The 72,089-nt window shown below is 43.8% G+C and overlaps 4 protein-coding genes and 1 pseudogene across 4 annotated transcripts in view; 1 reads left to right on the plus strand and 4 right to left on the minus strand.

Annotated features, from left to right (window-relative positions):
* The first annotated feature begins 4,301 nt into the window (after positions 1 to 4,301).
* On the plus strand, positions 4,302 to 5,621 carry LOC124671726 (uncharacterized protein At4g06744-like). Its single transcript, XM_047208065.1, has one exon. The coding sequence runs from the start codon at positions 4,302 to 4,304 to the stop codon at positions 5,619 to 5,621; it is 1,320 nt and encodes a 439-aa protein (XP_047064021.1).
* Positions 5,622 to 6,778: 1,157 nt separating this feature from the next.
* LOC124671727 (protein trichome birefringence-like 10) lies at positions 6,779 to 12,845 on the minus strand. The gene is made up of 5 exons (XM_047208066.1): positions 12,782 to 12,845; positions 12,149 to 12,611; positions 8,134 to 8,535; positions 7,470 to 7,628; positions 6,779 to 7,295 (listed from the first exon to the last, which is right to left on the minus strand). The coding sequence occupies exons 1-5, from the start codon at positions 12,843 to 12,845 to the stop codon at positions 6,941 to 6,943; spliced, it is 1,443 nt and encodes a 480-aa protein (XP_047064022.1). The 3' UTR covers positions 6,779 to 6,940.
* A 1,753-nt stretch (positions 12,846 to 14,598) lies between these two features.
* LOC124671728 (protein trichome birefringence-like 10) lies at positions 14,599 to 41,102 on the minus strand. The gene is made up of 8 exons (XM_047208067.1): positions 41,010 to 41,102; positions 39,507 to 39,895; positions 38,943 to 38,948; positions 16,545 to 16,649; positions 15,603 to 15,998; positions 15,212 to 15,370; positions 14,706 to 15,108; positions 14,599 to 14,604 (listed from the first exon to the last, which is right to left on the minus strand). The coding sequence occupies exons 1-8, from the start codon at positions 41,100 to 41,102 to the stop codon at positions 14,599 to 14,601; spliced, it is 1,557 nt and encodes a 518-aa protein (XP_047064023.1).
* Positions 41,103 to 43,139: 2,037 nt separating this feature from the next.
* Positions 43,140 to 45,544, minus strand: LOC124671729 (annotated as a pseudogene).
* A 21,481-nt stretch (positions 45,545 to 67,025) lies between these two features.
* The window catches only part of LOC124671730 (protein trichome birefringence-like 10), a 7,556-nt gene continuing 2,492 nt past the window's right edge, over positions 67,026 to 72,089 (minus strand). Inside the window, 4 exon segments of the mRNA XM_047208068.1 lie at positions 67,026 to 67,668; positions 67,843 to 68,001; positions 68,503 to 68,711; positions 68,713 to 68,905. Coding sequence (XP_047064024.1) covers positions 67,314 to 67,668; positions 67,843 to 68,001; positions 68,503 to 68,711; positions 68,713 to 68,905 — 916 coding nt within the window. The 3' untranslated portion in view covers positions 67,026 to 67,313.

The raw sequence follows: 72,089 nt of genomic DNA on the forward strand, positions 1-72,089 counted from the left end.
AATACATGATGGCAAAGTTTAGAAAATTGAGCCAATAGCTGGAAAACCAATAGGTGATTATAGTCATATGTTTGATAACTTAAAATATTTATGTTCTTTACTTGAATTGCTTAAAGTGCACTTGTATATTTGCGGCTTGCTTAAAAGGAATCATGACAAAGAAAATATTACTCCGAACTTGCAAAATAATGTTATATCGACCCCTATACTAGGGGTGCAAAGAAAAATATGATTTCTTCAAATATGCTCATAAACTTTGCAAAGAATAATCGCCAGTTTCGAGTCGATCGAGCCTTGCTTTGTCTCCGAAATTGGGTTGTTCTAAGAAGTGTAGTGCCGACAGGAGCAAGAGCAGGTAAGTATTCCACTCACATAAGCACTCGTGTTCCGGGTGTCTTGTAGAAGAAACACACATACATCTCTTTTTACTTGTCACTTTGCCCGTGTGGCATGGTTCAGCTATCCTTGGGTTCGTCAGATCTGATGCTTGATGCTTATTACAGACTGCAACTCTTATGTCTCAATTTGTTTTTATAAATTTGTCCATGAATCACCCTTATGCTACCCTGGAAAACATTCTAACATTTATGTGGTGTATTTGGAAGTCTAGAAATGACAACCTATTTTGCAGAAAACCAGGGGCTCCATACCAGGTGTACCAAGCGGCAAGAACAATTCAACAAAACATGGAGATGCTCGATCCCGGTTGATTCCATTTTGCAGGTTCAAGCCATCATAAGAGAAGACTGTACAAGCAAGCAAGCAACTCATGCAACCAATTATCTACCAGCAATAAGAACAACAATAAGGACAGATCTTGTCATTACAGGGAATTAGATCTTCTCGGACGCCTCGTGGAAAAACATGAAGATACCAGGAAGAGACGACTCCCAAGCAACTGGCATTGGTCTCTTTCTTCGGGTTCAAATTGGTCAACACAAGTGTGACGTCATGATTCAAGCCTTGGAGAGCAAGCGCCAACACCATTTCATGCCGATGCGGCGGCTCTTCTTCTTGCGACAAAGGTGGCGCGGTCGCCTCGGCTACAACAAGTTACTTTTCTGACGGGTAATCTTTCTCTTGCAAGAGCTTCAGCGATAAACTCCATCTCCGCTCAGCAGGTTCCATGGGAACTAAGAGACGTCATGGCCTCCTACCAAATTTAGATCTCGGAGGTATGGGAGCCAAAGACTTACCATAACACTCAAAAGTTGAATGTTACCCGAAAGTGAAGACAACAAAAGCTGGGAGGTTCTTGAGAATCGTCTCGGTAGTACCGGATCGAATGTAGCACTCTCACAATTTAGTTTTGACAAAAGCTGCTAAGTTGCCTCTTGAAGGTGCCAGATGGATTTGTCCTGGAAATACCAGCCGTATATAGGAATATTTCTGGACACATTTTAATGAAGAATCGGAGGTTCCGACTTGACCACACTAGTAGTACCGGCAGAAATAGAGAGTTGACAAAAAAAACGCATGTCTTTGCGAGTCTCAAACTCACATGGTCTGATTAACCGAGATGGAGAAACATGGAGGTACCGAGTAAGTGTTAAAAATGTGACCTTGGAGATTTTTTTAAGTAGATTTTGAACGAAACTCGTAGGTTATGTATATGTGGGATCATTTCTCCTTATGCTTTGTGATGTGCTCTTTTCGTAGTACGCCACACCGATGACTCGGAAATGAAAATTACATTGCATATGGGCTTATACATTATTCTAACTTTTAGTGGTCACCAAGCATGATCCACTTTTGCGATATCCCTGATCAAAGGATGTTAAAAAGAAGAACTGGTCATGGCTTGATGATAGAGACCTAAAATCTGCAAACTTTGCACAAAATTGGTTAGTTCCCTGATTGCCTTGTCATGAATAATCCAAAAGATCTTTGGGATCAAGATACGCTTTCATGGGCTCCTCCCGGATCACCTGCGGCAGCGACACGGGAGAGAAGAAATATTCTGGAGTAAAGATATCTAATCTTACAATTTATCTTCCATTCGATCTATCATTTTGATCAATGTTTACTCTCGCTGATCAATACATATGCATTTTTTTACTGCCTCTCAGGAAGAGGCAAGTGAAGTAACACCAAAATTTTCAAGTGCAGGCTCAAAATGTAAGGATTTTGACGGTGCCCCTGGTCCTTCTGTATTTATTCGTTACTCAAATATTTTGGTGCATTTTGCAGATGGAAATTTTCGCATGCAGCATTTTTTTTTGTCCAACTCATGATGTGTTCCGTTAACTAGCGTGATCTGAAACATTGAATGGTTTCTTAATGGAAACTGCTGGGCGTCCCCCGGGGGATCTGATTTCCCAGCCCCCGGGTCGCCAGCCGTTGGATCGGCAATCTTGGACGGCCAGATCTGCTTTTACTGAATGTAGCAAAAAACACCTCCCGGCAGCAAAAAAATAACCCGCTTTTGCTACATTGTAGCAAAAAACGGTTCAGTCACGAAATCAAATAAAAAAGGCTGAGCTCGCCGGAGACTCGCCGGAGACCTCGCCGGAGAGCTAGTAGCAAACAAATTATGCTATTGTAGCAAAAAAAAAGTGCTAATGTAGCAAAAACTAATATCATCGAAAAAATTGAGGAAGACCTCGCCGGAGACCCTCACCGGAGACCTCGTAGCAAAATTTCTATACTAAAGTAGGAAAACAACAAAACAATTATAGCAAACAAGTTATGCTATTGTAGCAAAACTGATATCATCGAATACATTAATGGAGACCTCGCCGAAGATCTTGTAGCAACAATTTCGTACTAAGGTAGCAAAACAAGCAGAACAATTTTAGCAAAAGATTTGTACAATTGTAGCTCGTCGCTCGACAAAGTTGTAGCAAAAAGCCAAATTCAACGAGACGTCACCGGAGACATCGTAGCAAAGTACTTTTACGATATTATCAAAACCGCATAACAAATGCAGCAAAAAAAATCTACTACTGTACCATCACATTTTTAATGGCTAGGTCCTTGAAGTTGCAGGCTTGGAGCGCTGCAAAAAAGCATCCTCTGCGGCCTTTGTTTCGGACGAAGGCATCACGGTGGTGGAGACCCGAACCCACCAACGGCGGCGCGGAAGCACAGCCTCGAGCTCGTAGCATCGCCAGCTCGCCCTGCCCTCGCCCTGCACCGCTTCCCACTGCATCACCACCATCCGCGCCGGCAGCACCACCAGCACCACCATCTCCGCGTGATGGCGCCGTTCTTAAGTTGTGGGAGACTAGATGATGGGGAGCACCGGAGCAGCGACAGGCCGGACGCCGGAGACCTCCATCAGCAGCGGCCCATGCGGAGAACGGCGTGGATGGCGTGATGGTGGCGGGATGCACGCAGCGAAGAAGTAGGGGATGGCGGTGGAGATGGAGGCCTCGACGGCGCGCCGGCCAGCGGTGCGGAACGCCCGCGCGGAAACGGCCGGTGGCGCGAAAACGGCCGAACAGCGGCGCGCAGAACGCTGGAGGAGGAGCTTGGTGAGATGGGGAATTGGGGCGGCGCGTGAAGAAGAAAGAGATAGGAAGGAGTGGGTCGGTGTGTGGGCCCGTGGTGGCACGTGGCGGGACCTGGAGGCGGAGGTTGCAACGCGCTTCATCCCCCGGGGGGATTCAATCATTTTCCTTTCTTAATTAGTCTGCTCAGATATATCAAGAACTGATTGTTAGAGGAAACCATAAGGAACGGTCTTTATTATGAACTGTGAAGTTGTAGTCATTTGTATAGCTATCAATCAACGTATCTTATCTTTGTTATGTGTATATGTACGGTAAACACTCTCGATCTCGCTCTGTTTTGTAATCACTTCTTTATTTCGTTGAACCGGTGTTTATTTACATCACGATTACACACACACACACAAAAAAAAGACAAGTGTGCATGAAACACACTAGTAGAATTTGCTGCCCTCAGGATGAGAAGATTAGTCCACTCGGTCACGATGTCACGCTCTACATTTATCTGGGGGTTGGCCTTTATTAGGCCACCGCACATGCAAATGAGCTCTGCAATAACTTAGAAACAGGGGAGGAGGATCAGTATAGCGATGGAACTCCTACAGCCATCCAACACACTACAGTAAGCAACAGCCAACGCAGGACGAGTTCCAGCTTCTCTGAACAAACATCAACAACAGTTGGTAGAGTCTGCATGCTTTCTTAACCGTGGTCCGTGGGTGCAAGTGTTTATATACATCCCGCGCCCTTAGAACCAGGCCACTCAGTTTGCGCGAGGGCAACTCCGCGCCAAACTTGCCCGACACACTGTTCTCAATTCTGCAGCCGATACCTCGGGTGATCAGAAAAATGGCAGGTCTGCCAGGCGGCGGCCGCCTCGTTCTCTTCTTCGTCCTGGCCGTATCCTGCATTGCGCTCGCGGCGCGCACCTCCGACGCTACCGGACGGGACGCCGGCGTCGGCACCGACAACCACCCCATCAGGTACGCCGCGCCTCCGCCGCCGCCGATGTCGTCCGAGCCGCGGGCATGCGAGTTCGAGAACTTGCGCCTGTACAGGGCGTACCTCGTGATCAAGAAGTTCAAGAAGACGGTGACCCGCGACCCCAAGGGCGTCACCAGCACCTGGACCGGCACCGACCTCTGCGGCTCCTACAAGGGCTTCTTCTGCGAGCGGCCGCGCAACATCCCTGACAGGACCGTCGCGTCCGTCGACTTTAACGGCTACCAGCTGCATGCCGACTCCCTGCAGGGCTTCGTGGACGGCCTCCCGGACCTGGCGCTGTTCCACGCCAACTCCAACAACTTCGGCGGCGCCCTGCCCAACCTCAAGAAGCTGCAGTACTTCTACGAGCTGGACGTGAGCAACAACAGGCTCGCGCCCGCGTCGTTCCCGACGGACGTGCTGGGCCTCGCCAACGCCACCTTCATCGACATCCGCTTCAATAGCTTCTTCGGCGAGCTGCCGGCGGGGATCTTCTCCTCGTTCCCGGAGGTGCAGGCCATCTTCGTCAACAACAACCAATTCTCCGGCAACCTCCCGGACAACCTCGGCGACTCCCCCGTGAACTACCTCTCCCTCGCCAACAACCAGTTCACCGGGCCGATCCCCGCGTCCATCGCCCACGCCGCCGATACGCTCCTCGAGGTGCTCTTCCTCAACAACATGCTCAGCGGCTGCCTCCCCTACGAGCTCGGCCTGCTCGCCCAGGCCACGGTCATCGACGCCGGCACGAACCGGCTCACGGGCCCCATCCCGTGCTCGTACGCGTGCCTGCGGAACGTGGAGCAGCTCAACCTGGCGGACAACCTCCTCTACGGCGTGGTGCCCGACGCGCTCTGCCGTCTCGCCACCGACGGCCACCTCGCCAACCTCACGCTCTCCGGCAACTACTTCACGTGGCTGGGGGAATCCTGCTGGGACCTGATCAGCGAGGGGAAGCTCAACGTCGACCGCAACTGCATCCCTTATGCGCCCAACCAGCGGTCCTACGAGGAGTGCGCCGAGTTCTTCCACGAGAACTGGACCAAGATGACGACGTGCCCCGTCAACTTCCACGTGCCGTGCGAGGACCACCACAAGGGCGACGGCAGTGTGGACGCCGGCAGGGAGGAGGCGAAGGCGGCGGAGGAGTACCAGTACCGGACCTACTCGGCGCTGAAACCGTAAGAAGGCGGCCCAGACCGGCCGGCGAGGGCACGTACGTACAGGCCGGTGTTTAAAGGAAGAAAGCACTGTCCGGCCGTCTCGTGAACGTGCGTATGCGACACGGCGCAGAGCTAGCTGCTTCGTCGTTGCGACGGCTGGTTTGGTTGATCCATATTGTTGTCGTGTGTACTTTTCTAGTAGTTGTGTTCCGTTCATCATCCACTGTTACGGCCCACTTAATTATAGTTCAGGTGCTTTGCATGGTATCTATCTATACTACCCGGCATGCCTCGGCGTGGTCATAGGTCACAAGTCACAATTCACAAGTGACTGATTTTTATTTAACGAATCATAACGATAACGATAATGCAGATCGATCATTCAAGCTAGCTAGGGACAGCTAGGTGGTTGTGAGTTGTGACCTTGAGAAAGACGTTGTGCTTGTGTAGTAGTTCTTAATTTATGTTTCTTTTCTTTCATTTTTGTCCATAAGTGTAATGAATCTGTGCAGATGTCATCGTGTTGTATTAGGAACCTGATTTTATTCAGCGTGATGCATCTATAGAATACATACACTTAATTGAAAACAAGATAGGAACTTGCCTTTCAGGAAAAGTTTTCGTGAACAATCCGAATGTTGTTTGGTTGACCACACATGCTTAATGGGTAGCACACTAATATTCACCACATATGTTTATGATAGTTTTCTCATGATAAGTGTAGCCTTTTGAAATTAACTTCTCTTAGTATGGCACCGCCAGTTGACAGTGTCTTTCCAAGTCGCTTGATGTCCATGCAAGCCTGCCAAGTCTGCTCAGGCGGGGAGGAGGATGGGTGTCCACGAGAGTCCTTGAGAGTTTCGACCCTCGCAAAAAGGCTTTATATAAAAAGGATAATGACTCTTGAAATTAAGTGAAATAGAATTTTGCATAATTTTAAGTTGCATCTTTTTCTCCAAAATTTCAGTTGATGACTAATTAACTCTGATACCAAGTGCGGCCAAGAGCAACACGATGTTGTTCACCCCGACCCCCCAATTTCACCCTTAATCTGACATTAAAGGGCCCACAGAGGGTGGTATGGGCGGTCTCATGACCACCCATCCAAGTTGAAAAAAATAAGTAATTCTCCCTCTACTCCATATTACTTGTCGATGATGCTATCTTGTTATGCAACTCCACTAAATTCTATTAGTACTCTTAACTACTCCACTGCTGCCATTTCCATCAACAACTAATGTTTGTTAGCATAACCTGATGCATTAAATCCGCTCATCAACAAGAGAACGTCAACTAGATATATATGAACTATACTTTGCGTGGCTATGTTCAATGCTCACTTCACGTTATTTGTGGTTTCATGAAGAGGGCGTATAGAAGTTCATTCCAGGTGTCAGGGACACCCGGCAAGCACCAGTGGCTGCAATCCTCCACTTCGGTTTCTGTCGGTGTTCTGCTGAGCTTTTGACTTGAACCAGAAGGACTGATGAACAATGAGGGGTGACCGTCCCTTCGTTGGGCCGTCATCCTCGTTACATTCAATATTTCTAACCCAGCCAACTTGGTTCTGAAGTTGCTGCCTAGAACATCGTTCACGGGTTTAAGCATGCCAGCCCATTGCTCCAACGATTTAAACGGCGTCATATCCGGAAGGTTATCCAACTGACAAGTCCCTCCGGTACTCCAGTCACCGCCGCTACAGAAAAATACAGGTTGCTCTAGTTAAAGAAACAGTTTAATCAACAATAATTGAAAACACCCGTAAGAATCTAATCATTTGCTATTTCGTCAAACTGCAGTGAACCACTTGTGTTGATGTTTTTTCTGAAAACGGATCCATTTGTGCTGATTATGTCTAGCAGGTACAAACCTGAAGTGCGTGGGAGAATATGTACGGAAAATGGCATGCGTCTTGCTCGTGTTAATTTCTCTGTGAAGCCAGTCGGACAGTGTCTGTATTGACCTTATGTATGCATCACTGACAGTCATGTCCATCTTCACCTCATCCCCTTCTTGAAATAAGTTACCGCTGGTATGGGAAATCAAAGTAAGCCCAGTTTCAATACATCATGGTGCAAATATAATGATCTACATTTATTTACGAAAAAAAAATGGATTGCGAAGAATTAACGATTTATCAATCAGCACCAAAGCACGTCTAAACCAGAATGAGTAAGTGATAAGCTCTCCCTTATCCCAATTGAAAGATGAATTCTTGAACCTGATGATGGATAGTGCAACTAACCAAGACGTTATTATTACTGAAATCTTGAGAACATTCGCAGGGCTTTTAAAATCTACCTGTGAGATGCACAGGGATAGCTATTTCTCTAAGTAATTGCTCGGATATAAACTGAAAACAAACTATAGATGTGGAACTAGCTAGCTGAAGGTGAAGGGTAAAGATCTTGATTAACTTTTGACAAAAAAAAGAAGACTAGTTCTATATGGACATTACCAATGAACATAAGGAAAAAACAAATAAGCCCTACAAATATAACTTAAACATCCAAATATTTTTCTAACTTGCTTACCTTCCGATTGTTTTACCGTACAACCACCAATGCCCCGAGTTGAAGATTAAGAGATCAGCATCACTCCACTTACCCCGGTTATACTCCGACATCCAATCCATGACATCCACCCTGATTGTACTATTAAGAATTATGGGGGTTCCAGCTGGTGCATGACCTTGAGGGACTAGAAAAGGAGATCTGTAATACTCCACGGTGCAATTGTAGTCTGTAAACTTGAATATCAAGAAACCCTTGTGCTTTGTGATGGGATTGCCATTAATCTCGTAGATAGAGCTCTTATTTGAAACGCCAGTAGCGAGCATACAAAGCAGGGATTCCCATTGGTTCCTGCCAATTGAATCACCAGCGAATACCACTCTTTTGTTTCGTAGCCTCTCGAGCATACTTTTAGCATCAAATCTAAGAAGTTGAAGGAAAAATCATGCCAACATCAGAAAAAAAATCCTTCATTTCATAATGGATGTGTGAATATTCAGATGTTCCTAGTTCCAATACCATATTGTTTTTGCAAGAAAAATATAACTATAAACCATTGCATATTACATTAATTCATCTCTAAAGCTAACTTACATTTCAAATCTGGTCCACACTATACTGCGTAACTCATTCTAGATCGTGGTTAATGACCTTATGGTACCAGGGAATGGTGGTGGCTTAGTGAGATGTTGGCACCCTGCATTTTTTAGCTTTTGGTCCTATTAAAATCTTAATTTAATGCGTCAGCTCTGGGATGCGACTTTGTGTTAATGTGGTAGTTTGCATCTTTTCATGTAGAGGCCGAGAGTATTTGTTCCATTTTCTCTGGAAAAACCTAGTAATTCAACTCGGGAATCAATGATCTCTTTCATCCATGGGATTCCAAAACAACTGTAATATATGAAAAATATTGACCTTGAATATCATGTCATGTTGAATATTCCATGCATCTTTGATTTATAGGAATAAATAGGGGAGATATCTTTAGTGTTACATTCGAAGTAGATATTATGAAAAATTTACAATCAACTCAGACCTCTTTATAGAATTGACACCCACGATGAACAATCCCCGAATCTTTAGTTTCAAACATCATAATTGGAATCCTTGCTTGATTTTGATTTACCTATCTTTATTAGTATTCTTGTAATTTTTTCTATTCCCGCCAACCAACACTTATTCCACAAAATTTGTGTGCTTTACAATTATTCATTCCTCACATGCATTCCTTTATTTTTTGCATTATTTCCTAGTCCTTTGATCTCATACTCATGCTCGGACCAAGAGACCCACAAGATTTGAAAGCCGAGAATAGGGTATAGAACATGTTTCATTGCACAAATGAAATTTCTTAAAGGTTTATATGTTTGCACACTCTTCATAGAGACAAGGAGAAAATTTACGAGGTTATACCTAATGAGGATTTTCTTTGGATTTGAATAGAAAAATTTCATATGGTTCACTATCCTACAACAGGAAATATTCCAAGAAATGTATCCTCCAAATGTAAAAAAAAGGTAATTACATCGAATCAAAGAGGACAAAATGATTAATTTAAATTTATAGGATTGCATTCTAAGAAAACTTTACTTTATTTGGAGGTAGTCAGTAGCAAGGACTACAAAAATAAAAAATAAATATGTTTTTTTCATACGCCACAATTCTTATATGATTTTTAGCAATAGATTTATCTCTCATGTAAAAAAATATTTATCTCAGCAGAAAAGTTTTTCTTCCTGTGGACCTTTTCAGTTTTAATACTCCTTAAAAGAACTGATGAATCATCCTAAATGTTTTGTAGTTTTTTTTAAGAAATTTTCCTCTACATCCATGTTTTAGTTGTCTACGACATTTAGCCACTCATGGCATCTTGATTATATTTATTTCATTATATACAAAGATTTTAGAATACTATGTTAGACTCATAATTTGATATCTTTATAGGGGTTTTCTAACAGATGTACTTAATAAAGTATCTTTATTACTCCGATCACTACAATTACATGGCACAACATGCATGAATACAATTGGTGCTAGCCCTATGTAGTAACACCATCAACATATATATAGTTTTGCTACAAGAACAAAGACATTTTGGTTATTTAATTTTCTGGATTTTTTTATTGTACGACATAATGGTCACCTAGAATTAAAATCTAGTGAAACAATCAGCTTCTAAAACGAGTAATGTTAGGTAGAGGTATCACAAGTTTCCTTTGTTGTGGAATACAATGCAAGAATGATGATATTCGACAATGATGTCTTAGAGTGAGACTATTGAGTTGTGATAACAAGATATGAACAATCTTATGAAAACATTATATTATAAAATAATATTTTAATGTGTTGTTGGATCATTATATAGTTAATTACATGAAAATAAAAAACATTCAATACATCAAATAATCCACCAAATAGAGAAGTTCCATAGGAAGACATGCAAGCACTTCCTCACATTTTTGACTTAACACTAAAGTGCAATTGGACAAAAAATGCAAAATTATGCTAACGTAGAAGTGAAATTTCATCAAATAAAAACACAATAATAGAAATTTTAAATATTATTTTTAAGTCTACCGGATCAATAAGTCGCTAAGTATGTACACAAAAATATTTAATACATCAAATGTTAATTATACTAATGGACAATCAACCAAACAGACAAGTTCCATAGCAAGAGGCATGCAAGCACTCTCTCATTTTTAAGGGGTTGATTAGATAGATGTTCACTGCAATTTTCAGCTTTTTGATAAACATCATTTAAATTTTCATCTTAAAAAAACACCACTGCAATTCTATGTACATTTCATAGACGTCATTATACCCACTTATACATACATACCGACTAATAAAAAAACGTTGACCAACTGGGAATGATCACCCTTGGCTATAAGTTGTTAGGTAGGATGAGACTCTCACAACGGATGGACGCTAGGATAATAACCCGGTTTAAAGTTCGCCCCTCCGTGCGAAATTACCGCGAGATGGGGATCCGAACCCGGGTGGACTGGCTGCGCACTCACTTGTCTTGCCACTGAGCTGAAACTCAATTATCATACATACCAACTAATACCCCTTAAAAATGGTGGTGGGTATAATTGTGGGCTACACCGAGATTGGTGGGCTACACGTATCTAATTACTATACAGTATAGTGAACATATCTAATTGGTGGTGTTTTTTTGTAGTGAACATATCTTTTTTTTCGAGAACCCGCAGGAGATCTGCGCGCTATTGTATTAAGCTTGAGAAGACGGACGAAAGAATTTCCCATACAACACGATTACAACTTGGGAGGTGAGTCCTTCCAAGCACCACCACCTGAACCGCCACTTTGGGCGATTAAGAACGGCCTAAGGCCTAGGAGCACTAGTGCACTACTCTCACAAACCCACCTGTACAATCTAACCAAGCCCGCCACTCATCCAATATCAAGCTCAAGGTTGCTCAAGATAGTGAACATATCTAATTGGTGGGTATAATGGTGGGCTACACCTAAGTTGGTGTAGTGAACATATCTCGTAGTGAACATATTTATACGGTATGTACAGTATAAACACATGCATATTTCTATTGTACATCGGTGCGCTACACCTAGATCTAGGTATAGTGAACATTGCATATTTCAGAATTATAAATTGGTCAGATTTTGTCAATATCGTGTAGCTTAGAATACAGAAAAAAATCACATCAAGATTCGCAACCTTGTAAGATACTACATCATCATTGCCTAAATAAATAAATAAACTGAATTTTGAGACTATAAATATAATTTTACAATTAAGCTTGACCTCCATTTTTGCGCACTCATAACATTAACCCTTGTATATTATTATGAAAAAGAAACACGTATAACATCCAGCGTCCGAAGATCTATTGTGAATTTGTGATATTTGCACAAGGATTTAAATCAAGTCCAAATCATCATGAAAATCTACCGAAGGTGTCGGATGTCAATTTTGATGCGGCCTCTAAAGAATGATCCCGCGGAAGAATAAAGGGAAGCAGTAGATGGTAGAAAATGGATTTGAACCAACCTGGGAAGATCGCAGTGCGACGGCTGCCACCGCCATTTAGCGTAGGACGTGTCCTGGCGGCCGTTCTCCGAGCAACGGAACGCCGTGTCCACGAACGGGCAGTCCCTGGACTCGTAGAGCGGGTAGCTGTCGTCCCACACCCACTCTCCGTCGAAGATGTCGCACTCGCCGGAGTCCAACGCCGACGTCTTGGGCTCGACGGAGAAGCCGAAACCCCAGAGCTTCTTAGGCGCGGACAGGGCGGACCCGAAGGCCACCGAGCAGCGGGGCGACGCGGGGCAGGCGAGCAGCAACAGCACGGCGGCGAAGGCGGAGGCCGCCATCACGGTGAGGAGTAGCACCATTCCGGCCTTCTCCAGCCGACCGGTGATCGTCATCGCCAGCCGCGCCACCCGCTTCACAGACAGCCCCAACATATCGCCGCGGGCGGTTCCGGCCCGCCTCCCCGGCCGCGCGGCCGGTGCTTGTTAGTTAGTCGTCGCCGATTGAGCACCACGCTAGCCTAGTTAATGCTAGCTGGAGATGCGTAGTGGTCAGCACTATCAACAGTTCACAATCATACAGCCGGCCAGACTAATTAAAGAGAGAGGGAGATGTGCTAAGGAACATGCTTTCTTTGGAAGGTAATTATACGGGCATCAGAAGAGCAAGAACAATAGTGTAGCCGGTAGCCGGCTACAGCAACTTTCCACATCATCTATAGTCAACTTATAGCTAACATGTACAATAGTAAGCTATAAAAGTGTACTACTTTTACAATACATGGCCCACCTTTTAGTCTCACATATAGCCTAAGAGCACGTGCTAGAGCTGGCTATAAGATAAGAGCCCACTTCTCTTCTCTCTCCTAATCTCTCTCCTCCAACTAAGCAAATTTATAATATTTTATCTCTTATAGCCAGCTGACTGTACACTATTGTACTTGCTCTAACATGTACAGCGAAGCCCGGTCCGTGATCTACTCCTTCATTCCAATATTCAGCGAAGGGTCGCTGCACACACTTGCTTCGGCAAGCGGTTTCCCTGTCGAAGATTATGAACTTTTCTAGAGAGGGTGTGACAAGGTGAACAAATTCACGGCTGACATAGGATACATGGAAGAAGCGCCACGCAGGAGGCAGCTGATCCGTAGAGTGATCGATCGAAACGGGATTAATTACGGGAAGCGAGCGGACGTGTCTGCCACCTAGTAGCTTGAGCTGGAAAACGATGCGTGTACTCTGTAGCATTTCATCTGTATCCGGTGATCGATCATTCGTCGCACTCATCTATCATGCACTCCTCACGCACGGATTCTCTGAATTTGCCTTTCTAACATTTTCCTAACTTTAAGTCACTAAAATGTAGGGGGCACTTGATGCGGAATCCGGCTATCAATGATCCAAAGTCAGGACCGGCAAAATCAGAAAACCCCATTCACATATTTTTTTCCTATTCAGACGTGCTGGCGAGTGATGACTAGTTGAACTCCTAAGGCTTAATCAAATAGCCTTTTGAGATCAAAGTAAACATGGTTACATAATCAAATATGTCATACTTACGCAACTTTCTGATATATTTTTTCTAGGAAGAATTATTTTTGAGCTCAAAATTTTAGTAAATCATGTGCTTGGATCTGGAATGGAGGTCAGATGAGCAAGGCTTCGCTGGTAGCTTAGAGCAGCAAAGTCAATGAATCTGCGTCGATCTGAAAAAGAAAATACTTACTCGGATCTATAATAAGTGTCGAGGCTTTAATTTAATTTACTCTAAATTGAAAGTAAAGCTGTTACTATTTTGGATGGGAGAGAGTACTACTAATTGAAAATTGAAGACCTATTTACCATTAAATTTTCTCATGTAGAGCACTAGAAATTGTCTTTTTTACACAGGTCATAATAATTAAAAAAAAATCCACGAAACTTTGTGTGCGATCATTATATTTCCAGATGTACACCCAATAATTTTTAGACATTTCAAACTAGGTTTTTTTTGCGAAAGATTTCAAACTAGGTTTTTGAAACAGTGGATGCATCTAGACCTATGAGCCAAAATGGATTTCCCAATTTCCCTCGGTTAATATATGTCCCAATATGCAAACAGCAAAATATTGTTTAAAATGTGTGGAGTTCACTTAATTATCATAGCAATTCTGAGTAATGTGTTTTGTTCTCAACATCTCCACGTACACGAGTTGGTGATTAGTAATACTAATACACTCTAATTGGAAGTGGACTATCAGCACGTGCACAGGCAACTAATTCACATGTATGTATGCCTATCTACACGTGCACGCTCTGACCTCGAACCTGGCAAGAATATGTGCGATCTCTCGCTGACTGACTGGTTGTATTCGATGTGGTCGGCTTCATCAGCTTACTAATACTAAGGTTAACTTCCTCCATCCAAAATAAGTGTCTCGGTTTTTTTAGATACAGGTATACGTACAACTAAAATGTGTCTAGATACATTCACACCTAACAAAATTGACACACTTATTTTAGAACTGGGATAGTATAACCTACTGCACTAAATCCCCTCTTCAGCGAGGAGAGCATCGGGTAGATATATCCCCTACACTTTGCCAGTCGGTGTTCGGTTCAGAATCGGTGTCATTTCGGTCCAACCTCATTTGCCTTCTCATGACGAGGGCGTAGAGAAGCTCATTCCAGGTGTCAGGGACACCAGGCAGGCACCAGTGGCTGCAATCCTCCACCTCTTTGACCTCTGATGTTTTGTTCAGAAAGGCTTGCCTTGAACTTGCAGAATTTCTGAAGACCGAGAGGTGGCCGTCTTTTCGTTGGGCCGTCATCCGAGTCACATCCAGTATATCCAACCCAGCCAGCTTGGGCCTGTTGTTGCTCCCTAGAACATCGATGACGGGTTTTAGCATGTCGGCCCATTGCTCCATCGATTTAACCGGTGTCTTATCTGGAAGTGTTTCCAGCTGACAGTCCCCTCCGGTATTCCAGTCACCACCGCTGCAGAAAAAAGAAGACAGTGATCGATTATGGGAAACACACGGTGAGTGACTTTTCAGTTATGGTACACTAGCTAGTAGCTATGCCTTGCTTTGGTACGGACCTGAAGTGACTAGGAGAATAGGTCCGGAAGATGGCCTGGGTTTTGGTCGAGTTAACTTCTCTGTGAAGCCAGTCGAACAGTGTTCGTATTGATCTTCTGTAAGCATCATTGACGCTCATATCCATCTTCACCTCATCTCCTTCTCTGAAGTAGGCACCCCTGGTATACAGTATGCATGTATGAGCCGAGTTCTATAATAGATCATGGTGCCACTATGATGGTAAAGCAATTATACAAACAAGGGAAAAAAGAGTTGAGCCACATCTTTTTTTTAATGACACTTTGAAGTTGAACTAAGCATTTGTCACAAAGTGACAGGTTTAACCAGCCAAAGATAACTCCTTCAGTGTGCAATTTCCTAAAAAATATTAGTATATGAAAACGTGCTTACCATTCGGTTGTTTTGTCCTTGGTCCACCAATGCCCAGAATTGAAGATTAACAGATCAGCGTCTCTCCACTTGCGCCGGCCAGACATCCAATCCATGGAATCCACCCTGATAGTGCTCTTAACAAACTTGGGTGCTCCAGCTGGTCCATGACCTTGAGGGACTAGGAAAGGAGATCTGTAGTACTCCACGGTGCAATTGTAGTCTCTAAACCTGAATATGAAGAAGCCATCGTGCTTGGTGATGGGTCTGCCATTGATCTCATAGATGGCGCTCTTGTCTGAAACGCCGGTAGAGAGCATGCAAAGCAGAGACTCCCACTGGTTCCTTCCGATCGAATCCCCGGCGAATACCACTCTTTTGTTCCGTAGCCTCTCGAGCATACGTTGAGCATCAAATCTGAGGAATCAAAGTAAGGAGTACATGATTAAATTCGAAATTGACATAGGTTATTCCTAGAATATATAGTGTACGGATATTCAGACTGTGCCTAGGCCCAAAACCACAAGAACCAGATAAGACACGATTTGCAGCCTAGCTAGGTAGGTTGCACGCCACAGAATCTTGGAATTGGATATATGTAGTACTGGAATATATTGGCAGTGACGAAAAGTCTCATTACTCAAGTCGATCGAAGATGATTTTCTCAATAAGTAATGATTAGTGCAACAACTGTTTTTTGGGTGGATTTTAGCGTATATCAACATCACCAATTGTATAAGGTTTCAGTTTCATCATCCGGGAAAGCTACACATCATGACAAGATTCCCTTCCGTACTACGAATTCGTGAGATGATCAATTTGAGTTTACTTGGCTCGGTGGGCTAACAATAATTCTGCAGTTGCGAATGACGCAAACGAAGGGGTTCAACCGTTCAGGCCAGACAGACAGAACGCATGGCATGGGGCGAAGTAGCAACGAGTTGGAAGTTTGGAATCAATTACCTGGGGAGATCGCAGCAGGTCGGCTGCCAGCGCCACTTGGTGTAGGACGCGTCCGGGCGGCCGTTCTCGGAGCACCGGAACCCGCCGTCGAGGAAGGGGCAGTCCCTGGAGTCGTAGAGCGGGTAGCTGTCGTCCCAAACCCACTCCCCCTCGAAGATGTCGCACGCCCCGGTGCCCCCGCAGGCCCGGAGCTTCGACGTCCTGGGCGCCGCCAGCAGGGCGGACCACCCGGCGGCCGCCGAGCAGAGGGTCGACGAGGGGCAGACGAGCAGCAGCAGCGCGACGGCGGAGATCGCCATCACGGCGAGGAGCAGCGCCGTGATCGCCAGGCGCGCCAGGCGCTTCATCGACGGCTCCGCCATCGCCACGCGCGGGCACTGCTTAATTCGCCTCCTGGTCGTCGCCGGCCGGCCGGGCACCCGGCGGCTATTGGCTACTGCCTGACATACTAATTGGCATGGAAGGGAAGAGGGAAGCTGCAGGCGGGAGCTTGGTTGTGATCGAGACGGAAAGAAGTGTGGCGCTTCAATTGGAAAAGGATACGTGTGCTCGGAAACCATCTATGGCGCACCCACGCTCGTGGAGCCCACCTGAAAAAAACGTGTCGTGGGTTTCTCTTTCGTATTCCAGACGTGCTGGCTGATGACCGGCCCGTCGGCCCAGGAGGAGCATGCGGAATGCGAGCCCCATCCTCGGCGAGTCGGGCGACCACATCCGTGAGACTACTCCACCGCCCAAGGTGGGTATTTTCTCGCACCAACCAGAATTAATTAACGGAGCGCGAAAAGAGGGATTGGTGTTTGCGTTCGAATTAATTACGCGCTGCGCCAGAGAGAGAAGTGCGGTCGCCGCCGGAAGCCCGGAGCGATGACAAAAGCCCGTAAACTTTTTTTTTCTCACGCGAAGTAATGCCGGTGTTTTTTTTCTTTTCTTTCATTTATCTCCTCGCGCATGCGCATGGTGCTGGAATCGAAGAAGCACACCCGGCAGCCGGCATGAATCGCCTCGTTTCGCTCTCATCCTTCATGCATTCCCTAGGTGGAGTGGGATTATTAATTAATGGAATAATAATCCAGGCTCTAGCTACAACATTTTTTTTCTTGTTGATTACTTCAATCGACTCATTAACGTGCACTTGGCCGTACAAAAAAACACGATGGATCCGACTTGCCGGCCGCAGCTAATCCATCGGGTCTACTAGTACCTTTTATTTCTTGGTACTGCAGCGTAACACACGTACGTGTGTATCGTCCACGTGTGCAAGTTCCGGCCAAATCACACGTACGTGTACGTGTATAGCTGGCCCACAACCTCTACCTAATTAACTCATCCTTCTAAATCACTCTTTGCTGCTTCTAGTCTAGTAGTATTAACTTCAATTTGTACCAACCTCATGTCAAAATATATTACTCAGGCCAAACTTGTTGCACGAACCTCATCATCCTACCCAATTGTGGCAAATAAAAACAAAACTCTGCCGATCGATATAACCTCCCGAGCCATGCATGAAAATACTGTGTCAGTTTCCATCATTATTATAATATATACTCCCCCGAGTTCACTAATATATATACAACAAATTCCTTCCAAACACACAATTAGCTTGCTTCCTCCCCAAACGCATTCCATTTCCACGCCGTTGCTTTTCGATAAATGCAACCCCGAAACTTGTTTCGATCAAATGGATACTCATTTTGTTTCTAGCTAGCTAGCACCATTGTTTGTTTCGTCGATCGGTTGAAGATGAGGGGTGTTTATGAAAGGATGAGATGTCGCCTACATGAGGGTGAATAGGCGTTTTAAAAACTATTACGAATTTAACTTGTACGAATTAATGCGGAATTAGACTAATGTTTATTTTGCAAAGCACAAAACCTAAATATGCTAGGCTCAACTAAGTGCAGCAACAACAACTCAATCTAAGCAAGATAGGCACAAGATATATGTAACAAAATAAAAAACAAGATATAAATACTCCAAGCATGATGGCTATCACAAGGAAAGTAAACTCGGGTATATAGAGATAACCGAGGCACGCAGAGACGAAGATGTATTCTCGTGTTACCCCACACGTCACAGGTACGTCACGTTGGAGAGATGCAGAGATGCGGGCTACCACGAAGGTCTCCCGGATGCCACGAAGGATCACCTTCTTCTCCAAGCCAAAACTACGAAGGACAAAGGCATTTCCCGTATGGCTAGCTTTTCCTCCACTCCGAAGATGGCAAGCTCCACAAACACTTCACAAGCTCCACGAAGGAAAAGCCCGGTTCTCTTCACAATCTTTCACGAAGAGGTCACCGGGCACATTGATGTGCGGTAGACGTCATGTGCACCATGGGATAGGGTCTGACCTAAAAGAGCGTGAGGAAGGATTTTAAACCTCCCCCTCCTCTTTAATGGTGTCGTTATTTGAGCATAGACGGGTGGTTCAAAGAGGAAAATCCTATACACAACTCCGACGTGGCACTTTCTTCAATAATATAAGACTATGGAGTTACAGTGCAAAACTCCACTTTGTGCCCGCCAACATAACTCTTGTAAATGCTTGGCCTCTTTTTTGAGGTTTTTACATTCCTATAAACGACAAAAGTAGAAAAGTCACATGAACCACCATGGGTATGTGAAGGGTGATGTAAAGAGGAAATGCCAATAGATGGAAATTCTGAAGTGGCACTTTGTACACAAAGAGTACCACCCCTATAGTAAAATCTAGACTTATGGTGCAAAACTCCTACTTTAAGGCCACTTAACTAACCTTTGTAAGAACTTGGTCTCTTTTGAGGATGTTCCTATTCCTATTACCTATCGAAATACAAACAAAGATAAAATTCACATGAAATCACCACTTTTTAAGTAAATTTACATGCATGAAATCACCATCAATGTCGAGGAAGGCATCGAGCCATATGCGATGGCATTGGGCAGAAGGCAGTCTTGAGTGAAACTTATTCACCACCGACTTTTTTTTAGTTGATTAGTGCTCTACCTCATAGTACACGTGACCACATGAAGACCTCAGTCCTGAAGAGATAGGGAAACAAGTTTTGTAAGGCTTAAGAACCATGTTTTCTATGGTAGTAAGGCTGATGGATGTTTCTTGTAGATTTTCACTACCTTGGAATCGGGTCCCGGCACATTAATGTGTGGTAGGGTTCAATCGGGATGTACCTAGGTCAGCGTTTCTCTACCCCTAAAGATATGCCCAAGTGGTCAGAGCAGCGGCGCGCATGTAGACAACGTGGCCCGTCTACATTAAGGCTATACTTGGACACGCGTCGAGCCGAGTCGGGCTTCGGATTGGGCCGAAGAAAACCTGAGGCGAAAAACTAGGCACAAGCATGACCTAACCAAAAAGCCCGAAACCAAGTCGGGCCTCTTCCCTTAGTTCATCGTTTCGCACTACCCGGCCCGGCCCGGGAAATTCGGGCCGAGTTGGCCATGGCTAGGTATAACTGAGGCTCATGCGTTAACAATCTCGGTTAGAGGCGACGCACTCCAATGCAACACATCCCCTTGTTCGACGGGATTTTGTGCGCCCATATTGTACTAAAAACTGGCGGTTAAATATAAGCTACCCCTCCATACAGGTTTACTAGGCTATTATGCATTTTGAGATAAAATTTATACTACTACCTCTATCCATTTTTTGATGTCAAAAGTTTGTCTAAATTCAAATGTATCTGGACACACTTTAGTGCGTAGATACATCCGAATTTAGACGAACCGTCGGTAGAACGGAGGGAGTAGTAATTTAGTAAACAAAATATAACCAGCCTTTTGTTAGCTAAATTATACTTTCGGCATAGGAGTATTAGTCTTTACGCATGCAAGTAAAGCAATGTGGGTTAATTGCTCCCATCGATTCGCAACCCACGGTGGATTTAATTAGGCACAGACGCGGAGATGAAATTTTGGACCAAATTGATCCAGAGGATTCCTCACATCTCTCCACGCTCCTTCACTCGCTTCGTCTCTCCTCCCCAGCTCTCGTTCGACCCCCTTTGCGCCGCCACCGTCAGGCCGATTCCGGCCGTCTCCGGCAAGGCCTTGCGCCGCTGACCTCCGTCCGAAAACCAGATCTTCCTCCTCCACTGAACCCACGGCGTGGATCCTTCGATTTGCAGCCCTCCCAACGAACTCTAGGCGAGTACGATTCCGTCTTGCTGGCGCCGCCGAGTGGTTCCTCCAGCTCCGGCCGGTCCTCCTCCTTGTTCCCCATCTCTTGCTAGTCTCCCCCTCCATCCCATCTCCATATTCCATCCAGTCTCCAGGCTCGCCACCCACCGACGGGAGCCAGGTCGCCGGGCGTGGTTGCCGGTGACGGCCTGCGACCGCGCCAGGCGGGAGGAGCTCGCCGTGGTGCAAGGAGTGGACGAAGAGATGGTGGTCGCCAGCCCAGAGCTACTGCTTCCGCTGGCCACCTAGCTCACCGGCGACGTCCTCGAACCCCTGCCGCTGGCCACCTCACCGGAATGCTGCTGCTGGTCACCTCCCCAGCCATCTGCTACCCGGTGAGCTCCATAAACCTTTGCTGTTGCACCTTGTAACATGTTTTGAAGTATGGACTCAAACATGTTGAATGGGAAGAAAACGAGTGTACTATCCATGGACTATGGAGTTGCTAGGGCCTAGGCATACTAAAACGTTGTTTATTTGTGTAATAGGAAATTTTAATTATCTACAAACTCAAGTGCAATGCTTTCACGTTTTTCTACTATGTCTCATGACCTGGTTGAATTTTCGAATAGTTGTTGATGTGGCTAAGTCTTGTTTGTTTTGCAACATTGCTCTTTTTTTCCAGGTGTTACAACTAACTCGAGCCAGTATGAAGAGAGGGGTAGGATTTGCTGAATGAAAGTATGCAGCAAGTCACTTCTGTCTATAATGAGTGGTACTTACCAAGTCATGTATGATAATCTCGGATCATGCTTTAGTGTGTTTTTATTTTAAAAGGCCCCTGCATCTTGTCACTGAGCCCCTCAAGATATGACAGTTGTCCGGTTCAGCATTCATCTGCAGATAGTAATCTGGATTTCTTGGCATTTCAGCTAGTGTTTCACTATTGTACAAGGTGGAGGATAAAGTTAATTGTAATTGGATAATCGATGTTTGTTTAATTGGTTCATAAGATTTTTATGAAAAATTAAAACAATTAGCTTAGAGAACAGCATGTCCGGGGTCCATTGGACACATCTACTAGCACAGTACTTCCTGATAACTGACAGTAATTCCTGGAAACAAAACTGGGAGTTCAATCATCACCATTGGCTTTTTATATTAAATTAAACATTATAATTTTTATAGAGTTTATGGTATGTTCTCTCAGTGATTCTCCTCTACTCTTTAACTAATTAACATTAGTCTTACACATTTGATTGGTTGAAGTTCAATAACTGGGATTCCCAAACTAGGTCCGATGCTTTACTAGAACTAAGCTTAGCATTACATGAAATCCCTCAAATTCTAAAAGGCAAGGATAATGAAAATGTAAAACCAGGTTCTGAAAGGAAATGCGAGTGCCATTATCTTGTAGGATGAACTGTGATTGAGCTTGCACTTTGCCTTAGTTTCTTTGGGATCCGGGTTGTTAAACATATATTTTCTCTACTCGATCTGCACTAAGACTTTTGGGCATTCCATAAGAGGCTGATGCGCTCTCGATTAATAGGCCTTTTGCTCAACTACAGACTGAGCTATTGATGTGGAATGACTTTATTTGTGGTCACTTGTTTGCTGCCATCTGTTGGTCCACTTTGTTATGCACTCAATAAAAAACTTGTTCATCGTGTGCATTGGGGAGTAGATTCCATGAAATAATGTACTCCACTTTTTGACGATTAGCTGCTTGTTATGCGTAGGCTGTAGTGTTGAAACCTATACGTACATTATCCTGTATTTATTTTCCTGCTTATGCATACATAGATTTCTATATAAGCAAACGAATTTGGACGTCATAGTGCTTGCATACTATCTTACATTATTTTTTGGTCATACAATCTACTAGTCATTTATGTTTCAGTTTTCACTAAGGTTTGTTTGCAAATGCACTGCAGCTATTCGTGGTCACGGATTTTGGTGTCTACGCGATGCATACCAGAACCTGGGGTTTGTCGCTCGCTTGAGCTCCGGCTGTCTGGAACGTCCTCCCAAGCCTTGGATGCACCCCCGGAACCGGTGACGGTCTTTTGCACCGAAGGCATGGTCGTAGACTAGTGGTGGTCTCGCTTGCCGGCAACATGGTGCCTTTCCGTCCAACCCGGTGCACCGAGATCGGCTACAATTGTTCTCGGGTTTAACTCTATAGCTCGGTTGGGCTTACTATTTCTGTTATGATCATGTGGCATTTTATAGCTTTTAGATGCATTGAGTTACCGCCTAGTTAGGCACTTGCCACTAGTATGTGTTCATTTGATTTTCCCCTGCATTGCTCTGCTCTACTATAGACTATGAAGTGTAGGAGTAGCCATACTTGTGCTGGTTCAGAATCTGGCTTTTGTATGTGTTGTTAGTCTATCTTATCTTTTAGGAATTGAATGGGTTTTGTTTGGTATATGCTAAGAAATTAAATTACTTTTCATGCATGATCCGGTCTTAGTGTTCTCTTCCTAGTTAGTTGCTAGGGTGTACATATTTAATTCTGCATATTTATGCTCAAAGCATCATCACGGTGATTAATTATTAATTATGACTATGATAGATTATTCATGCGTATGCTTGTGCCTTAATTATTGGTGTCACTGCGGTGATGCACATGGAAATAGATTTATTATATGATGCATGCTCTTTCTTGATTTTCTGGTACTTTTTCTTAAACCCTCTGACTGAATTTTATCTACTATCAAACCTGAGACCTTTGCGAGCATGTTAAGGTGGAGCTGGCGTAGTCGTAAGCGTGGCTGCATGCCATCGGGTGAGTAGTTGGTCGGTTTCGACGCCGACGACTGCCGTAGTCGCCGCTGCGAAGTAGCGCTCGCTTATTCACCGTTCTTACTAGCCTCGCCTACAACCACCCTCTTTGTGTTGTGATGAATGGACTAATAAATGTGCTGATTGATCAATAGCATAGACTCATGTTGTGGATGTATTCTTATTATGTATGATTACTTATAAATGACTAAGTATTGGTGGTTTATTTTAGTATGTCTAGTCATTACAAATACTTTTTGGCGACTTTTTTTTATGTGATTACTAAATATTTGTTTTGATGGTGCATTGGTTTTTTCTGCATAAGCATAAATTTATGGCATGTCCATGTCTCCAAATCTTGTTACCTGCGATTTTTTTTTCCTATGTGGGTGGTTGTTGTTTAAGCATAATCAGGGTATAGTTTCAACTTGTCAATGACTATTCCTTTAATAACATGTTTTGCCATGATATGTTGGTGCTTACTTAAGAAAAAGTGATGAGGAGTTCAGAGTGTTTCTAGTTTACCTCATACCTTCTAATCATATGCTACGGGTGCTAGTGGCGCTTTACTATTTGTACTGCTGCATCATGTGTTGTGGTGCTCTAGCTTCTGATTTGCTGATTTTCTAGGTGTTGATACTACTTGTTGTCACTTTCTTATCTTATTTATTATTTGTTGCTTCTTCTACCGGCCGGGCGCCTCTCTATGCAACCCTATGCAACCCTGGTGCACGGAGATCAACATCGGCTACAATATGTCTCAAGTCTAACTCCCTAGCTCCATCTCTTCATCCCTAGCTTTTAGATGCATTGAGTTACTACCTAGCTGGTCAATGACACTAGTATGCTTCCTTTGATTTCCCTTAATTTTCTCTACTCTGTTGTAGACTACGATATGTAGGAGCAGCCATACTAGTTCTTGTTCAGAATCTGCCTTCTTGATGTGCTAGCAGTCTTACTTGTCTTGCAGGAGTTGAATTGTTATTCTTTGGTAGCTGCTAAGTAAAATTGTATCATCTGCGAGCACGCGCGTCCTGCTCAACGGCGAGCCCGGGCCCCCCATCTGGCACCAGCGTGGATTAAGGCAGGGTGACCCCTTGTCACCCCAGCTCTTCGTCCTCGCTGTTGATGTGCTCGGCAAGCTTTTCAAGCGCGCCGCCCAGCTTGGCATCTTGCAGCGACTACACCCAAGGAAGGACGTCCCTCCTATATCCTTATACGCTGACGACGTCGTTCTCTTCTGCCACCCCACCGCTGGCGACCTTGACGCGGTCAAGGAAATCTTACACCTCTTTGGTCGTGCCTCTGGCCTCAACGTCAACTTCGCCAAGAGCTCCGCAAGCCTCCTTCGCTGCAGCCAGGAGCTGGCCACGCCGCTGCTTGCTCATTTGGGCTGCCCTGTGGTGGATTTTGCCAATCACCTACCTGGGCATCCCCTTGACACTACGAAGGCCCACCACAGCGCAGCTCCAGCCCGTCATCGACAAAATCGCTGGGCGCCTGCCAACCTGGAAGGCAGGGCTCATGAGCAAGCCTGGTCGACTGGCAATGGTGAAATCAGTCCTATGCGCCATCCCCATTCACCAACCGCTTGCATATGCTCCCCCCAAAAAGCCCTTAAGATGGTCGAAAAAATCAAACGCGGATTTCTCCGGGCTGGTCGAGCCGCGGCCAATGGAGGACACCTGTCATGTAAGCCGGAGCCGTGTCTGTCGCCCCATCTCCCTTGGCGGCCTAGGCATCCAGGACATCGAGCGAGCTGGCCTTGCGCTCAGGCTACGGTGGTTATGGCTATCCCGCAGCGACGACAACCGTGCATGGAGTGGCCTCGACTTACAGTTCTCCGCCCACGAGCAGGCGCTCTTCTTTGCCTCGACCACCATGCGTATTGGGAACGGCCAGCGTGCGCTATTCTAGGAGGATAGATGGATACGTGGCAGGGCGATAAAGAAGCTGATGCCACAGCTGTACAACTGCATCCCCAAGAGACGTCGCAAGGCCAGAACGGTTGCAGACGGTATGCTCGACAATGCCTGGGCGAGGGACATCCAAGGGCTGCTTGGAATCCACGAGATTGGTCAGTACTTGTCGCTCTGGCACATGATCCAAGACACTGCGCTTATTGACCAACCAGACCAGCTAATCTGGAAGTGGACGGCCTCCGGAACCTACACGGCCAACTCATGCTACCTAGCCACCTTCCACGGATCGACGCCCTGTTGCTCCTGGAAATTGGTTTGGAAGACGTGGGCGCCACCCAAGGTCAAGTTCTTTCATTGGCTGGCAAACATGGATAGATGCTGGACGGCGGAGCGCCTGGCCCGACATGGCCTTCCCCACCACCAGCGCTGCCTCCTCTGCGACCAAGCGACAGAGTCGATGCACCACCTCATACCGGAGTGCCCCTTCACCCGACAGGTGTGGCACGAGGTCCTAGCCTGGCCGAGGATGACCGCCGGACCACCGGACGGCGAGCCTAGCCTCTTCGACCGGTGGCACCGCGCAAAACAGGACACGCCGGCGCCTCTCCGCAAAGGGCTCGCGTCGCCACCCTCCCGGTCCCATGGATGACATGGAAACACGTAAATTCTTGCGTCTTCGATGGAGCGCAACCATCCATGCACCTCCTGTTGCAAAACATCAAGGATGAGCTTAGGACTTGGGCTAGGGCAGGGGCTCGGGGCTTACGGGTAGTGTTGCCATCCACCTGGGATGTGCACTGATGTCTTTTGTTCTTGTACTCTGCCTCCTAGGAGGATGTAAACAACTATCTATCTCTTCAATGAAATGAAACGCAAAGGTCCTTTGCGTTTTCTCGAAAAAAGTAAAATTGTATTAGTTATCATGCATGATCCGTGTCTCAGCATTTCCCTCCTTGTTAGTTGATGGCATTTCTATGAAGATGAAATAATTCCAACAGTGTGGCGTTAAATTTATAATGTAGTTCTCATTTGGACTTCTGTAGTTAGTGCCATTAGTTAGGAAATCGAATAATTTTTCCTCCGTCATGAAACACCTGTTTCCATTCGTGGCTGGGCCCTGATAAGTGATGATGTAATATATAATGGTATATAATGCGGATGTCCCACCCGAGAAAAAAAAACATCTTGGGTATATTCTTATTCATGCGGAGGGTGGGTCGAAGCAGCAAGTAAAATACCTATATGTATGCACTTTTGTTTCTCGTGGCATTCCACTCTTAATTTTTGTGATTGCTTCATATTTCTTTTGATGGTACAATTATTTTTTTCTGCTTTATCATAGATTTGTGGTAACTCTGTCGGTGTTTCCAAATCTTGTTACATGTGATTATTTTCTTACGGTTGTTGCTTAAGCATAATCAGTGTATACTTTTGATATCTCAATGATAGTTCCTTTGAATAGCATGTTTTTGCCGAGTATATGTTGTTGCTTACTTAAGAAAAGAACATGACACTTAGTTTAGAGTGTTTCTTCTCTACCTCCTACCTTGTGAACCGATGCTACTGGTGCTTTACTTGTACCTTTGTTACATGATGATGTTCTTATTTAGTGGGTGTTGACATTGCTACATGATGGTCTGTCATACTCTCTTTGGCAATTATCAACTTTAGAATGTTTGTTGTATTAAGTCCATGGGAACGTTGCATCATGAGTGTGAAAATAGAGCGGATACGAGATGGAATTGATTGTTGCCACATTTTTTTTTTTCATATTTATGTGCGAAAAAAAATCTGAACATGGAAACGCCAGAAACAAAACGAAAGCAGATATTGTCGGACAAACGAATATGGTGCCAGAAAACGTTGTTCCGTTTCCATTTCTGCCAAAAAGTTACCATTTCCATTTTGTAAAATTCCATCTCCATCTCCGTTTCCATATTTTCATTCCGTTTCTGTTTTTCCGCGAAAAAGTCGGAAACTTTCCGCTGCATTTTCATCCCTAGCGTTGACCACATGTGGCTTTATTTTTTAATGCCAAGTGGGTTTTATCTTGTCTATTCTACCTGCTGAATGTTGGCTTGAATGGTATGTGTGTTTTCAATAAAAATATGTGTATTGCTAGTCCGCTCCTTTGGACCAATTGACTTAATCAATTATCAACCTTGAATAAGTTTATTTTATTTTATGTGGGCTAAACGTGTCCCTTGATTTCTTATTTAATAAGAGTGTTTTTGTTATTTTCTATCTTGTGCTGACTTGGAAATTTCTCCAGGGCCTAGAGCATGTATGTAGACTGAAGGATGCACAAAGATTCAGCAGGGTTGTGCTAGTTGCAGCGACAAGCGTATTGTTTTGCAGGTAGTACTTGATGGCATGACTTAGATTTATTATAAATTGCAGGTTGTGCTAGATTTATTAGAAATTGAGTTAGATTCGGGGTTGTGTATGTATTGGGATGCATCAGCTATATCAACAACTATTTTCATTCTTCGAGCTAGGTCTAGCCAATTTCCCGCATTTGTATCTCCTGCCAGGTGCATCCAAGTATCAAAGTTGCCATTGGACATGAACTCGTACACTAGAGCTTTGAAATCATTGCCTCAATTATCAACTGTTGCGCATGTGGCCAGAACTGGAAGAAGATTCCAGTGCCGAATGTTTCTCAGTGCTTTACATTCTGAGATGGAACTCTAATCCGCACCTTGCATGTCAAGGATAAAAACTTTCACGACCACAATCGTGTGCTCTTGGGCTAGCTTTCCTCTGTACACTATACCGCAGCTTCAGCTCCCAATCAGATTAGTCCCTGCAAAATTCTATGTACCTTGTGGTAGATCCTTATAAGAAACTTTAAATAATTGCTCATTCGAAGAAGGCAATGATAACTGCATCCTTAACATTCTCTTTCTGAAGAAGGTTAAGTGGACCAGTAATATGAGTGGCATGATGCCTAATATGGGGACCAATACTATGACCAAATAGTGTTGCCATCAAGATCTTCTCTGAGAAACTGTGGAGCATGAAGGCATATGTAGGTCCAGTACACCTCCACAAAGCCTCAAATTACTTTTTAATACTCCGTTTATTGGTACTTCTTCTTCAAGATGATTGTCAGACAAATCCAACTGGGTGAGAAGTTGAAGTTTGCTTAGAACAACTGGGCTAGAACTTGGGAGCTAGCTAGAATTATTTTGTATCCTATTGATTTTGTCTTCCCAAATACTCTCTAGGTAGGTAGCTATCTACCTAGATAAGTGTCTGGTACCAAACTTTGGTCCACAATGGTGTTTGTGTCCTCAATCACCAAACTTCTATCATTCTTAATAAGAATAGGTAGCTAATGCCACATACTTGTTATTTTCAGATCGTGTGATTAGTTGGGTGTTGTGCATAGTGACCATGGCGTATTCCATTGATAAAGTGTTTTTTTTTTTTGCATAGTAGCTTAATGATCCTCGTTTCTTTTTCTAATATGCAGCTTGTTTCATTATTGACTGAATATAGTGTGGCACTTGTTATTGCGCTAGACACCGGCATACTTGAATCAGATATTTTAAACAGTCGTGGCCATTTATCTAGTTCATTAGTCTTCTTTTGGTGTTTTGCCCATATCTGTTTATCCATGTACCTGCAAAGTCCCAAGGATTACTAAATTTATTAACCGAGAGTGAATTTTATTCCCAAATTAGTACTATTGTATTAGCATCAAAAAAAATTGTATTCTTGGACCTAAATTTTCAATGTTGTTGTTCTTGTTGCTATGTGTATCATTGTGTGGTTCTGCTATCAACACAAATAACAGAATAATTATACTTACCCTATTTGTTTATGCATCATGCCAGTCCCTTAACTAATCATATTGATCAATCAAGTAGCGCTGGCGGGAGGAGTTCACCGCCGTGCAGGCATGGCGGCAGGATGGCATGGAGGACGAGATCACGGTCGCCTTCCTAGAGCTGCTATTGTTGATGGCTCTCCTCGATTATCTCTCGGAAATGCAGGCTCCAACGACGTCCTTGATGTTCTAGTGCTGGCCAAAATCCTGTTCCTCTGCTCGCCGACGACCTCCCCAGCCCGCAGCTACCTAGTAAGGTCCCTCCTTTCCTCCATGTATTATTGGAAAAAATGTTATCTTCTCTATGGTTGAATTGAACGTGTAGGCGGTAGAGAAATCATTCATGTATGGATGGTAAATGCATTTGTAGACAGTACATCTGTAGAAAATGGTTGTGCTATTTTTTTGATTGGTTGTTGCTTGTTACGCATAGGCAGTGGCGAGACCTGTATATTTTCTGTTTTAAAGCATGTAGGATTTCCTGCTTATGCATAATCTTTCTATACATACGCAAACAATTTGGACGGTGATAGAGAGTGCTTGCAAGCTAGCTTTTATTTTGTTTTGTCATACCACTATATACTAATCATTTATGTTCTAGTTTGCACTCAGGTTTGCTTTCTAACATGTTGCAAATACCCGTGACGACGGCTTCTGATACCTGCGTGCTTCATACTGGAAGCTCGGGGTTCGGGCTCGGCGGCGCTTTCGCTGCCGGGCATGTAAGGAAACTGAGGACTAAGTACTGTATCTGATTTGTCATTACAGAGTAAGGTTCGTGCAATTACCAATTCCCAAGTATATTTATATGCGCAATATAGAGTTAGAACATGATGTATCATCTTATCAATATATGTGCCCCATTTATGAGCTGCTTTTTGGGGCAGATTTCTGTTACTCGCTCCGTCCTACCAAAAGTGTCTCAATTTTGTCAAAATTTGGATGTATCTAGACACTATCTAGTAGGTAGATACATCCAAATTTTGATAAAGTTGAGATACTTTTGATGTGATGGAGGGAGTACTATATATTACCTTGAGGATACTGATAGGAGTAGGTTGTTTGTACGCATTTCATCCCTTTGTCATGTAATGTACCGCTACATTATAACATCACATGGTTGGGTACCGACCAATAATTGTTTTTTTGCAACCCCCATTGGCCCATACAATGGATGGAGCTGTGTTCATGATTTTTCATCTCTCGTAGCATAGGTGTAATACTAATTCAGTGTTTTATTTAACAACCATTGCCCTGTTGATGTTAGCTCTTTCTACTTTTTTCCTTCAAGGATGTGCCTAGTGACGTGTATAACAACTTGGACACGGGTAGTTAAGATGGCAGATGTTGGGACGTAAGCTGCGCATTTTCGCGCCTCTTGTGCATTTGCTAGCTAGTGTACAAGGACATCAAGTTAACAAAGCGTTGCCCGGTTTTTACGGAGTGGATCTTCAGAAGCTCATTGGCTCATAACAACCTCGTCGTTCTCTGGTGATGAACATTAGCCACAACCAGATATCTTTCCTTGCTCGCAGCTTGTGGCGCAGCTTGAGAATTGTTTCTCTTAATGTTGCTTTGCTCTTGGTAGTGGCAGGATAGGATCTCATCGATGCAATATTTGGTTATTGTGTGCTCCAGCCAAGGAGCCGATGACCTAGGACTCGTAGTCCGTTTGAAAAATTATTAACATGATCGCCAAGATGAACTAGAAGTCTATACCGGTAGTTGAAGCACAAAGTTCACGGTTGTTTATGCATAGAAAACATGATATGTTGTTGTACCAACATTGGAAAAGGCAAGTTGTTATTGACATGTGTTTCTTATATATGGTTCAGAATGTATGTTGCACTTGTTTCAGTTTTCTTACCTTTAATTTCTTATATATGGATCAAAACGAGAAACTTTGGGCCAGAGCTGGGGCGCTTGGCCTTCGTGCAATCTTGACTGCAGAATGGGATGTACACTGATCATTTGTAGCGCCGAACTGTAACACACCCTCCTAGGAGAGGTGTGATCCTGTAACAAAATCTTCTTTGTAATGAAATGATCATAACAAGCTATATTTAAAGAGTGTCATGTGATCATTTTAGATAAATATACCTTAGCTTATTTCCTTTATTGCACACTGCTTGTTTCATATGCATACAGATGATTTCATAATGTTCCCATCATTCTTATGCATTTACATGCTTCTTGTTTTGCTTTGGGGAGATAATAACGATGAATGATCTATGTGGTTTAGAAGCACTTGAACATGTGCCATTCCATACTTATTTTTCTTTTATTTTTGATCTAGTTTAATTTAGATGGTCATATTGTTAGCATTTAAGACACATGTGCTGGTCTTGCAATTTATAACCTGATCTTATCATATCATTGATTCTTTTACAGGTCCACCCCTGATGTCGCCAACAAGGGTACGAAGCACTCTATGGGTGCATTAGAGCTTTTGGTATGTGGTGGTAAAGTCTTGTTGGTCGTGTATCTTGATCTTTTCATCAGTTTTGGGACGGTAACAGTAACTAGGTGTTAAAAACACTCATGTCTTGCTTCGTTCTACTCTTTGATAGCTATCTTGTAAGTTTGTTGTGGGTGTCTTTTGGTACGCCTGATGTGGCTTGATGGTTGGATGCAATTGGTTTCATGTTTACCATCTTGGAACAAACATGAGTTTAGCTGGAGCTTGAAGTTGTAGTACGAGCTTGAAGTTGTAGTACGAACACACAGCTCCCATAATTTTTATATGTTTACATATATCCATGATTCTGATATCAGGTGATTGCAGTTGCATGTGGTGACTCCTGCTGGTAATGTATTGGTTGAAGACTTAACGAAACAGGTTCTAATATTTTGATCACTCGTAATCCTCTCCTACCAAATGATCACCACTTAATTGATGCATGCGATGCTTTGCTGTAATACGAACACACAAATGAGGGCAATTTAACTATTTGAGATGATTCAACTACACCGATGATGCACATCTTACACATATCTTGATTCTTGTAACGACAAGTGATAGTAGGCAGTGCTACCTCCTTGCTACCTCCTTGTGTTTTGCATGTTGTTTTGTCTAACTTTCCACGTCCGGTAACTCTGTGTATATGTTTATTTTCATGGTTTACTGACAGGAAGGTGCTATTATGCGAAAAATTGTTGCTAAACTGATATCTAACTTCTTAAGTTTGATCCTCAACATTGTGCTATGTTTCCTGTGCAATTGATTGTATTGGTAATGCCATCTTAATGATGTCTTCTCTGTTAGCCCTTCAAAAAATGTCTTCTCTTTTATCTGCAGGTTTTGCTTGGCCTGGTGCACTCGGAGGGGACATGGCTCGGCTTGAGAAACTGATGAGGCCCGGCCTCAGTTACGACCTCTATGGTGAGATCCCGGTCCACCCATTCAATATCATGCCCCCTTCTTGTGGCTATGTTATGCTTCCGTTCTCAATATCATTTAGAATTATGGCGATGATGGCTATTTGGCTAGCTAGGTTTCTGAATTATGTTGCTAAAAGTATGATATCTTGTATTGGCCATTAGAGGTCTTGGTGCTAGTATTCTTAGGAAGCCAATGGACTTCATGATTTTGTGTTAGTAGCCCCGCATTGTTGTTCTATGGTTCTGAATGTTACCTGGTTAGTACTTGCTATTTGATTTTGTGTTAGCACTCCCACGTTACGTTGAACTGAAATAAATACTTGTAGAGCTAGGGCCGTCGTTGTTGAATTTGATTACTTATACTAAATAAATGTGAATGAACTAAATAATGTGCTTTCTTTATTATGCTCTTCCGATCTTGGCCATACCTTTCTCTTTTGAAAGCTGAAGGACGCTTCCAAACATTGCTTTTACTTCTAGTGCTGTCTCTTTTGTTGAAAAAAGATGAAAGGACGTAGCATCTAGTTATTGCATTGCGAGTGCATGATTTATTCGTATCCCACTCTCTATAGCTGTCGGTGTTCGATACATTGTATCCTAGTGTGTATTTGGTAAATACATTGCATTTTTCTTGTTTGATTTAGAGTTAATCATGGTATGTGAGAGCACATATATTATTTGAGCAGACAAAATAAATGAACATGTGACAACAACTGATAGCTGACATCGACATGGTGTTATTCCCATTCTTCACTATTTATCTTGGGGGTTCACAAAGCTACCAACTAGGTTTAACATTGAATTAGATCTAGTGTGTTGATATCTATGTTTACTGCATGCATGTTTTAGTCACTGTTTACACTCCCCATATATAGCTCATGCAGTACCGTAGGCATATGCATGCACAACATTTTTCTCAAGTACCTGCTGACTTCATCTTGTTTGTCTCACATTTGATATCTCATTTTTTCTAGATAAGCCTATCATACTAATAAACAACACGAGAAGGCGTTAGATGGATATACGTGTGTCTTGCTTGTGAGGATGATGAAGCGGACGGAGAAGAGAGCGTCACTTGCTGCGGCAGTGACTACTTCCGCCTCTTGCTGCCCATCCTGGATGTAGTTCCTTGAGCTGTAATTTTGTTGTTGCTGGAAGAGTAGTTTATCTGTGAATCTTGGTTTTATCCTTGAGTCATGTAACTGTGAAAATACTCAAAATAGTGATGAGATGAGAGCTTCCCCATTGTTAGGAGCCGGGTAATGCTGGTTGCATGCACAAGCTCATTGTATTGTTCCAAGAATCTTGATTTTAGTAAATGCATGAAGTGATGATCACATGACATTCTTTTTGTTTTCGACGATCAACCAAGACCATCAAGATGCACTATTGATTTGTATTTGAACTTGATGTTCGAGATAAAACCAGTATACTCTTGCAGTGTCTAATTGATAAGTTTATTTATCCTTATTTGTAAATCTACCGAAATGAAAATCTAGTCATATTTGTAAAGTGATGCCCCCGCTATATTTGTTATCAAGAAAATTATGTCCTACTGATTACTACTTGCTAGATGACATAAAGAACCAATAGCAGCTGGTTGGGGTGACATCAAGTTAATTTTAATAGGAATGAACACAGGGGCACTAGCATGAACCGAAGAGAGAGCCTCCTCGAATCCACACTATTTTTATTTTCTCCTGAAAATGTTCCTTCTCGATCAATTGGTGGGGGCGACAACTATTTATGATTTGATCAGAAAAGTAAAATAAATATTTGTTTATACCATTAAATTGTCCCTTTTTTCTAAAGGGCACTTGTCCATATCAACCTTTTTTTTTAGATCAACCGGGCCCAATCTCCCAACAAGCAATTAACGGAGGACCTTCCTCTTCTAGCTCTAACTGCAAGTCCCAACAAGCCATGCCAGTTGTACAAGTAAATGCAAATTAAGGTATCATTGATAATCTCGGGGACCTAGTTTCCGAGTTACTCACACAAGCCCTTATCTCGGAGGCATTTCGATCTCATCCCAATGTCTATCGGATGGCTAAGAGAAGATGGATCCGTGTGATTACTATTCCGGCCAATCGGCAGACCTGATCAATAGTGTTGACACGTATTGTATTGATCTCTCTCCTTCCTTGACCCAAGCAGATCCGAAATGCCTCTCACCTCTCTTCCCTCAACTCTTGCTTCTCTATAAGTACAAAGCCATGGTCAGAGGCCGCGTGCGGGGAGCGCGTGTGACTTAGACTTAGACTTAGACTTTTACTTGTCGAGGAGAGGAGGGAAAGCTCCATCATGCACAACTTCTTAATTTGATCTTGATGTCTTGTGTTGTTTCTTGGTGATGCGGCATGGATGGGCGAGCGGGCAGGAAGTGGCGGAGGGTGGGGGATTTGAAGGGACGTTGAAATAATGGCTGACAAGGGATGTTGTCGTCTCGGCCTGGCCAGGTTGAAGAGGAACAACACAAAGAGGTACTCGACCGGATCCACCATCGATCCTTGTCCTCACATTTTTGCATGAACGAACTGCTCTTTGATTATTCCTGGACGCATTGAGCAGTAGCCCAGCGACCCCCAACTCCCTTCCCGCTGGCCCGGCGAGGGCGACGACGCATCTGGCCGCTGATGGCGAGGACCACTTCCGTCTTCGTCGACGGTTAGGGCGTCGCAACCTTCTTCTCCGTCGCCGGTGATGGCACTGCACCCTATAAAATCCGAGGTGCGATTTTTTCCTTCTAGAAATCGAGTTGAAAATGATGGATTTTATATTGGCCGAGAGCTTCTTAAATTCAGGTTGAAAGTTGGGGAATCCTAGCTCCACGCGTGCGCATCGTAGAAGAACTGAGCCCCTGAAGAGGTCAATATTAGGACACGCAAATGTGAAGAAAATCGAAAACAAAGGAAAAATGTAAACTAAACGAAATTTCATTAAGCATATGCCCTATTTTGGGTAAATTTTTACATAAGCCCTATTTTGGGAAAATTGAAACTACCAAGAGAAGCGCTCTATATGGCTTTAAAATTAAAAAAAAATAAAGGACGAGGTGGCTGCCGGTGCGCCGCCTAGTCCGTGTGGGCCTCGTCGTCGGCGGCGTCGACGTCGTCCCCGGGCGGCGAGGCGCTGTTGTGGCTCGACCGCGCCGGGGACTCCAGCCATGGCGACCACAGGGCCTCCTCCCAGGCCGAGTGCGGGTCCGGAGCCGCCCGCTTCTCCGCCGCAGCTTCCCGGAGCTGCGCCTCCTTCCTGAGTAGTTGCTATTCATCAACATAAGGACCTGACAAAACATGATTTCCCGCAAAAACAACCATTATCTTAGTGGTTTCACTTGGGTAACAAAGATTTAATACTTTTCTGGCGAGCACCGAACACAGTCGGAGCTGGGAATTCCTGGACGCATTGAGCAACTGTACTATTCTAGAGATGCTTTCAATCTGTGGAAATCGGCTACAAGGAGTCTTGCCAAATTCTGTAGGCAACCTCTCGTCTAATCTTGACAATCTCGTGTTTGCTAGAAACATGCTATATGGATTAGTTCCATCAAGCATAGGAAACCTCCATAGACTAACTAAACTAGGACTAGAAGAAAACAATTTTACTGGGCTGATTGATGGGTGGATTGGAAATCTTGCTAGTTTACAAGGGTTGTATCTTCAACAGAACAACTTTACAGGGCAAATTCCAAGTTCAATTGGCAATAACTCCCAGTTGTCGGAACTGTTCCTTGCAAATAACCAGTTCCACGGTCCCATACCATCAAGTTTTGAGAACCTTCAGCAACTATCATTATTAGACCTCAGTTATAACAATCTTGATTAACTCTCAAACTGCTCCAGCTTAAGGGTGTTGGACCTCTCAAGGAACTTATTGGTGGGTGAAATCCCTGCAGAAATAGCCCTTCTCTCCAATCTGACACGTTTGTGGCTTCCCTACAATGGTCTTACCGGGGTCATCCCACCAGGCCTTGGTAATATCACTTCTCTAGAACATATTATTCTGATGTATAACCACCTCGAGGGAACCATTCCTGATGAGTTTGGGAAATTATCCAAGATGTCAAACTTACTCCTTGGTGAAAACAAGCTATCGGGTAGAATCCCAGAGGCCGTCTTTAATCTTTCTCTGCTGAGTCAAATAGCCTTGGAGATGAATATGTTAGTTGGCTCTCTACCATCTAACATGGGTGATGCTCTCCCTAACCTTCAACTTCTTTTCTTGGGTGGTAACATGCTGGATGGTCTTATCCCAGACTCATTAGGCAATGCATCTGAGCTACAGCAAATAAACTTGTCATATAATAGTGGGTTTAGAGGACAAATCCCACCTTCTCTTGGTAAACTTCGGAAGCTCAATAGGCTAGGTCTCGATGGAAATAGTCTTGAAGCAAATGACAGTCGGAGCTGGGAATTCCTGGACGCATTGAGCAACTGTACTCTTCTAGAGATGCTTTCAATCTATGGAAATCGGCTACAAGGAGTCTTGCCAAATTCTGTAGGCAACCTCTCGTCTAATCTTGACAATCTCGTGTTTGCTAGAAACATGCTATATGGATTAGTTCCATCAAGCATAGGAAACCTCCATAGACTAACTAAACTAGGACTAGAAGAAAACAATTTTACTGGGCCAATTGATGGGTGGATTGGAAATCTTGCTAGTTTACAAGGGTTGTATCTTCAACAGAACAACTTTACAGGGCAGATTCCAAGTTCAATTGGCAATAACTCCCAGTTGTCGGAACTGTTCCTTGCAAATAACCAGTCCCACGCGCATTCCGAAAGATATAAATAAGTAGAAATATACTAAAATACGGTACTTGAGATGTTCAGAAGTACTGATAGTGGTTTACTATTGCAAAGCTCGTGGTGTTCCAAACAAAGTGTATAAGCGACAAGGGATGGGGATATACCATGCATACATGGCTGAGTTTTCTTAAAACAAATTAGGCTGGCCGGCAGTACCGTAGTAGAATATATTTGTGAAAGGGTCAAAGCTGTCAATGTAAGCATGAAAATTAAACGGTGGATGCTCTGTAACGCCAACTCAGTCTCCGAGCTACTTAATTACTCGCCGAAGTGTGAACGACAACACTCATCTCCACTGAAGTCAATAAGATGTGGCTGGGTGAGGTGCACTCGCTTCTTCTCTTCTTCATGGATACTTTCCTCAACTTTCATTTACCTTACTTCGCTTCTTTCAGATCTTGTTATAAACCCTTATTTTGAACTATACGGCATCACATCATCAAGGTTTACTCGTTGCAAAGCTCGTGGTGTTCCAAACAAAGTGTACAAGCGACAAGGGATGGGGATATACCATGCATACATGCCTGAGTTTGCTTAAAACAAATTAGGCTGGCCGGCAGTACCGTAGTAGAATATATTTGTGAAGGAGTCAAAGCTGTCAATGTAAGCATGAAAATTAAACGGTGGATGCTCTGTAACGCCAACTCAGTCTCCGAGCTACTTAATTACTCGCCGAAGTGTGAACGACAACACTCATCTCCACCGAAGTCAATAAGATGTGGCTGGGTGAGGTGCACTCGCTTCTTCTCTTCTTCATGGATACTTTCCTCAACTTTCATTTACCTTACTTCGCTTCTTTCAGATCTTGTTATAAGCGAATCATGCAGAGTTAAACTCCAATTTTGCCATACAAAGCAGTGAGCCATAAAGATATGCCATGGAACTCTCTGTGCTCATAGTATTGGCGTTGTTGCTATTGTCTTATGGAGCTGGGAGCAGTGTTTGCACTGTCCTCCTTGGGAACGATACGGATATGCTGTCACTCCTTCATTTCAAGCGCGCCATCACCGACGATCCGAAAGGAGCCTTGAGCTCATGGAACACCAGTACCCACTTCTGCAACTGGCAGGGCGTGAAGTGCAGCCTCACACAACCTGATCGCGTTGAGGCGCTGGACCTACCTGAGCAGGGTTTGGTTGGGAAAATCTCTCCTTCCCTTGGAAACATGTCATATCTTGCTTCTCTTAACCTCTCTGGAAGTAAGTTCTCTGGTCAGATACCTCATCTTGGCCGCCTGCAAGAGCTGATGTTTCTTGACCTGAGTTACAACTCACTGCAGGGGAGTATTCCAGTGACACTCACAAACTGCTCCAGCTTAAGGGTGTTGGACCTCTCTAGGAACTTATTGGTGGGTGAAATCCCTGCAGAAATAGCCCTTCTCTCCAATCTGACACGTTTGTGGCTTCCCTACAATGGTCTTACCGGGGACATCCCACCAGGCCTTGGTAATATCACTTCTCTAGAACATATTATTCTGATGTATAACCACCTCGAGGGAACCATTCCTGATGAGTTTGGGAAATTATCCAAGATGTCAAACTTACTCCTTGGTGAAAACAAGCTATCGGGTAGAATCCCAGAGGCATATTTCAGAATTATAAATTGGTCAGATTTTGTCAATATCGTGTAGCTTAGAATACAGAAAAAAAATCACATCAAGATTTGCAAGGTTCTAAGATACTACATCATCATTGCCCAGATCAAAAAAAAAATCTAAATTTAGACTATAAATAAAATTTTACAATTAAGCTTGACCTCCATTTTTGCGCACTCATAACATTAACCCTTGTATATTATTATGAAAAAAAACCATGTATAACATCCAGCGTCCGAAGATCTATTGTGATATTTGCAGAAGGATTTAAATCAAGTCCAAATCATCATGAAAATCCACCGAATGTGTCGGATGTCAATTTTGATGCGGCCTCTAAAGAATGATCCCGCGGAAGAATAAAGGGAAGCAGTAGATGGTAGAAAATGGATTTGAACCAACCTGGGAAGATTGCAGTGCGACGGCTGCCACCGCCATTTAGCGTAGGACGTGTCCTGGCGGCCGTTCTCCGAGCACCGGAACGCCGTGTCCACGAACGGGCAGTCCCTGGACTCGTAGAGCGGGTAGCTGTCGTCCCACACCCACTCTCCGTCGAAGATGTCGCACTCGCCGGAGTCCAACGCCGACGTCTTGGGCGCGACGGAGAAGCCGAAACCCCAGAGCTTCTTAGGCGCGGACAGGGCGGACCCGAAGGCCACCGAGCAGCGGGGCGACGCGGGGCAGGCGAGCAGCAACAGCACGGCGGCGACGGCGGAGGCCGCCATCACGGTGAGGAGTAGCACCATTCCGGCCTTCTCCAGCCGCCCGGTGATCGCCATCGCCAGCCGCGCCAGCCGCTTCACAGCCAGCCCCAACATATCGCCGCGGGCGGTTCCGGCCCGCCTCCCCGGCCGCAGCCGGTGCTTGTTAGTTAGTCGTCGCCGATTGAGCACCACGCTAGCCTAGTTAATGCTAGCTGGAGATGCGTAGTGGTCAGCACTATCAAGAGTTCACAATCATACAGCCGGCCAGACTAATTAATTAAAGAGAGATGTGCTAAGTCAGGGTGGGCATAAAAACCGTCAAACCGAAAACCGAACCGAAGCCGAAATCGAACTAACCTAAATCTCGATTTTTTCCATTAACCGCTATTTTTCGGTTTCCATTTATACTAACCGAATTAAATTTGGTAGAATTCGGTTTTTAGCCCCACCAACCGAACAAGACCGAATGACCGAATTGAGTAACCTACCATCAATTTGTGCATAAACCGATCATTCCATAGAAGCCCAATTGCGTTTGATATTCCAAAAATTGTTCATTCAATGTATGACTTTGGTCTTTGATGTACTAGCTTTTTCTGAATATAGCGTGAAGCCTGCATAATAGAACACGTCACTCGAAGTCTTAGCTACCCCTTTTAATCGCTCACGAGTGATGCACCTGTACCACGAGTGCTGCAGCCTACCAAATAGCATCCCTCCACCTACCAAATAGCATCCCTCCACGATTGGTGCTCATTTGTCGATTTCTTGCGCAGTTGATGCTTTTTGTGTTGATATGTCAATCACTATTTGCTTTCTTCGGTGATGCCTACTATTTGTTCAAGTGAGTAGGTTCATTCGGTTTTAACCGAAAACCGAACCGAATTTGTCGGTTAACCGAATCTTCGGTTTCCTAAATTTTCATGCCAATTTCGGTTACCATTTTTGAAAACCGAATTTGTTCAAAAACCGCAAAAACCGAACCGAAATTTCGGTTAAAACCGAATGCCCACCCTGAGTGCTAAGGAACATGCTTTCTTTGGAAGGTAATTATACGGGCATCAGTAACATGTACAGCGAAGCCCGGTCCGTGATCTACTCCTTCATTCCAATAGTCAGCGAAGGGTCGCTGCACACACTTGCTTCGGCAAGCGGTTTCCCTGTCGAAGATTACGAACTTTTCTAGAGAGGGTGTGACAACGTCAACAATTTCACGGCTGACATAGGATACATGGAAGAAGCGCCACGCAGGAGGCAGCTGATCCGTAGAGTGATCGATCGAAACGGGATTAATTAGGCGAAGCGAGCTGACGTGTCTGCCACCTAGTAGCTTGAGCTGGAAAACGATGCGTGTGCTCTGTAGCATTTCATCTGTATCCGGTGATCGATCATTCGTCTCACGCATCTATCATGCACTCCTCACGCACGGATTCTCTGAATTTGCCTTTCTAAGAGCATGTCTAGCAGGCCCCTTATAACCCGCCCACCCCGTAAAATTCCGGTGGGATATGGGGCAGGCGCGGTTTGGGCCATCTAGCAGGCTCCGTATTCGGGCGGGCCCATTTCGGTGGAATACGGGGCCCAGGAAATCGGCCCCGCTGCCCCCTACTTATATAGGGCGCAGGTGCGCCGCCGCCTCCTCCATCCTGCTCCGGCGAGCAATCCCTCACTACCTAGCTCCACATTTCACCACAGTTTCGGCATGGATGCACGCCGCCGCAGTACCGCCTCGCCGGCGAGCGGATCGAAGCGATCCCGCTCGCCGGACAACATGGAGGACGCGTGGCGTCTCCAATGCAAGAGATCCGCCGCCGGGAGCCGCCGTGCTGCCTGCAGGTACGCCGGCGCCGCGTACGTCCCACCGAAGCTCGTTGAGTTCGCGGCGGACGGGCGCTGGTACCACCAGGATCCGCCGATGAAGCCGATGAGCGGCCCCAAGTTCGAGGAGTGGCGCGCCGAGTGGGAGCGCCAACGCCGGGCGAAGGCGGCTTGGAACGCGAGCATCGGGAGCACCAGCGGCGGAGGAGCTCCGCTCGCCGGCGAGGAGGAGGAGGACGACGACCCCGACTTCTTGAAGGCGATACAAGAGTCCCTCAAGGATGACGCCGAGAGGAAGAGGGCGGAGGAGGAAGAGGAGGCGCAGTTGCGGGAGGCAGCGGCTGAGGCGGACGCGTACATCGTCGACATCTCCGACTAGAAGTCGCGATCCATTTAGGATCGCGCATTTTGTATGTATATACGTTGATCCGTATGTATGATCGACGAACTATGAATATGAACAAGTTTCCCGGGGTTTTAAATTTACGAATTTACGGGGTGAAATACGGGGTCTGCTAGACGGAACGGTGTATCGACGAGCATTTTTTTTTATACGGGGCGAAATAATCACGATATACGGAGCAGAAAAGTAAGGGACTGTTAGACATGCTCTAACTTTTTCCTAACTTTTAAGTCACTGAAATGTAGGGGCCACTTGATGCGGGACCTGGCTACCAATGACCCAAAATCAGGACTGGCAAAATCAGAAAATCCCATTCGCATATCTTTTTCCTATTCGGACGTGCTGGCGAGTGATGACTGGTGTTGAACTCCTAAGACTTAATCAAATAGCCTTTTGAGATCAAAGTAAACATGGTTACATAATCAAATATGTCAGACTTACGCAACTTTCTGATATATTTTTTTCTAGGAAGAATTATTTTTGAACTCAAAATTTGAGTAAATCATGTGCTTGGATCTGGAATGGAGGTCAGATGAGCAAGGCTTCGCTGGTAGCTTAGAGCAGCAAAGTCAATGAATCTGCTTCTATCTGAAAAAGAAAATACTAACTCGGATCTATAATAAGTGTTGAGGCTTTAATTTAATTTACTCTAAATTGAAAGTAAAGCTTCAAAGTTATTTTGGATGGGAGAGAGTACTACTAATTGAAGACCTATTTACCATTAAATTTTCTCATGTAGAGCACTAGAAATTGTCTTTTTTAGACAAGTCATAATAATTAAAAAAATCCACGAAACTTTGTGTGCGATCATTATATTTCCAGATGTACACCCAATAATTTTTAGACATTTCAAACTAGGTTTTTGAAACAGTGGATGCATCTAGACCTATGAGCCAAAATGGATTTCCCAATTTCCCTCGGTTAATATATGTCCCAATATGCAAACAGCAAAATATTGTTTAAAATGTGGAGTTCACTTAATTATCATAGCAATTCTGAGTAATGTGTTTTGTTCTCAACATCTCCACGTACACGAGTTGGTGATTAGTAATACTAATACACTCTAATTGGAAGTGGACTATCAGCATCTCATCACAGGCAACTAATTCACATGTATATATGCCTATCTACACGTGCACGCTCTGACCTCGAACCTGGCAAGAATATGTGCGATCTCTCGCTGACTGACTGGTTGTATTCGATGTGGTCGGCTTCATCAGCTTACTAATACTAAGGTTAACTTCCTCCATCCAAAATAAGTGTCTCGGTTTTTTTAGATACAGGTATACGTACAACTAAAATGTGTCTAGATACATTCACACCTAACAAAATTGACACACTTATTTTAGAACTGGGATAGTATAACCTACTGCACTAAATCCCCTCTTCAGCAGGAGAGCATCAGGTAGATATATCCCCTACACTTTGCCAGTCAGTGTTCAGTTCAGAATCGGTGTCATTTCGGTCCAACCTCATTTGCCTTCTCATGACGAGGGCGTAGAGAAGCTCATTCCAGGTGTCAGGGACACCAGGCAGGCACCAGTGGCTGCAATCCTCCACCTCTTTGACCTCTGATGTTTTGTTCAGAAAGGCTTGCCTTGAACTTGCAGAATTTCTGAAGACCGAGAGGTGGCCGTCTTTTCGTTGGGCCGTCATCCGAGTCACATCCAGTATATCCAACCCAGCCAGCTTGGGCCTCGTTGTTGCTCCCTAGAACATCGATGACGGGTTTTAGCATGTCGGCCCATTGCTCCATCGATTTAACCGGTGTCTTATCCGGAAGTGTTTCCAGTCGACAGTCCCCTCCGGTATTCCAGTCACCACCGCTGCAGAAAAAAGAAGACAGTGATCGATTATGGGAAACACACGGTGAGTGACTTTTCAGTTATGGTACACTAGCTAGTAGCTATGCCTTGCTTTGGTACGGACCTGAAGTGACTAGGAGAATAGGTCCGGAAGATGGCCTGGGTTTTGGTCGAGTTAACTTCTCTCGTGAAGCCAGTCGAACAGCTGTTCGTATTGATCTTCCGTAAGCATCATTGACGCTCATATCCATCTTCACCTCATCTCCTTCTCTGAAGTAGGCACCCCTGGTATACGAGTATGCATGTATGAGCCGAGTTCTATAATAGATCATGGTGCCACTATGATGGTAAAGCAATTATACAAACAAGGGAAAAAAGAGTTGAGCCACATCTTTTTTTTAATGACACTTTGAAGTTGAACTAAGCATTTGTCACAAAGTGACAGGTTTAACCAGCCAAAGATAACTCCTTCAGTGTGCAATTTCCTAAAAAATATTAGTATATGAAAACGTGCTTACCATTCGGTTGTTTTGTCCTTGGTCCACCAATGCCCAGAATTGAAGATTAACAGATCAGCGTCTCTCCACTTGCGCCGGCCAGACATCCAATCCATGGAATCCACCCTGATAGTGCTCTTAACAAACTTGGGTGCTCCAGCTGGTCCATGACCTTGAGGGACTAGGAAAGGAGATCTGTAGTACTCCACGGTGCAATTGTAGTCTCTAAACCTGAATATGAAGAAGCCATCGTGCTTGGTGATGGGTCTGCCATTGATCTCATAGATGGCGCTCTTGTCTGAAACGCCGGTAGAGAGCATGCAAAGCAGAGACTCCCACTGGTTCCTTCCGATCGAATCCCCGGCGAATACCACTCTTTTGTTCCGTAGCCTCTCGAGCATACGTTGAGCATCAAATCTGAGGAATCAAAGTAAGGAGTACATGATTAAATTCGAAATTGACATAGGTTATTCCTAGAATATATAGTGTACGGATATTCAGACTGTGCCTAGGCCCAAAACCACAAGAACCAGATAAGACACGATTTGCAGCCTAGCTAGGTAGGTTGCACGCCACAGAATCTTGGAATTGGATATATGTAGTACTGGAATATATTGGCAGTGACGAAAAGTCTCATTACTCAAGTCGATCGAAGATGATTTTCTCAATAAGTAATGATTAGTGCAACAACTGTTTTTTGGGTGGATTTTAGCGTATATCAACATCACCAATTGTATAAGGTTTCAGTTTCATCATCCGGGAAAGCTACACATCATGACAAGATTCCCTTCCGTACTACGAATTCGTGAGATGATCAATTTGAGTTTACTTGGCTCGGTGGGCTAACAATAATTCTGCAGTTGCGAATGACGCAAACGAAGGGGTTCAACCGTTCAGGCCAGACAGACAGAACGCATGGCATGGGGCGAAGTAGCAACGAGTTGGAAGTTTGGAATCAATTACCTGGGGAGATCGCAGCAGGTCGGCTGCCAGCGCCACTTGGTGTAGGACGCGTCCGGGCGGCCGTTCTCGGAGCACCGGAACCCGCCGTCGAGGAAGGGGCAGTCCCTGGAGTCGTAGAGCGGGTAGCTGTCGTCCCAAACCCACTCCCCTCGAAGATGTCGCACGCCCCGGTGCCCCCGCAGGCCCGGAGCTTCGACGTCCTGGGCGCCGCCAGCAGGGCGGACCACCCGGCGGCCGCCGAGCAGAGGGTCGACGAGGGGCAGACGAGCAGCAGCAGCGCGACGGCGGAGATCGCCATCACGGCGAGGAGCAGCGCCGTGATCGCCAGGCGCGCCAGGCGCTTCATCGACGGCTCCGCCATCGCCACGCGCGGGCACTGCTTAATTCGCCTCCTGGTCGTCGCCGGCCGGCCGGGCACCCGGCGGCTATTGGCTACTGCCTGACATACTAATTGGCATGGAAGGGAAGAGGGAAGCTGCAGGCGGGAGCTTGGTTGTGATCGAGACGGAAAGAAGTGTGGCGCTTCAATTGGAAAAGGATACGTGTGCTCGGAAACCATCTATGGCGCACCCACGCTCGTGGAGCCCACCTGAAAAAACGTGTCGTGGGTTTCTCTTTCGTATTCCAGACGTGCTGGCTGATGACCGGCCCGTCGGCCCAGGAGGAGCATGCGGAATGCGAGCCCCATCCTCGGCGAGTCGGGCGACCACATCCGTGAGACTACTCCACCGCCCAAGGTGGGTATTTTCTCGCACCAACCAGAATTAATTAACGGAGCGCGAAAAGAGGGATTGGTGTTTGCGTTCGAATTAATTACGCGCTGCGCCAGAGAGAGAAGTGCGGTCGCCGCCGGAAGCCCGGAGCGATGACAAAAGCCCGTAAACTTTTTTTTTCTCACGCGAAGTAATGCCGGTGTTTTTTTTCTTTTCTTTCATTTATCTCCTCGCGCATGCGCATGGTGCTGGAATCGAAGAAGCACACCCGGCAGCCGGCATGAATCGCCTCGTTTCGCTCTCATCCTTCATGCATTCCCTAGGTGGAGTGGGATTATTAATTAATGGAATAATAATCCAGGCTCTAGCTACAACATTTTTTTTCTTGTTGATTACTTCAATCGACTCATTAACGTGCACTTGGCCGTACAAAAAAACACGATGGATCCGACTTGCCGGCCGCAGCTAATCCATCGGGTCTACTAGTACCTTTTATTTCTTGGTACTGCAGCGTAACACACGTACGTGTGTATCGTCCACGTGTGCAAGTTCCGGCCAAATCACACGTACGTGTACGTGTATAGCTGGCCCACAACCTCTACCTAATTAACTCATCCTTCTAAATCACTCTTTGCTGCTTCTAGTCTAGTAGTATTAACTTCAATTTGTACCAACCTCATGTCAAAATATATTACTCAGGCCAAACTTGTTGCACGAACCTCATCATCCTACCCAATTGTGGCAAATAAAAACAAAACTCTGCCGATCGATATAACCTCCCGAGCCATGCATGAAAATACTGTGTCAGTTTCCATCATTATTATAATATATACTCCCCCGAGTTCACTAATATATATACAACAAATTCCTTCCAAACACACAATTAGCTTGCTTCCTCCCCAAACGCATTCCATTTCCACGCCGTTGCTTTTCGATAAATGCAACCCCGAAACTTGTTTCGATCAAATGGATACTCATTTTGTTTCTAGCTAGCTAGCACCATTGTTTGTTTCGTCGATCGGTTGAAGATGAGGGGTGTTTATGAAAGGATGAGATGTCGCCTACATGAGGGTGAATAGGCGTTTTAAAAACTATTACGAATTTAACTTGTACGAATTAATGCGGAATTAGACTAATGTTTATTTTGCAAAGCACAAAACCTAAATATGCTAGGCTCAACTAAGTGCAGCAACAACAACTCAATCTAAGCAAGATAGGCACAAGATATATGTAACAAAATAAAAAACAAGATATAAATACTCCAAGCATGATGGCTATCACAAGGAAAGTAAACTCGGGTATATAGAGATAACCGAGGCACGCAGAGACGAAGATGTATTCTCGTGTTACCCCACACGTCACGAGTACGTCACGTTGGAGAGATGCGGAGATGCGGGCTACCACGAAGGTCTCCTGGATGCCACGAAGGATCACCTTCTTCTCCAAGCCAAAACTACGAAGGACAAAGGCATTTCCCGTATGGCTAGCTTTTCCTCCACTCCGAAGATGGCAAGCTCCACAAACACTTCACAAGCTCCACGAAGGAAAAGCCCGGTTCTCTTCACAATCTTTCACGAAGAGGTCACCGGGCACATTGATGTGCGGTAGACGTCATGTGCACCATGGGATAGGGTCTGACCTAAAAGAGCGTGAGGAAGGATTTTAAACCTCCCCCTCCTCTTTAATGGTGTCGTTATTTGAGCATAGACGGGTGGTTCAAAGAGGAAAATCCTATACACAACTCCGACGTGGCACTTTCTTCAATAATATAAGACTATGGAGTTACAGTGCAAAACTCCACTTTGTGCCCGCCAACATAACTCTTGTAAATGCTTGGCCTCTTTTTTGAGGTTTTTACATTCCTATAAACGACAAAAGTAGAAAAGTCACATGAACCACCATGGGTATGTGAAGGGTGATGTAAAGAGGAAATGCCAATAGATGGAAATTCTGAAGTGGCACTTTGTACACAAAGAGTACCACCCCTATAGTAAAATCTAGACTTATGGTGCAAAACTCCTACTTTAAGGCCACTTAACTAACCTTTGTAAGAACTTGGTCTCTTTTGAGGATGTTCCTATTCCTATTACCTATCGAAATACAAACAAAGATAAAATTCACATGAAATCACCACTTTTTAAGTAAATTTACATGCATGAAATCACCATCAATGTCGAGGAAGGCATCGAGCCATATGCGATGGCATTGGGCAGAAGGCAGTCTTGAGTGAAACTTATTCACCACCGACTTTTTTTTAGTTGATTAGTGCTCTACCTCATAGTACACGTGACCACATGAAGACCTCAGTCCTGAAGAGATAGGGAAACAAGTTTTGTAAGGCTTAAGAACCATGTTTTCTATGGTAGTAAGGCTGATGGATGTTTCTTGTAGATTTTCACTACCTTGGAATCGGGTCCCGCACATTAATGTGTGGTAGGGTTCAATCGGGATGTACCTAGGTCGGCGTTTCTCTACCCCTAAAGATATGCCCAAGTGGTCGGAGCAGCGGCGCGCATGTAGACAACGTGGCCCGTCTACATTAAGGCTATACTTGGACACGCGTCGAGCCGAGTCGGGCTTCGGATTGGGCCGAAGAAAACCCGAGGCGAAAAACTAGGCACAAGCATGACCTAACCAAAAAGCCCGAAACCAAGTCGGGCCTCTTCCCTTAGTTCATCGTTTCGCACTACCCGGCCCGGCCCGGGAAATTCGGGCCGAGTTGGCCATGGCTAGGTATAACTGAGGCTCATGCGTTAACAATCTCGGTTAGAGGCGACGCACTCCAATGCAACACATCCCCTTGTTCGACGGGATTTTGTGCGCCCATATTGTACTAAAAACTCGGCGGTTAAATATAAGCTACCCCTCCATACAGGTTTACTAGGCTATTATGCATTTTGAGATAAAATTTATACTACTACCTCTATCCATTTTTTGATGTCAAAAGTTTGTCTAAATTCAAATGTATCTGGACACACTTTAGTGCGTAGATACATCCGAATTTAGACGAACCGTCGGTAGAACGGAGGGAGTAGTAATTTAGTAAACAAAATATAACCAGCCTTTTGTTAGCTAAATTATACTTTCGGCATAGGAGTATTAGTCTTTACGCATGCAAGTAAAGCAATGTGGGTTAATTGCTCCCATCGATTCGCAACCCACGGTGGATTTAATTAGGCACAGACGCGGAGATGAAATTTTGGACCAAATTGATCCAGAGGATTCCTCACATCTCTCCACGCTCCTTCACTCGCTTCGTCTCTCCTCCCCAGCTCTCGTTCGACCCCCTTTGCGCCGCCACCGTCAGGCCGATTCCGGCCGTCTCCGGCAAGGCCTTGCGCCGCTGACCTCCGTCCGAAAACCAGATCTTCCTCCTCCACTGAACCCACGGCGTGGATCCTTCGATTTGCAGCCCTCCCAACGAACTCTAGGCGAGTACGATTCCGTCTTGCTGGCGCCGCCGAGTGGTTCCTCCAGCTCCGGCCGGTCCTCCTCCTTGTTCCCCATCTCTTGCTAGTCTCCCCCTCCATCCCATCTCCATATTCCATCCAGTCTCCAGGCTCGCCACCCACCGACGGGAGCCAGGTCGCCGGGCGTGGTTGCCGGTGACGGCCTGCGACCGCGCCAGGCGGGAGGAGCTCGCCGTGGTGCAAGGAGTGGACGAAGAGATGGTGGTCGCCAGCCCAGAGCTACTGCTTCCGCTGGCCACCTAGCTCACCGGCGACGTCCTCGAACCCCTGCCGCTGGCCACCTCACCGGAATGCTGCTGCTGGTCACCTCCCCAGCCATCTGCTACCCGGTGAGCTCCATAAACCTTTGCTGTTGCACCTTGTAACATGTTTTGAAGTATGGACTCAAACATGTTGAATGGGAAGAAAACGAGTGTACTATCCATGGACTATGGAGTTGCTAGGGCCTAGGCATACTAAAACGTTGTTTATTTGTGTAATAGGAAATTTTAATTATCTACAAACTCAAGTGCAATGCTTTCACGTTTTTCTACTATGTCTCATGACCTGGTTGAATTTTCGAATAGTTGTTGATGTGGCTAAGTCTTGTTTGTTTTGCAACATTGCTCTTTTTTTCCAGGTGTTACAACTAACTCGAGCCAGTATGAAGAGAGGGGTAGGATTTGCTGAATGAAAGTATGCAGCAAGTCACTTCTGTCTATAATGAGTGGTACTTACCAAGTCATGTATGATAATCTCGGATCATGCTTTAGTGTGTTTTTATTTTAAAAGGCCCCTGCATCTTGTCACTGAGCCCCTCAAGATATGACAGTTGTCCGGTTCAGCATTCATCTGCAGATAGTAATCTGGATTTCTTGGCATTTCAGCTAGTGTTTCACTATTGTACAAGGTGGAGGATAAAGTTAATTGTAATTGGATAATCGATGTTTGTTTAATTGGTTCATAAGATTTTTATGAAAAATTAAAACAATTAGCTTAGAGAACAGCATGTCTGGGGTCCATTGGACACATCTACTAGCACAGTACTTCCTGATAACTGACAGTAATTCCTGGAAACAAAACTGGGAGTTCAATCATCACCATTGGCTTTTTATATTAAATTAAACATTATAATTTTTATAGAGTTTATGGTATGTTCTCTCAGTGATTCTCCTCTACTCTTTAACTAATTAACATTAGTCTTACACATTTGATTGGTTGAAGTTCAATAACTGGGATTCCCAAACTAGGTCTGATGCTTTACTAGAACTAAGCTTAGCATTACATGAAATCCCTCAAATTCTAAAAGGCAAGGATAATGAAAATGTAAAACCAGGTTCTGAAAGGAAATGCGAGTGCCATTATCTTGTAGGATGAACTGTGATTGAGCTTGCACTTTGCCTTAGTTTCTTTGGGATCCGGGTTGTTAAACATATATTTTCTCTACTCTGATCTGCACTAAGACTTTTGGGCATTCCATAAGAGGCTGATGCGCTCTCGATTAATAGGCCTTTTGCTCAACTACAGACTGAGCTATTGATGTGGAATGACTTTATTTGTGGTCACTTGTTTGCTGCCATCTGTTGGTCCACTTTGTTATGCACTCAATAAAAAACTTGTTCATCGTGTGCATTGGGGAGTAGATTCCATGAAATAATGTACTCCACTTTTTGACGATTAGCTGCTTGTTATGCGTAGGCTGTAGTGTTGAAACCTATACGTACATTATCCTGTATTTATTTTCCTGCTTATGCATACATAGATTTCTATATAAGCAAACGAATTTGGACGTCATAGTGCTTGCATACTATCTTACATTATTTTTTGGTCATACAATCTACTAGTCATTTATGTTTCAGTTTTCACTAAGGTTTGTTTGCAAATGCACCGCAGCTATTCGTGGTCACGGATTTTGGTGTCTACGCGATGCATACCGAACCCGGGGTTTGTCGCTCGCTTGAGCTCCGGCTGCTCGGAACGTCCTCCCAAGCCTTGGATGCACCCCCGGAACCAGAGTGACGGTCTTTTGCACCGAAGGCATGGTCGTAGACTAGTGGTGGTCTCGCTTGCCGCAACATGGTGCCTTTCCGTCCAACCCCGTGCACCGAGATCGGCTACAATTGTTCTCGTGTTTAACTCTATAGCTCAGCTTGGGCTTACTATTTCTGTTATGATCATGTGGCATTTTATAGCTTTTAGATGCATTGAGTTACCGCCTAGTTAGGCACTCGCCACTAGTATGTGTTCATTTGATTTTCCCCTGCATTGCTCTCGCTTCTACTATAGACTATGAAGTGTAGGAGTAGCCATACTTGTGCTGGTTCAGAATCTGGCTTTTGTATGTGTTGTTAGTCTATCTTATCTTTTAGGAATTGAATGGGTTTTGTTTGGTATATGCTAAGAAATTAAATTACTTTTCATGCATGATCCGGTCTTAGTGTTCTCTTCCTAGTTAGTTGCTAGGGTGTACATATTTAATTCTGCATATTTATGCTCAAAGCATCATCACGGTGATTAATTATTAATTATGACTATGATAGATTATTCATGCGTATGCTTGTGCCTTAATTATTGGTGTCACTGCGGTGATGCACATGGAAATAGATTTATTATATGATGCATGCTCTTTCTTGATTTTCTGGTACTTTTTCTTAAACCCTCTGACTGAATTTTATCTACTATCAAACCTGAGACCTTTGCGAGCATGTTAAGGTGGAGCTGGCGTAGTCGTAAGCGTGGCTGCATGCCGTCGGGTGAGTAGTTGGTCAGTTTCGACGCTGACAGCCTGCCGTAGTCGCCGCTGCAGAAGTAGCGCTCGCTTATTCACCGTTCTTACTAGCCTCGCCTACAACCACCCTCTTTGTGTTGTGATGAATGGACTAATAAATGTGCTGATTGATCAATAGCATAGACTCATGTTGTGGATGTATTCTTATTATGTATGATTACTTATAAATGACTAAGTATTGGTGGTTTATTTTAGTATGTCTAGTCATTACAAATACTTTTTGGCGACTTTTTTTTATGTGATTACTAAATATTTGTTTTGATGGTGCATTGGTTTTTTCTGCATAAGCATAAATTTATGGCATGTCCATGTCTCCAAATCTTGTTACCTGACGATTTTTTTTTCCTATGTGGGTGGTTGTTGTTTAAGCATAATCAGTGGTATAGTTTCAACTTGTCAATGACTATTCCTTTAATAACATGTTTTGCCATGATATGTTGGTGCTTACTTAAGAAAAAGTGATGAGGAGTTCAGAGTGTTTCTAGTTTACCTCATACCTTCTAATCATATGCTACGGGTGCTAGTGGCGCTTTACTATTTGTACTCGCTGCATCATGTGTTGTGGTGCTCTAGCTTCGATTTGCTGATTTTCTAGGTGTTGATACTACTTGTTGTCACTTTCTTATCTTATTTATTATTTGTTGCTTCTTCTACCGGCCGGCGCCTCTCTATGCAACCCTATGCAACCCCGGTGCACGGAGATCAACATCGGCTACAATATGTCTCAAGTCTAACTCCCTAGCTCCATCTCTTCATCCCTAGCTTTTAGATGCATTGAGTTACTACCTAGCCGGTCAATGACACTAGTATGCTTCCTTTGATTTCCCTTAATTTTCTCTACTCGTTGTAGACTACGATATGTAGGAGCAGCCATACTAGTTCTTGTTCAGAATCTGCCTTCTTGATGTGCTAGCAGTCTTACTTGTCTTGCAGGAGTTGAATTGTTATTCTTTGGTAGCTGCTAAGTAAAATTGTATCATCTGCGAGCACGCGCGTCCTCGCTCAACGGCGAGCCCGGCCCCCATCCGGCACCGAGCGTGGATTAAGGCGGGGTGACCCCTTGTCACCCCGAGCCTCTTCGTCCTCGCTCGTTGATGTGCTCGGCAAGCTTTTCAAGCGCGCCGCCCAGCTTGGCATCTTGCAGCGACTACACCCAAGGAAGGACGTCCCTCCTATATCCTTATACGCTGACGACGTCGTTCTCTTCTGCCACCCCACCGCTGGCGACCTTGACGCGGTCAAGGAAATCTTACACCTCTTTGGTCGTGCCTCCGGCCTCAACGTCAACTTCGCCAAGAGCTCCGCAAGCCTCCTTCGCCGCAGCCCGGAGCCGGCCACGCCGCCGCTTGCTCATTTGGGCTGCCCCGTGGTGGATTTTGCCAATCACCTACCCGGGCATCCCCTTGACACTACGAAGGCCCACCACGGCGCAGCCTCCAGCCCGTCATCGACAAAATCGGCGGGCGCTCGCCAACTCGGAAGGCGGGGCTCATGAGCAAGCCTCGGTCGACCGGCAATGGTGAAATCGGTCCTATGCGCCATCCCCATTCACCAACCGCTTGCATATGCTCCCCCCAAAAAGCCCTTAAGATGGTCGAAAAATCAAACGCGGATTTCTCCGGGCTGGTCGAGCCGCGGCCAATGGAGGACACCTGTCATGTAACCGGAGCCGTGTCCGTCGCCCCATCTCCCTTGGCGGCCTAGGCATCCAGGACATCGAGCGAGCCGGCCTTGCGCTCGGGCTACGGTGGTTATGGCTATCCCGCAGCCGACGACAACCGTGCATGGAGTGGCCTCGACTTACGGTTCTCCGCCCACGAGCGGCGCTCTTCTTTGCCTCGACCACCATGCGTATTGGGAACGGCCGGCCGTGCGCTATTCTAGGAGGATAGATGGATACGTGGCGGTGGCGATAAAGAAGCCGATGCCACGGCTGCATAACCGCATCCCCAAGAGACGTCGCAAGGCCAGAACGGTTGCAGACGGTATGCTCGACAATGCCTGGGCGAGGGACATCCAAGGGCTGCTTGGAATCCACGAGATTGGTCAGTACTTGTCGCTCTGGCACATGATCCAAGACACTGCGCTTATTGACCAACCGGACCGGCCTAATCCGGAAGTGGACGGCCTCCGGAACCTACACGGCCAACTCATGCTACCTAGCCACCTTCCACGGATCGACGCCCGTTGCTCCCGGAAATTGGTTTGGAAGACGTGGGCGCCACCCAAGGTCAAGTTCTTTCATTGGCCGGCAAACATGGATAGATGCCTGGACGGCGGAGCGCCCGGCCCGACATGGCCTTCCCCACCACTGCGCCGCCTCCTCTGCGACCAAGCGACGAGTCGATGCACCACCTCATACTCGGAGTGCCCCTTCACCCGACAGGTGTGGCACGAGGTCCTAGCCTGGCCGAGGATGACCGCCGGACCACCGGACGGCGAGCCTAGCCTCTTCGACCGGTGGCACCGCGCAAAACGAGACACGCCGGCGCCTCTCCGCAAAGGGCTCGCGTCCGCCACCCTCCCGGTCCCATGGATGACATGGAAACACGAAATTCATGCGTCTTCGATGGAGCGCAACCATCCATGCACCTCCTGTTGCAAAACATCAAGGATGAGCTTAGGACTTGGGCTAGGGCGAGGGCTCGGGGCTTACGGGTAGTGTTGCCATCCACCTGGGATGTGCACTGATGTCTTTTGTTCTTGTACTCTGCCTCCTAGGAGGATGTAAACAACTATCTATCTCTTCAATGAAATGAAACGCAAAGGTCCTTTGCGTTTTCTCGAAAAAAGTAAAATTGTATTAGTTATCATGCATGATCCGTGTCTCAGCATTTCCCTCCTTGTTAGTTGATGGCATTTCTATGAAGATGAAATAATTCCAACAGTGTGGCGTTAAATTTATAATGTAGTTCTCATTTGGACTTCTGTAGTTAGTGCCATTAGTTAGGAAATCGAATAATTTTTCCTCCGTCATGAAACACCTGTTTCCATTCGTGGCTGGGCCCTGATAAGTGATGATGTAATATATAATGGTATATAATGCGGATGTCCCACCCGAGAAAAAAAACATCTTGGGTATATTCTTATTCATGCGGAGGGTGGGTCGAAGCAGCAAGTAAAATACCTATATGTATGCACTTTTGTTTCTCGTGGCATTCCACTCTTAATTTTTGTGATTGCTTCATATTTCTTTTGATGGTACAATTATTTTTTTCTGCTTTATCATAGATTTGTGGTAACCTGTCGGTGTTTCCAAATCTTGTTACATGTGATTATTTTCTTACGGTTGTTGCTTAAGCATAATCAGTGTATACTTTTGATATCTCAATGATAGTTCCTTTGAATAGCATGTTTTTGCCAGTATATGTTGTTGCTTACTTAAGAAAAGAACATGACACTTAGTTTAGAGTGTTTCTTCTCTACCTCCTACCTTGTGAACCGATGCTACTGGTGCTTTACTGTACCTTTGTTACATGATGATGTTCTTATTTAGTGGGTGTTGACATTGCTACATGATGGTCTGTCATACTCTCTTTGGCAATTATCAACTTTAGAATGTTTGTTGTATTAAGTCCATGGGAACGTTGCATCATGAGTGTGAAAATAGAGCGGATACAGATGGAATTGATTGTTGCCACATTTTTTTTTTTCATATTTATGTGCGAAAAAAAATCTGAACATGGAAACGCCAGAAACAAAACGAAAGCAGATATTGTCGGACAAACGAATATGGTGCCAGAAAACGTTGTTCCGTTTCCATTTCTGCCAAAAAGTTACCATTTCCATTTTGTAAAATTCCATCTCCATCTCCGTTTCCATATTTTCATTCCGTTTCGTTTTTCCGCGAAAAGTCGGAAACTTTCCGCTGCATTTTCATCCCTAGCGTTGACCACATGTGGCTTTATTTTTTAATGCCAAGTGGGTTTTATCTTGTCTATTCTACCTGCTGAATGTTGGCTTGAATGGTATGTGTGTTTTCAATAAAAATATGTGTATTGCTAGTCCGCTCCTTTGGACCAATTGACTTAATCAATTATCAACCTTGAATAAGTTTATTTTATTTTATGTGGGCTAAACGTGTCCCTTGATTTCTTATTTAATAAGAGTGTTTTTGTTATTTTCTATCTTGTGTCTGACTTGGAAATTTCTCCGGGGCCTAGAGCATGTATGTAGACCGAAGGATGCACAAAGATTCAGCAGGGTTGTGCTAGTTGCAGCGACAAGCGTATTGTTTTGCGGTGTAGTACTTGATGGCATGACTTAGATTTATTATAAATTGCAGGTTGTGCTAGATTTATTAGAAATTGAGTTAGATTCGGGGTTGTGTATGTATTGGGATGCATCAGCTATATCAACAACTATTTTCATTCTTCGAGCTAGGTCTAGCCAATTTCCCGCATTTGTATCTCCTGCCAGTGCATCCAAGTATCAAAGTTGCCATTGGACATGAACTCGTACACTAGAGCTTTGAAATCATTGCCTCAATTATCAACCGTTGCGCATGTGGCCAGAACTGGAAGAAGATTCCGAGTGCCGAATGTTTCTCGGTGCTTTACATTCCGAGATGGAACTCTAATCCGCACCTTGCATGTCAAGGATAAAAACTTTCACGACCACAATCGTGTGCTCTTGGGCTAGCTTTCCTCCGTACACTATACCGCGAGCTTCAGCTCCCAATCAGATTAGTCCCCGCAAAATTCTATGTACCTTGTGGTAGATCCTTATAAGAAACTTTAAATAATTGCTCATTCGAAGAAGGCAATGATAACCGCATCCTTAACATTCTCTTTCCGAAGAAGGTTAAGTGGACCAAGTAATATGAGTGGCATGATGCCTAATATGGGGACCAATACTATGACCAAATAGTGTTGCCATCAAGATCTTCTCTGAGAAACTGTGGAGCATGAAGGCATATGTAGGTCCAGTACACCTCCACAAAGCCTCAAATTACTTTTTAATACTCCGTTTATTGGTACTTCTTCTTCAAGATGATTGTCAGACAAATCCAACTGGGTGAGAAGTTGAAGTTTGCTTAGAACAACTGGGCTAGAACTTGGGAGCTAGCTAGAATTATTTTGTATCCTATTGATTTTGTCTTCCCAAATACTCTCTAGGTAGGTAGCTATCTACCTAGATAAGTGTCTGGTACCAAACTTTGGTCCACAATGGTGTTTGTGTCCTCAATCACCAAACTTCTATCATTCTTAATAAGAATAGGTAGCTAATGCCACATACTTGTTATTTTCGGATCGTGTGATTAGTTGGGTGTTGTGCATAGTGACCATGGCGTATTCCATTGATAAAGTGTTTTTTTTTTTTGCATAGTAGCTTAATGATCCTCGTTTCTTTTTCTAATATGCAGCTTGTTTCATTATTGACTGAATATAGTGTGGCACTTGTTATTGCGCTAGACACCGGCATACTTGAATCAGATATTTTAAACAGTCGTGGCCATTTATCTAGTTCATTAGTCTTCTTTTGGTGTTTTGCCCATATCTGTTTATCCATGTACTGCAAAGTCCCAAGGATTACTAAATTTATTAACCGAGAGTGAATTTTATTCCCAAATTAGTACTATTGTATTAGCATCAAAAAAAATTGTATTCTTGGACCTAAATTTTCAATGTTGTTGTTCTTGTTGCTATGTGTATCATTGTGTGGTTCTGCTATCAACACAAATAACAGAATAATTATACTTACCCTATTTGTTTATGCATCATGCCAGTCCCTTAACTAATCATATTGATCAATCAAGTAGCGCTGGCGGGAGGAGTTCACCGCCGTGCAGGCATGGCGGCAGGATGGCATGGAGGACGAGATCACGGTCGCCTTCCTAGAGCTGCTATTGTTGATGGCTCTCCTCGATTATCTCTCGGAAATGCAGGCTCCAACGACGTCCTTGATGTTCTAGTGCTGGCCAAAATCCTGTTCCTCTGCTGCCGACGACCTCCCCAGCCCGCAGCTACCTAGTAAGGTCCCTCCTTTCCTCCATGTATTATTGGAAAAAATGTTATCTTCTCTATGGTTGAATTGAACGTGTAGGCGGTAGAGAAATCATTCATGTATGGATGGTAAATGCATTTGTAGACAGTACATCTGTAGAAAATGGTTGTGCTATTTTTTTGATTGGTTGTTGCTTGTTACGCATAGGCAGTGGCGAGACCTGTATATTTTCTGTTTTAAAGCATGTAGGATTTCCTGCTTATGCATAATCTTTCTATACATACGCAAACAATTTGGACGGTGATAGAGAGTGCTTGCAAGCTAGCTTTTATTTTGTTTTGTCATACCACTATATACTAATCATTTATGTTCTAGTTTGCACTCAGGTTTGCTTTCTAACATGTTGCAAATACCCGTGACGACGGCTTCTGATACTGCGTGCTTCATACTCGGAAGCTCGGGGTTCGGGCTCGGCGGCGCTTCGCTGCCGGGCATGTAAGGAACCGAGGACTAAGTACTGTATCTGATTTGTCATTACAGAGTAAGGTTCGTGCAATTACCAATTCCCAAGTATATTTATATGCGCAATATAGAGTTAGAACATGATGTATCATCTTATCAATATATGTGCCCCATTTATGAGCTGCTTTTTGGGGCAGATTTCTGTTACTCGCTCCGTCCTACCAAAAGTGTCTCAATTTTGTCAAAATTTGGATGTATCTAGACACTATCTAGTAGGTAGATACATCCAAATTTTGATAAAGTTGAGATACTTTTGATGTGATGGAGGGAGTACTATATATTACCTTGAGGATACTGATAGGAGTAGGTTGTTTGTACGCATTTCATCCCTTTGTCATGTAATGTACCGCTACATTATAACATCACATGGTTGGGTACCGACCAATAATTGTTTTTTTGCAACCCCCATTGGCCCATACAATGGATGGAGCTGTGTTCATGATTTTTCATCTCTCGTAGCATAGGTGTAATACTAATTCAGTGTTTTATTTAACAACCATTGCCCTGTTGATGTTAGCTCTTTCTACTTTTTTCCTTCAAGGATGTGCCTAGTGACGTGTATAACAACTTGGACACGGGTAGTTAAGATGGCAGATGTTGGGACGTAAGCTGCGCATTTTCGCGCCTCTTGTGCATTTGCTAGCTAGTGTACAAGGACATCAAGTTAACAAAGCGTTGCCCGGTTTTTACGGAGTGGATCTTCAGAAGCTCATTGGCTCATAACAACCTCGTCGTTCTCTGGTGATGAACATTAGCCACAACCAGATATCTTTCCTTGCTGCAGTTGTGGCGCAGTTGAGAATTGTTTCTCTTAATGTTGCTTTGCTCTTGGTAGTGGCAGGATAGGATCTCATCGATGCAATATTTGGTTATTGTGTGCTCCAGCCAAGGAGCTGATGACCTAGGACTCAGTAGTCTGTTTGAAAAATTATTAACATGATCGCCAAGATGAACTAGAAGTCTATACCGGTAGTTGAAGCACAAAGTTCACGGTTGTTTATGCATAGAAAACATGATATGTTGTTGTACCAACATTGGAAAAGGCAAGTTGTTATTGACATGTGTTTCTTATATATGGTTCAGAATGTATGTTGCACTTGTTTCAGTTTTCTTACCTTTAATTTCTTATATATGGATCAAAACGAGAAACTTTGGGCCGTAGTCAGGGCGCTTGGCCTTCGTGCAATCTTGATACGAGAATGGGATGTACACTGATCATTTGTAGCGCCGAACTGTAACACACCCTCCTAGGAGAGGTGTGATCCTGTAACAAAATCTTCTTTGTAATGAAATGATCATAACAAGCTATATTTAAAGAGTGTCATGTGATCATTTTAGATAAATATACCTTAGCTTATTTCCTTTATTGCACACTGCTTGTTTCATATGCATACGGATGATTTCATAATGTTCCCATCATTCTTATGCATTTACATGCTTCTTGTTTTGCTTTGGGGAGATAATAACGATGAATGATCTATGTGGTTTAGAAGCACTTGAACATGTGCCATTCCATACTTATTTTTCTTTTATTTTTGATCTAGTTTAATTTAGATGGTCATATTGTTAGCATTTAAGACACATGTGCTTGGTCTTGCAATTTATAACCTGATCTTATCATATCATTGATTCTTTTACTGAGTCCACCCCTGATGTCGCCAACAAGGGTACGAAGCACTCTATGGGTGCATTAGAGCTTTTGGTATGTGGTGGTAAAGTCTTGTTGGTCGTGTATCTTGATCTTTTCATCAGTTTTGGGACGGTAACAGTAACTAGGTGTTAAAAACACTCATGTCTTGCTTCGTTCTACTCTTTGATAGCTATCTTGTAAGTTTGTTGTGGGTGTCTTTTGGTACGCCTGATGTGGCTTGATGGTTGGATGCAATTGGTTTCATGTTTACCATCTTGGAACAAACATGAGTTTAGCTGGAGCTTGAAGTTGTAGTACGAGCTTGAAGTTGTAGTACGAACACACAGCTCCCATAATTTTTATATGTTTACATATATCCATGATTCGATATCAGGTGATTGCAGTTGCATGTGGTGACTCCTGCTGGTAATGTATTGGTTGAAGACTTAACGAAACAGGTTCTAATATTTTGATCACTCGTAATCCTCTCCTACCAAATGATCACCACTTAATTGATGCATGCGATGCTTTGCTGTAATACGAACACACAAATGAGGGCAATTTAACTATTTGAGATGATTCAACTACACCGATGATGCACATCTTACACATATCTTGATTCTTGTAACGACAAGTGATAGTAGGCGAGTGCTACCTCCTTGCTACCTCCTTGTGTTTTGCATGTTGTTTTGTCTAACTTTCCACGTCCGGTAACTCTGTGTATATGTTTATTTTCATGGTTTACTGACAGGAAGGTGCTATTATGCGAAAAATTGTTGCTAAACTGATATCTAACTTCTTAAGTTTGATCCTCAACATTGTGCTATGTTTCCTGTGCAATTGATTGTATTGGTAATGCCATCTTAATGATGTCTTCTCTGTTAGCCCTTCAAAAAATGTCTTCTCTTTTATCTGCAGGTTTTGCTTGGCCCGGTGCACTCGGAGGGGACATGGCTCGGCTTGAGAAACCGATGAGGCCCGGCCTCGGTTACGACCTCTATGGTGAGATCCCGGTCCACCCATTCAATATCATGCCCCTTCTTGTGGCTATGTTATGCTTCCGTTCTCAATATCATTTAGAATTATGGCGATGATGGCTATTTGGCTAGCTAGGTTTCTGAATTATGTTGCTAAAAGTATGATATCTTGTATTGGCCATTAGAGGTCTTGGTGCTAGTATTCTTAGGAAGCCAATGGACTTCATGATTTTGTGTTAGTAGCCCCAGATTGTTGTTCTATGGTTCTGAATGTTACTGGTTAGTACTTGCTATTTGATTTTGTGTTAGCACTCCCACGTTACAGTGAACTGAAATAAATACTTGTAGAGCTAGGGCCAGTGCTGTTGAATTTGATTACTTATACTAAATAAATGTGAATGAACTAAATAATGTGCTTTCTTTATTATGCTCTTCTGATCTTGGCCATACCTTTCTCTTTTTGAAAGCTGAAGGACGCTTCCAAACATTGCTTTTACTTCTAGTGCTGTCTCTTTTGTTGAAAAAAGATGAAAGGACGTAGCATCTAGTTATTGCATTGCAGTGCATGATTTATTCGTATCCCACTCTCTATAGCTGTCGGTGTTCGATACATTGTATCCTAGTGTGTATTTGGTAAATACATTGCATTTTTCTTGTTTGATTTAGAGTTAATCATGGTATGTGAGAGCACATATATTATTTGAGCGAGACAAAATAAATGAACATGTGACAACAACTGATAGCTGACATCGACATGGTGTTATTCCCATTCTTCACTATTTATCTTGGGGGTTCACAAAGCTACCAACTAGGTTTAACATTGAATTAGATCTAGTGTGTTGATATCTATGTTTACTGCATGCATGTTTTAGTCACTGTTTACACTCCCCATATATAGCTCATGCAGTACCGTAGGCATATGCATGCACAACATTTTTCTCAAGTACCTGCTGACTTCATCTTGTTTGTCTCACATTTGATATCTCATTTTTTCTAGATAAGCCTATCATACTAATAAACAACACGAGAAGGCGTTAGATGGATATACGTGTGTCTTGCTTGTGAGGATGATGAAGCGGACGGAGAAGAGAGCGTCACTGCACTTGCTGCGGCAGTGACTACTTCCGCCTCTTGCTGCCCATCCTGGATGTAGTTCCTTGAGCTGTAATTTTGTTGTTGCTGGAAGAGTAGTTTATCTGTGAATCTTGGTTTTATCCTTGAGTCATGTAACTGTGAAAATACTCAAAATAGTGATGAGATGAGAGCTTCCCCATTGTTAGGAGCCGGGTAATGCTGGTTGCATGCACAAGCTCATTGTATTGTTCCAAGAATCTTGATTTTAGTAAATGCATGAAGTGATGATCACATGACATTCTTTTTGTTTTCGACGATCAACCAAGACCATCAAGATGCACTATTGATTTGTATTTGAACTTGATGTTCGAGATAAAACCAGTATACTCTTGCGGTGTCTAATTGATAAGTTTATTTATCCTTATTTGTAAATCTACCGAAATGAAAATCTAGTCATATTTGTAAAGTGATGCCCCCGCTATATTTGTTATCAAGAAAATTATGTCCTACTGATTACTACTTGCTAGATGACATAAAGAACCAATAGCAGCTGGTTGGGGTGACATCAAGTTAATTTTAATAGGAATGAACACAGGGGCACTAGCATGAACCGAAGAGAGAGCCTCCTCGAATCCACACTATTTTTATTTTCTCCTGAAAATGTTCCTTCTCGATCAATTGGTGGGGGCGACAACTATTTATGATTTGATCAGAAAAGTAAAATAAATATTTGTTTATACCATTAAATTGTCCCTTTTTTCTAAAGGGCACTTGTCCATATCAACCTTTTTTTTAGATCAACCGGGCCCAATCTCCCAACAAGCAATTAACGGAGGACCTTCCTCTTCTAGCTCTAACTGCAAGTCCCAACAAGCCATGCCAGTTGTACAAGTAAATGCAAATTAAGGTATCATTGATAATCTCGGGGACCTAGTTTCCAGTTACTCACACAAGCCCTTATCTCGGAGGCATTTCTGATCTCATCCCAATGTCTATCGGATGGCTAAGAGAAGATGGATCCGTGTGATTACTATTCCGGCCAATCGGCAGACCTGATCAATAGTGTTGACACGTATTGTATTGATCTCTCTCCTTCCTTGACCCAAGCAGATCCGAAATGCCTCTCACCTCTCTTCCCTCAACTCTTGCTTCTCTATAAGTACAAAGCCATGGTCAGAGGCCGCGTGCGGGGAGCGCGTGTGACTTAGACTTTGACTTTTACTTGTCGAGGAGAGGAGGGAGAGCTCCATCATGCACAACCTCTTTATTTGATCTTGATGTCTTGTGTTGTTTCTTGGTGATGCGGCATGGATGGGCGAGCGGGCAGGAAGTGGGGGAGGGTGGGGGATTTGAAGGGACGTTGAAATAAGGGCTGACAATGGATGTTGTCGTCTCAGCCTGGCCAGGTTGAAGAGGAAGAACACAAAGAGGTACTCGACCGGATCCACCATCGATCCTTGTCCTCACCAGGTACGTAATTTTTGCATGAACCAACTACCCTTTGATTATTCCTGGACGCATTGAGCAACTGTACTCTTCTAGAGATGCTTTTAATCTATGGAAATCGGCTGGTGATGGCGCCGCTGCACCCTATAAAATCCGAGGTGCGATTTTTTCTTCTACAAATCGAGTTGAAAATGATGGATTTTATATTGGCCGAGAGCTTCTTAAATTCAGGTTGAAAGTTGGGGAATCCTGGCTCCACGCGTGCGCATTGTAGAATCCCTGAGCCCCCGAACAGGTCAATATTAGGATTTAGGACACGTTTTGTTTTAGATTTTATTGGCCTCTGCAGTTTGCGCCGAGTTTCAGTACACAGCCCACACCCACTTCCACACTCAACCGTCGGCGTAGCTCTGGGACCAAACGGCGAGCCGACCGCAGACCCAATCGCGCGTCGAAGCCCGACGGCGGAAGCTGCGGCGACGGTGACCGTCAGCGTACCTGTAGCTATGCCGACGGTTAAGTGTTGTCCACCTATGCCGACGGTGAAGCTATGCCGACGGTGTTCCGACAGCCCTCGGCGTCCGTGGACTACGCCGACGGCCCCGACCATTGGCTGTCGGCATAGGTCCACACCGTCGGCACAGTGCCGTTTTCCTGTAGTGGCCACCGGGCGGGACGCTGGCGTCGGCACCGACAACCACCCCATCAGGTACGCCGCGCCTCCGCCGCCGAAGTGTGAACGACAACACTCATCTCCACTGAAGTCAACAAGATGTGGCTGGGTGAGGTGCACTACTTCTTCTCTTCTTCATGGATACTTTCCTCAACTTTCATTTACCTTACTTCGCTTCTTTCAGATTTTGTTATAAGCGAATCATGCAGAGTTAAACTCCAATTTTGCCATACAAAGCAGTGAGCCACAAAGCTATCCCATGAAACTCTCCGTGCTCCTAGTATTGGATGGGAGAAAGTACTACTAATTGAAGACCTATTTACCATTAAATTTTCTAATGTAGAGCACTAGAAATTGCCTTTCTTACACAGGTCATAATAATTAAAAAATCCACGAAACTTTGTGTGCGATCATTATATTTCCATATATACACCCAATAATTTTTAGACATTTCAAACTAGGTTTTTGAAACAGTGGATGCATCTAGACCTATGAGCCAAAATGGATTTCCCAATTTCCCTCGGTTAATATATGTCCCAATATGCAAACAGCAAAATATTGTTTACATAATAAGAATCTATTAATACATCTCACACATAATAGATTTCAATCTCATATATCAATATCATAGAATAAAGATCCACCACATAGGAATTACATATATGCCCATAATCATGTTGGGCAACTCATATGGTACTAATATCTTATGAAGAACAAGAGAGAAATAAATCAAGCTACTTCCACAAACACATAGTCCAGAGGTGGACTACTCCATCTTCATCATGGTATTGTTGTGGAAGATGTTGGAGAAGGTGGAGATCCTTCCGATGGCGGCTCCGACGGAGTTTCGCCCTCCAATCTTCGCTGATGTACCCTATGTTTTTGTGTTTCTGTCTCTCGGTGGCTCTCCCTTTGAGAAAACCCTGGGGGTCATATATATAGGGGTTTTTAGGTCAAACGGAGTCCGTGGGCGAAAGAATTAGGAGAAACGGGCGGCCGAGGACGAAAAGAGGCAGGGTGGCGCGCCCACCCTTACTGGCGTGTCACATGTACTCTTTTGGGCCTCCAGGCCTCCCTCGTGAGGTCCAAGCGCTCCACATGCTTCTTCTGGTGAAATATGGACGTCCCCGAAATTTTAGCTCAATTTGACTCTGTATAGGTCCCTGAAAGTGAATAAAATACAAAACAGAGGTTTCCTGTTCTGCAGAGTTATCCAACAACCACAAGACAATTTCCGCAAATGAAAATCTAATGCACAAGCAAAACAAGATGCAACACAAAACATGATACAAAAAGACAAAGACTTTACAAGGGGCCGTTGTCGAGGACTATACATGTATTCCTCAGAAAACAATATATCTCGTACGAGATGTATCTATATATAGATTTGATGGGAATCTTCTAGATAGCTAGACCCCTATCATACAAGGGGAAGGCCCATGCACAAATAGGATCCGTAAAATCCGGGAATGAGGTCGACCAAAAGATATTTTGTTTTTTTAGTAGGACCTTGAATGTATATCGATAACAACTTGGAGGCACATAAGACACATATATAAAGTGTTCGGAGGCCATGGCAAGTAACACGCAACATAAAATCCACAAAATGCTCTTGACGATCTAGTCGATCTAGGGTTTATGCTATAGCTACAAATCTCCATTGTAACCATCTTGATACTACAATAAAAGCCAGCGAAAAAGTAGGATATACCCGCCTGGACTTGGATATTTGTGTATCACATCGTCTCATCACCATCAAAGGATATAGACGTGATCCTGATATCGCTCTACCCCTACCCCTGTCTTTCTACTATGTATACCCTTGTAGCATGATCAACCTAGATCATGATCAACACTTGTACATCGATGTTGTCGACTACAACCAAAAGTCAAGCATGGGTTAATTAACACCCTGAAGGAGAGTTTTGAGAAGATATTTTCAACTAAGGGCACGCCACACGTATATGGTCATCACCTCATTAAGTTTGGAAGTAAGATCATGGGTTTTCATCACGATACAGTGAGCCCGTAGCTGGATCAACCGATACCAAAATCAACCTTGCCTATGAACATGTATGTCATTTGAGTGAGCCAGCTCTGGACGTGGAAGAACTCTCTAGGGTTTCAACTGTTGTGTGAAAAATACCTCGAGTGGATGACATTGGCAAAATGTCATCAGAGAAACTCTGGCCTCCCTTGCTGGCTGAACCCAACGCACTGCTAGGCCAGCCGCCATCCACCATGTTTCCATCAAATATTTCAATGTACACCATCTATTCCACCTCCAAGTGTAGTGTGGCTAAGATCCCCCTTCAAGGTATGGCACCGCCATGCCTTTCCAAGTCGCTTGATGTCCATGCAAGCCTGCCAAGTCTGCTCAGGCGGGGAGGAGGATGGGTGTCCACGAGAGTCCTTGAGAGTTTCGACCCTCGCATAAAGGCTTTATGTAAAAAGGATAATGACTCTTGAAATTAATTGAAATAGAATTTTATCATAATTTTAACTTGCATCTTTTTCTTCAAAATTTCAGTTGATGACTAATTAACTCTAATACCAAGTGCGGCCAAGAGCATCACGATTTTGTTCACCCCGACCCCCAATTTCACCCTTAATCTGACATTAAAGGGCCCACAGAGGGTGGTATGGGCGGTCTCATGACCACCCATCCAAGTTGAAAAATAATTAATTCTCCCTCTACTCCATATTACTTGTCGATGATGCTATCTTGTTATGCAACTCCACTAAATTCTATTAGTACTCTTAACTGCTACTCCACTGCGCCACCACCGCCATTTCCATCAACAACTAATGTTTGTCGGCATAACCTGCTGCATTAAATCCGCTCATCAACAAGAGAACGTCAACTAGATATATATGAACTATACTTTGCGTGGCTATGTTCAATGCTCACTTCACGTTATTTGTGGTTTCATGAAGAGGGCGTATAGAAGTTCATTCCAGGTGTCAGGGACACCCGGCAAGCACCAGTGGCTGCAATCCTCCACTTCGGTTTCTGTCGGTGTGCTGCTGAGCTTTTGACTTGAACCTGAAGGACTGATGAACAATGAGGGGTGACCATCCCTTCGTTGGGCCGTCATCCTCGTTACATTCAATATTTCTAACCCAGTCAGCTTGGGCCTGAAGTTGCTGCCTAGAACATCGTTCACGGGTTTAAGCATGTCAGCCCATTGCTCCAACGATTTAAACGGCGTCATATCCGGAAGGTTATCCAACTGACAAGTCCCTCCGGTACTCCAGTCACCGCCGCTACAGAAAAATACAGGTTGCTCTAGTAAAAGAAACAGTTTAATCAAGAATAATTGAAAACACCCGTAAGAATCTAATCATTTGCTATTTCGTCAAACTGCAGTGAACCACTTGTGTTGATGTTTTTTCTGAAAACGGATCCATTTGTTCTGATTATGTCTAGCAGGTACAAACCTGAAGTGCGTGGGAGAATATGTACGGAAAATGGCATGCGTCTTGCTCGTGTTAATTTCTCTGTGAAGCCAGTCGGACAGTGTCTGTATTGACCTTATGTATGCATCGCTGACAGTCATGTCCATCTTCACCTCATCCCCTTCTTGAAATAAGTTACCGCTGGTATGGGAAATCAAAGTAATCCCAGTTTCAATAGATCATGGTGCAAATATTATGATCTACATTTATTTACGAAAAAAATGGATTGCGAAGAATTAACGATTTATCAATCAGCACCAAAGCACGTCTAAACCAGAATGAGTAAGTGATAAGCTCTCCCTTATCCCAATTGAAAGATGAATTCTTGAACCTGATGATGGATAGTGCAACTAACCAAGACGTTATTATTACTTAAATCTTGAGAACATTCACTGGGCTTTTAAAATCTACCTGTGAGATGCACAGGGATAGCTATTTCTCTAAGTAATTGCTCGGATATAAACTGAAAACAAACTATAGCTGTGGAACTAGCTAGCTGAAGGTGAAGGGTAAAAATCTTGATTAACTTTTGACAAAAAAAGAAGACTAGTTCTATATGGAAATTACCAATGAACATAAAGAAAAACAAATAAGCCCTACAAATATAACTTAAACATCCAAATATTTTCCTAACTTGCTTACCTTCCGATTGTTTTACCGTACAACCACCAATGCCCCGAGTTGAAGATTAAGAGATCAGCATCACTCCACTTACCCCGGTTATACTCCGACATCCAATCCATGACATCCACCCTGATTGTACTATTAAGAATTATGGGGGTTCCAGCTGGTGCATGACCTTGAGGGACTAGAAAAGGAGATCTGTAATACTCCACGGTGCAATTGTAGTCTCGTAAACTTGAATATCAAGAAACCCTTGTGCTTTGTGATGGGATTGCCATTAATCTCGTAGATAGAGCTCTTATTTGAAACGCCGGTAGCGAGCATACAAAGCAGGGATTCCCATTGGTTCCTGCCAATTGAATCACCAGCGAATACCACTCTTTTGTTTCGTAGCCTCTCGAGCATACTTTTAGCATCAAATCTAAGAAGTTGAAGGAAAAAACATGGAAAAATCAGAAAAAAATATCCCTCATTTCATAATGGACGTGTGAATATTCAGATGTTCCTAGTTCCAATACCATATTGTTTTGACAAGAAAAATATAACTATAAACCATTGCATATTATATTAATTCATCTCTAAAGCTGACTTACATTTCAAATCTGATCCACACTATACTGCGTAACTCATTCTAGATCGTGGTTAACGACCTTATGGTACCAGGGAATGGTGGTGGCTTAGTGAGATGTTGGCACCCTGCATTTTTTAGCTTTTGGTCCTATTAAAATCTTAATTTAATGCTTCAGCTCTGGGATGCGACTTTGTGTTAATGTGGTAGTTTGCATCTTTTCATGTAGAGGCCGAGAGTATTTGTTCCATTTTCTTTGGAAAACCTAGTAATTCAACTTGGGAATCAATGATCTCTTTCATCCACGGGATTCCAAAACAACTGAATATTGACCTTGAATATCATGTCATGTTGAATATTCCATGCATCTTTGATTTATAGGAATAAATAGGGGAGCTATCTTTAGTGTTACTTTCGAAGTAGATATTATGAAAAATTTACAATCAACTCAGACCTCTTTATAGAATTGACACCCACGATGAACAATCCCCGAATCTTTAGTTTCAAACATCATAATTGGAATCCTTGCTTGATTTTGATTTACCTATCTTTATTAGTATTCTTGTAATTTTTTCTATTCCCGCCAACCAACACTTATTCCACAAAATTTGTGTACTTTACAATTACTCATTCCTCACATGCATTCCTTTATTTTTTGTGTTATTTCCTAGTCCTTTGATCTCATACTCATGCGGACAAAGAGACCCACAAGATTTGAAAGCCGAGAATATGGTATAGAACATGTTTCATTGCACAAATGAAATTTCTTAAAGGTTTATATGTTTGCACACTCTTCATAGAGACAAGGAGAAAATTTACGAGGTTATACCTAATGAGGATTTTCTTTGGATTGCATGGAAAATGTTGCATAGAAAAATTTCATATGGTTCACTATCCTATAACAGGAAATATTCCAAGAAATGTATCCTCCAAATGTAAAAAATAAATAGGTAATTACATTGAATCAAAGAGGACAAAATGATTAATTTAAATTTATAGGCTTGAATGCTAAGAAAACTTTACTTTATTTGGAGGAAGTCTGTAGCAAGGACTACAAAAATAAAAAATAAATATGTTTTTTCATACGCCACAATTCTTATATGATTCTTAGCAATAGATTTATCTCTCATGTAAAAAAATATTTATCTCAGCAGAAAAGGTTTTTCTTCCTGTGGACCTTTTCAGTTTTAATATGCCTAAAAAGAACTGATGAATCATCCAAAATGTTTTGTAGTTTTTTTTAAGAAATTTTCCTCTACATCCATGTTTTAGTTGTCTACGACATTTAGCCACTCATGGCATCTTGATTATATTTATTTCATTATATACAAAGATTTTAGAATACTATGTTAGACTCATAATTCGATATCCTTATAGGGGTTTTCTAAGAGATGTACTTAATAAAGTATCTTTATTACTCCGATCACTACAATTACATGGCACAACATGCATGGATACAATTGGTGCTAGCCCTATGTAGTAACACCATCAACACATATATAGTTTTGCTACAAGAACAAAGACATTTTGGTTATTTAATTTTCTGGATTTTTTTATTGTACAACATAATGGTCACCTAGAATTAAAATCTAGTGAAACAATCAGCTTCTAAGACGAGTAATGTTAGGTAGAGGTATCACAAGTTTCCTTTTTTATGGAATACAATCAAGATCAAACAATCAAGATCAAACCCAAATTGTTACAGCGGTGACGGCGTGCAGCGGTGGAGACGGCGGTGATGATGATGAAGATGATGATGATGGTGATGGAGATGATGTCCAGCTCGATGACGGTGACGATGGCATCGATTTCCCCCTCCGGGAGGGAATTTCCCCGGCGGATCTCAGCCTGCCGGAGAGTTCTTTTCTCTCTGGTGTTCTCCGCCCCGTAGAGGCGGCTGTGGCTCTTCGCGATGTACCCCTGGAGCTTAGGTTTTCGGGACGAAGGCGTACGCGAAGAAAAGGAGGCGAGAGGGGGCCGTGGGCCCCCTCCTCACAGGGCGGCGCGGCCAGGCCTTGGGCCGCGCCGACCTATGGGGTGGGCCCACCTCGGGTCCCCTCGGCTCCCCCTTCTGGCTCCCTTCGTCTTCTGGAAAAATAGGATTTTTCATATAATTTCCGTCAACTGTTGATCTTCCGAAATATTGCATTCCGACGGCGCTTTTTCCAGCAGAATCCTGACTCCGGTGCGCGATCCTCCAATAATCATGAAACATGCAAAATAGATGAAATAACATAAGTATTATCTCCAAATATGAAATATATCAATGAATAACAGCAAATTATGATATAAAATAGTGATGCAAATTGGACGTATCAGCTTGCAAGGTATTGATGTCTTAATATCCCCTCCATCATTAACATTATTAGTGTACTTTATTCTATCATTGTCCATTTTTTTAAGGGTGCTAGCAAAGTTGGTGTAAGAACCAAGCATCTTATATTTAATAAAGACTTTTCTAGCCTCTCTTGCTACACCACTAAATTCTTTAAGAAGGATTTCTAAAACAAAATCTTTCTTTTCTCCTTCTTCCATATAACCGAGTGTAACAAACATATGTTGAATTATAGGATTGAGATTAACAAACTTAGTTTCCAACATGTGTACTAAAGAAGCAACAGCAATTTCATAAGTAGGAGCAAGTTTTACCAAGTGTCTATCTTCAAAATCTTCAGCTATACTAACATGAGTGAAAAAATCTTCTATATTATCTCTTCCAATTATAGACCCTCGGCCTACCGGTATGTCTTTTAGAGTGTACTTAGGAGGAAACATGATGAAATAAACAAAAGGTAAATAAAGCAAATGCAAGTAACTAATTTTTTTGTGTTTTTAATATAGAGAACGCAAACAAGATAGTAAATAAAGTAAAGCTAGCAACTAATTTTTTTGTGTTTTTGATTTAGTGCAGCAAACAAAGTAGTAAATAAAGTAAAGCAAGACAAAAACAAAGTAAAGAGATTGGAAGTGGAGACTCCCCTTGCAGCGTGTCTTGATCTTCCCGGCAACGGCGCCAGAAAAAGAGCTGTTGCCGTGG

Source organism: Lolium rigidum, chromosome 7 (genome assembly GCF_022539505.1).
Source record: "Lolium rigidum isolate FL_2022 chromosome 7, APGP_CSIRO_Lrig_0.1, whole genome shotgun sequence".
In the NCBI taxonomy this organism is placed as follows: domain Eukaryota; kingdom Viridiplantae; phylum Streptophyta; class Magnoliopsida; order Poales; family Poaceae; genus Lolium; species Lolium rigidum.

Bases quoted from the DNA above. Each gene is read 5' to 3' on its own strand.
- LOC124671726 (XM_047208065.1), top strand. From the start codon at position 4,302: ATGGCAGGTCTGCCAGGCGGCGGCCGCCTCGTTCTCTTCTTCGTCCTG.
- LOC124671727 (XM_047208066.1), bottom strand. From the start codon at position 12,845: ATGATGTGGAAAGTTGCTGTAGCCGGCTACCGGCTACACTATTGTTCT. The intron at 7,629-8,133 runs GTAAGCAAGTTA...TTCCCATACCAG, and splicing joins TACGGTAAAACAATCGGAAG to CGGTAACTTATTTCAAGAAG. The intron at 7,296-7,469 runs GTTTGTACCTGC...ATTTTTCTGTAG, and splicing joins TATTCTCCCACGCACTTCAG to CGGCGGTGACTGGAGTACCG.
- LOC124671728 (XM_047208067.1), bottom strand. From the start codon at position 41,102: ATGCGTGAGACGAATGATCGATCACCGGATACAGATGAAATGCTACAG. The intron at 39,896-41,009 runs GTCAGCTCGCTT...AGCATTAACTAG, and splicing joins AGCTACTAGGTGGCAGACAC to GCTAGCGTGGTGCTCAATCG. The intron at 15,999-16,544 runs GTAATTGATTCC...TTGATTCCTCAG, and splicing joins ACCTGCTGCGATCTCCCCAG to ATTTGATGCTCAACGTATGC.